The following is a 72,089-nucleotide window of genomic DNA, read 5'->3' on the forward strand; positions in this document are numbered from 1 at the left end:
AAGAGCAATTAATCAAGTCTTTTTCTCTTAAGAGGATGGCAGAACTATTCAGTAGGTGGAAGAAAGAGCTGAATAAGTTTGTCAAAAATAAAGACACCAGAATTCAAGGGCAGATATGAGAAGATTAGAGATCACTGGACCGCATTTGTGGCCCATAAGACATCGGAAAAGAGTAAGAAGATGTCGGCGACAAACAAGCAAAATGCTGCGAAGAAGAAGAATCACCATCGCACGGGGTCAGGTGGCTACCTCGTAGCCCGGCCTAAGTGGGCCAAGATTGAGAATGATCTGGTTCATAAAGGGATCGAACTAGAGACAATTAACTGGCCAGACCATTGCCGGACTTGGTTCTTCGGGGCTGGCGGAACCTTGGACCCTGTATCAGGGAAGTGCATTTGGACGAACGATCAAATGGACATACCAGTCAAGAAGCTTCAGCAGTATATCGAAGCTGCACAGCAAGGGACGTTCGTTCCAGACAGAGGAACGACGAGCTCACAATGGCCCTCGGGAATCCTGAGCACCCTGGACGGACACGAGGCACATCAGGCTCCATTCCGTGGAAGGTTGGGTTTCCGGACGCATGCGGTTACAAAGGCCACGAGAGGAGGATGAAAGTGGAGCAGACCCAACTGCAGGCGCTGCACGCTAGGGTACAAGCGATAGAGGAACGAGAAGCAAATCGCAGCAAATGAACTGCCGAAGCTTCCCCCGAAGCTACCCCGCCATCTCAGCGGAGAAGCAGCGTGGCTTCCACCGAGCTGCTTCAGCCGGAGCATGTCTTGACGGCTCCTGCCAGCTATCCCGTGGATGCTATCACGGAGTCTCAAAATTGCCACCTTATGACGCAATGGATTAATATGAAGGTCAAGGCGGCTGTTGGCTCTGTTTTTTCTACTGAACCCGGTGCAACTTTTCACTACCGGACGATTCCAGAAGGATATGCTAGGGTGATGGTGGATGAAATAACGGATGGATTTGAGGACCTCCAGCTTGACCACCCTACCGGTGAAGGGGAGACTCGGCTGGGTTCTGCTCTGAAGACTCCATGCCTATGGCGGAAGGAGCTCATCAACCTTCCGAACTGGACGCCTCCGCCTCCTCCTCCTCCGGCGAGTCAGGGCACTCCGCCTCCTCCATCGCCTCCTCCTCCGGCGAGTGACTATCAGGGCACTCGGCCGGCTCCTTCTCCGCCTGCGCAGGCGCGCCCGAGCAGCCAGCCTCCTCCTTCTCCGCCTCGTCAGCAAGGGCGGAAGAGACCTGCCGCCGCTCCGGCTGCTCCGGCGCGTCGTAGTCCTGCTCCTCCACCTCGTAAGCAAGTAAAGAAGACAACCGCTCCGTCTGCTCTGCGGCGTCTAGCAATACAGCCAGAGGCAGGAGGACATACAGATTCGGTCCTTCTCTGAAGACTCCAGAGAAGTTACCATACGAGAGGACCCCGGAGGAGAACGCCGAGATCGCGCGAGAAGAAGTGAGGAACTTCTTTGAAGGGGTGAAAGCAAAGAAACATCCACCTCTGGAGGAGAAGGTATATCCGGTGAAAGCGAAGCGCACTCTGGCTGCCATAACAAAACCACCCAAGTCTCCGCCGAAAGGAAACTATGAGCGCATTATTGGAAAGGAATTTGCCAAAGCGGAGTGGTCGGGAAGTACTGTCAGTGATCAAAGGCTGAAAGAACGACGAGCTGGGAAACAAATTGCCCAGCTCGGCGAACAAGCGAAGCAATCGTGCCCCCCGCTCAAGGTGCCTAGCGACATCGTCGCTAATGATCCGAGGATGGTGCCCGGTTGTAGCAATCTTGGAGATTACCTGCCCGACGATGTACATTATGATTTCATGGAGGTGCAGATACAAAGATACGAGTACGGGAAGCCTCTCGTCAAAGATGAAAGATCTCTATCAACGATGATGCGAAGATTGCATGATTGGTACTTGAAAATCTGCAGAGAGTCTGGGGGGAGGAGTACTTTGTATGTGAGAGTTAAAAAGGAGCATGACCTCATTGGAATTGATCTGTTGCCTATTCCATTTGAGGAGTTCTTTTAGTTTTTCAATCAATTGGCTCTCGATAAAGCAACTGTCACTTGCTACTGTCTGTAAGTAGTACTACTTCTGTCATTAAGTCTCTATATAGCTTAGCTCTTTCATTGCATGTATTTATAATTATCCTCACTATATTATGCAGATTGAAGATCGTCGAATTGAAGAAAAGACAAATCGGTGATATTGGGTTCATTAACACAAATATCATAGATGCAACTCAGGTTAAATTTCATGCCGCAGATACCGAGGCCAACTTGCTACGATCGATGGTAATAAATGAAAACAAAGATATAATACTCTTTTCTTACAACTTCAAGTGAGTGTTACTGTCTTGTGCATATTCGGTTTCCCTTATATATTAGTCAAGGTTATAGTAATGTAATTGATGAGTTATGCATGCGTGTGCAGTTTCCACTATATTCTCCTAGAGATTAAGCTTGAGCAGGGACTAGTAACCGTCTTAGACTCAAGACGAAAAGATCCCCAGGACTATGCGGACATGACTCAAATGCTCGAGAAGTAAGTTAAATCGATCATTATCCACCATATCAGCAACTTTGTTCATTTCCTGATATATCAAGTAATTGTTTTCTTTGTCTGGCAGGGTTTATAAAAAATTCACCAAAAAAGCTCTGGGACTCCCGAAGAAGCTGCAATTTAGACACCCGAAAGTAAGTACTATAGTAGCATGTTCCGCGCATCTCCTATTGATTCAAGCGCTAGTTTCATCAATACCATTTGGCATTATTGCTTATCAGTTTGATTGACCTCTATTTCTTGTAAAATGGTTGTGGCAGGAACAAGGGAATGATTTCTGTGGATACTATGTTTGCGAGAACATCCGCCACACGACCTGTGAGTGGGGCTACTCTGACGAACAATATGAAGTGCTTACTTCTATAATGATGCACTGGATTCTTACATAGGGCAATCGTGGACTTGTTGTCAACGTAGAGCACCACTCCTTCCGATTCCTTGTCAGTGAGGTCACCGAGTAGCCTTTCTAGCCATACACCTTGACCTGCCGCGGTTGCAGCTGCAATATACTCCGCTTCACAGGATGATAATGCGACCACCTTCTGCTTTTCTGATACCCAACTCACTATGCTTCTTCCCAAGAAATATGCCACGCCGGAGGTACTTTTACGGTCGTCAATATCTCCTGCCAAGTCGCTATCACTGTAGCCAAGTAGCTCCACCATCTCCTTTCGCTTCTCTCTCAAATAGACACAACCGAAGTTAGTTGTCCCTTTGATGTACCTGAGTATTTGTTTCACAGCTGCCCAATGTTCTGTAGTGGGTGCTTCCATGAAGCGACTCACTACGCCAACGGAATAGGCCAAGTCCGGTCGTGTATTCACAAGATACCTTAGGCTTCCGACCACACTTCTATACTCCGTTGCATCAACCGCGGGTGCTTGGCTGCTCTTGCTAAGTTTAAGTCGAGGCTCCATTGGAACATGACTTGGATTGCAGTCCTCCATGCTACAGCTTTCAAGAATCTTCTTTGCATATGCCTCCTGGCATAGTGTGATTCCCTCCGGCTTTTGATGTACCTCGATCCCGTGATAGTAAGTCAAGAGCCCTAAATCACTCATCTTGAAAAGCTCCTTCATTTGTAGCTTGAATCTAGCAATCTCCTCCTCATCTGCTCCAGTTATCAAGAGATCATCAACATAGATGCCCACTAGGAGACGTCTCTCGCCTTTACCTCGCTTGTACATAGCATGCTCCAGTGGACGTTTCTCAAAACCAAGAGAAACTAGTGTACGATCAAGCTTGATGTTCAATAAGCGCCTTTCGCTTCGGTGCTTCTTCGCAGTCATCTGGTGGACATGCAGCTAATTTTGGAGCACCTGGATCGCCCTTGAAAAGAAAGGCAGGTCCAAGAGCAGCAGCAAGAAGAAGGGAAAGCAGTGTTCGGCGAGAAACAACTTCGCTGACTCGGACGACGACTCAGATAATGAGGCTGCACCACCACCGAGGAGAAAGTTTGACATCAGGAAAATGAGGTGTTATAACTGTGGCCTCCTCGGTCACTTTAAGGTTGACTGCGAAGAAGCACCGAAGCGGAAGGCGCTTATTGCTCAACAAAGAGATGATGGGAATATGATGCTGATGTGCGAGCTAGTGGACGAAGAGGATCCAGATGATCACGATCGGCTGGAGACAAGTCCGATGAGTACATCCGTATCGGAAGAACCAGGCAAAGTCGTGGCGCCAGAAGACCGTGACGCAAGGCGTGACGATGTGATCACATTAGAAGCAGGCGAAGAAGTGGCGCCAGAAGTCCGCGACACAATGCGTGATGGTGTGATCGTGCTAGAAACATGCAAAGTTGTGTCGTCAGAAGTCCACGACGCACTGCGTGACCATGTGGTCAAGCAAGAAGATGGCGAAGACGTGGCGCCAGATGACCACGATCCGCGGCGAGATGCACTCGGGCCAGATCAACATGATGCGTACCCGGTGTCAAGTGGTGCAGCCAAAAGTGCAGACGTCGCAAGCGGCGGGCACGTACCGAGAGACCAAGGCACGAGTGGTGACGCGCCAGGTTCACGCAGTACACGAGTGCATGCAGCCAAAGCGAGCACGCCTGATGGCGGCAGCAGCAGCGCGTCAAGTAGCGCTTGGCCGGATGCAGTGGCCGAGGTGTTCGGATGCGTGCCGTGGGACACACCGGGCAGCGCCCGACCTAGTGGCTGCATGAGCGGCCAGGGAGCTTGGCGTGGGAGCCCAAAGGCTGAGAGAAGCCTAGCACTAGGTTCTCCATCACGGAGCCCTTGCCACAGGCCAGAACAGCCAGAACCAGCCGTGGCTCAACCTTTAGTAGGCCACATGACTGGAGGACCAGAAGGGCATGCACGTGAAACTTCTCCAATTTTTCTAGCTGGTTCATCTGGTGGACATGCAGCTAATTTTGGAGCACCTGGATCGCCAGAAATAGAAACTTTGGCATGTTCAAAAATAAGTGTGTCTTCTTCAGGAGCACGAGAACGACGCTTGGTGGATCTCTCTCCAGAGGAAGTGCTTCAAATAAATTCGATGAAGATGAAGTGTAAAGGTGAACGAAGTTTGCACATCGAGGAATTGAAATTTTTTGAAGTTGCAAATATGGAGGAGTGTTGGCGTCGTGCTATGGATGAAGAGTTGGGTTCGATCCAAGACAACAAAACATGGGAGCTTGTGGATCTTCCCAACAATGATAATGCCATAGAGCTCAAGTGGGAATTCAAGATCAAGAGAGATGTCGAAGAGAATTGTGTGAAACACAATGCAAGGCTAGTAGCCAAAAGATACATGCAAGGGGAAGGTGTGGACTTCGAAGAAGTGTTCGTTCCCATTGCAAAGATGGAGTCGGTGAGATTACTCATCGCTCTCGCGGCTCATGAATCATGGAAAGTACATCACATGGATGTAAACTCCTCGTTTTTGAATGGCGAGATAGAAGGAGATGTGCATGTTAATCAACCACCGAGTTTCGTCAAAGAGGGAGAGGAGCACAAGGTACTGAAGTTACGCAAAATCTTGTATGGGCTATGGCAAGGCCCTCGAGAGTGGAACGTCAAGCTTGATCGGACATTGGTTTCTCTTGGATTTGAGAAAGCCCCACTAGAGCATGCAATGTACAAGAGAGGTAAAGGAAGGGATCGTTTACTGGTTGGCATCTACGTCGACGACCTATTGATTACCGGAGCAGATGAAGAGGTGATTGCAAAGTTCAAGCTACAGATGAAAGAGCTTTTCAAGATGGATGATCTAGGTCTTTTGAGCTACTACCCCGGGATAGAGGTACAACAAAAGACGGATGGGATCGCATTATGCCAGGAGGCATACACAAGAAAGGTACTTGAAAACTATGGCATGAAAAATTGCAATCCAATTGACGCTCAAATGAAACCTCATCTTGAGCTAAATAAGAAGGGCGAAGCACCCGCAGTTGATGCAATATAGTATATTGCAGCTGCAGCTGTGATGTGTGAAGGTGTGTGGCTAGGGTGGCTACACGGTGATCTCATGGATCGAGATCTGGAACAAGTGGTGCTTAATGTTGACAGTGAGTCTACAATTTTTCTACGCGAGGATCCAATGCGGCATGATAGGAGCAAGCACATTGATACGATGTATCAGTACATGAAGGACGGCGTGGAAGAAGGAAAGATGGAGGTCAACTACAATCGCACTGATGATTAGCTGGCAGACATCCTAACCAAGGCTTTGAATCGAGAGAAGTTCTTGGAGATGCAAAAAAGGATCGGCGTCGGAGCTGTGACGTGACGACGTCGTGTTTAGGGGATGATTGTTGGAGTTAAACACGACTCAGTCCCCCTGTTAGCCGGTACGTGTTTAAGTTGGCTTGCATGCATGTATCTGAGTAGTACAAGACTTGGTCTCCGAGTAGTATTGTCCTGGATAGCTAGGTGCTAGTACTATTTATACTGTTTTGTTAAAGCATATCTAGATGTGCTATAAGTATTGTACATCTAAGTCCTATGTTATTGATCTTATGTTAAGATTCGCGTGGATATTTTTTTTTCTTTTTTCTTTTTCTTTTTATGCTTGATTCACTCACTTAGATGTGCAATAACTAGAGCATATCTAGATGTGCCCTAGACACACCCCTATTTATATGCGTGTAATCAGCCATGTAACTTGTACTTTGGATTTGTGAAGTAATACAAATCAAACCAGGAGCAATACGCTCCTGCGGCAATCAGCCGAATCGTGTACACGTACGTTATTATTAGTAGCGCTGTAACGATCAAAATCAAAGATCGTCCAGCAGGTTGTGTACGTGCGAGTCTTATCTCGGTATTGCTAATTCATTGCTCGAAGGTCTAGCCAGCTTGGGGCAGAAACCAAGACATTCAGTGTTGCTTCGCTTCATCGTCGTTCGTCGTCGGTCGTATCACCGTCGCCGGAAAGTATTCGGCGTCGAGTCTGGGCCAACACCTTAGCCGTCTGAAGTTGATGCTCTGGAAGTTCCAGACTGGAACACAATACTGTCTTTGTACCAGTGTTCCAAGATAACGCCCAGTGCGGTGAGTGGTTAGGGTGCAATTGTTCCCTAGTTCAAACACAAGGTTCTCTTGCATTCTCCGTTGGACTATGTACTCACATATGAAACCATTCACTTTGCAGAAGATCATCCTCGTTGCCTCTATAGCGCCTTTTGGTGGCGACTCTGGGATTGTGCTCTGATTGAGCAGGTCAGAAAATTGCTTCTCCCCATTGTGCTCTGCAGATTCTTCATGGTCTTGAGTATCCCTCATGGTTTTAGGGAGTACGGACAAGTACAGAAGTAGCTATGCAACCAGGCAAATAGACCATGTAGACTCTCAAACGCTTGGTTGTTTTCGAGAACATGCATAAAATTATCACTAAAATATGTTCGCAACAATGTAAGGGGTATCATCTGGTACTATAAACGAGTCAATCCTCCTCGAAAAAGAAAGAGCTAGTGAGCTGTTACTAATCATAAGACATAGAGGGGAAAAACATAATGTATTAATCAATAAAACCCATCTAACAAAGTTCAGGCTGCACCATCTACATTACAACTCTTGAAAAAAAGGAATAAGTAATCGGTCGTGGCAAGTTTACATGGCATTCTAACTACATCAACACAAGAAACAAAAGATCAAATGCCGTGAATGCCCATGGTGAGTGCAACTATGGCAAACTTGCATGTGATTAAGCAATGCTATTGAGGATACCTAGAAGGTATGGTCAGCTCTCCATACTGTATTATCTGGACGATCCCTCGTTGCTTCTTCCATCTATGGCCAAAGGAGAATTTGTCACAATACTATCTATCTCAGCTTCGTCAGCCAAACCGTGCTCCACTATTGGTCGAAGGCCTTCCAACGTCAACTCCACTTGCCTCATATCCGGACGGTCTTCTCCTCTTAGTTTTATGCATGCTATTGCAAGTGCAATGGCTTCTCCAACTTCTTTGCCCCCCTCGTCTGTAACTTGTGGATCTAAAATATCTGACAGATTTCCCTCTTCAAACAAGGTGACAAAATGTGCAACTAGGCCCTCCCCATTAGAAGACAAGTATGAAGATGGTTTCTTCCTAGTCAGCAGTTCTACGAGCATGACACCATAGCTGTAGACATCACTTTTCTCTGTTAGCCGCCCCGTGTAGAAATACATAGGATCTAAATATCCTATTGTACCTTGAACCACTGTTGTTAACCCTGATTTCTCAACCGAAATGTATCTTGAAGCTCCAAAGTCTGCTACCTTTGCTGTTAGAGTGTCATCCAAAAGCACGTTAACTGACTTCACATCCCTATGAATGATGGGTACTGAAGCTGTTGAGTGAAGATAAGCTAGAGATTTGGCGGTTTCAATTGCGATCCGTAGCCTATGTTCCCATGACAACGATCTTGGTCCATCGATGTGAAGATGATCATAAAGGGTTCCGTTGGGTATGAATTCATAGACTAACATTGGTACTTCTGTTTCAAGGCAACAACCATATAGCTTTACCACATTTCTATGGTTGATTTGTGATAGGATAGCAACCTCATTAATAAACTCATCAATCTCCCTCTGCAGAACTTTCTTTGGTTTTTTGATGGCTACGACATGGAGGTCTGACAAAATACCTTTATAGACTATACCATGCCCTCCACCACCAAGCTCACGGGCTTTATCAAAATTGTTTGTTGCCTTCTCTAGCTCTTCTAAGGGTATAATCATTCTTTCAGCAATATCAGCTCTCTGTGATACCAATTGTTGTAGCAGTTGCCCACGATTTTGCTCAAAGAACTTCCGTTTCAACATGAGTGCCCTTCTATGTTTAACTTTTTTGGTGGCAAAGTGTCCAAGGAGAACACAAATAATGAGGCCCACTGCAGTGGCAAGGCCCACTCCAACGCCTACACATGAATGTATACACATTAGTAACTAGTAGTCAATTTCTCCAACATATGTTCATGCGCACGTGAAAAGTAAATTAAATGACTTGCTTTGTACTAATAGAACATGGAATCTACTATTTTCTCCTCATATTTTGATCCAAACTTTAACCATCTATATGACTAACAAAATGCTAGGACTTTTATGTTAAAATATATATATATTATTAGATTTGTATTCAAAAGGGGTTTGCCATGATATAATTTTATGACATATAATTTATATTTTATTAAAAGTTAAATTTATGAACAAAATTTGACTCGAAACATGAGAGGGCCTAACAAACCCGGATGAAAGGAGGAAATATACAGGCTCACTCACCAAGAAACGAACTGAATCAATGAATAAAATAGAAGGTACTTCTACAACGTGTTGCTCACCTATAATTATTGTGTTGTTGCGGCCTGCACCTCGAGCTGGAGACGTAATATGAAATAAAAGAAGAAGTTAGATGTTCCTAAAAGAGAATGCGCGCACAATGAATTTAGTACTCCATCTAAAATTTGCGCGCGTTATGCTAACCTTTGCATCCTTGGTCGTCGTTGATGTAGGGATTGCCGTCATAGCCATCTTTGCAGTGGCATGTATAGCCTCTGTCCCCTTCCTTGCAGCGGCTGTGCTTCTTGCAGATATTGCCGGATGTATTACAGTTGGGTTTATCGGACATGACCTCCCACTGTAGAATGATGGGCACCTCCTGCACCTCAATGGCCGGTGGCTGCTTATGGACGGGGTCCAGCTTGCCGGAGAAACCCAGGTTATCGAACCACCCCTCCGTGGCGACAAACGCCAGCGCGGGCTGCGATGACTCGGCGAACCAGCTCTTCTCCACGAGGGGACGCATGCTCAATTGCTTGGGCATGCCGCCTGTGGAGTCCTGGGAGATGTGTGTCTGGCAGCAGCCCGTGCAGTAGCAATACTTGCCGTTGGTGCTCCGTTGCCGCCCTCGGCGGGTGATGTTGCTGACTTCGGGCTCTTCACCGAAGTCCACGGTGCATAAGGAGATGCATCTGCCAAGTATGTCCTGGTTGTTGTCGCTGCGGTGCCCGAGCATCACCACCTGCACATCACACCCCGTGAGGATCAGCTCGTTGCTGGCCGAGAGCGAGTAGGGCGCCTCGCCGGCACTTGGGATGCCTTGGTCCCGGAAAACAAAGGTGTAACGATCCATGTCCGAGTTGTTTAGGAAAGCTCCGGGGTAGACAACTCCCACGGTGGCGTTGTCTAGGTTGATCTTCTCGACGCGGAGCTGGCCGCCGTCACCCAGGAGCAGCCGTGGCGGGTTATTGGTTTTGTCGCAGGTGAGATTGAACCCAGGATGATAGCAACTGGCAGGGTCCGTGCCTTGGATGCCGAACGGGAATGGCACGTGGACGTCACCGCAATACCTCGTGCAGTTTCCTGTTTTAACAGTCACACCTTTTCAGATTGCAAACAAATAGCTGCGCATATTAACCTATTTTTATTAACGGTCAATGGAGATGCCTATTTTTTGTTGAGAGCTGAAGCGTTTGCTTACGTGCGTGGGTACGATCGACGCCGCATCCACCGGGCATGGCAGCGTTGCCGTGTTGTCCTGGAGGGCACTGGCACACGGCATTTCCTTTGATGATGGTGCAACCACCGTAGCACCCCAAACACTTGGAAACTGTATGCAAGTCATGTAATTAGTTAGCGGGCTATGAAAACGTGAGTACAAATTTAGAATGGTGTGGCTAGATCTCAATCAGCTAAGATCAGCGTACAATGTATGTTTTCTTTTTCCAGCACGTGTCCGACGAGGGATGTTCAACTCGATGATGAATTGTGCCTACCCAGTGTGTGTGTAACTGTAGTTGCACCTGGACGTCGGACATGCAACTGCGCTAGGTCGGGGTGTGTGCACTGTGCAGTTATAGTTGCGCGCGAGTGGCGGATGTGCAATTGTGCATGATCGACGTGTGTGCTAGAGTGGGCGGCCAAGCGTGCAATTTCAGTATGTCGTCAACTCGGACAAACATGCACTGCGCCCGGACGGGCTCTAGTGGGTAACATCTAGACATCTAGTTTCACTAGGCCTATGGATGTGTAACTCTACTTGTGTGCAGCTGACGTGTGTGCAACTCTAACTGTGTGTGGCCGAGTGGGCACACGACTGTAGTTCCATGTTGTTGGGCGTCCGTGCAACTCTGACTGTGTGCGCCCGAGTGGTAATGAGGCCGTAGTTCCGTGCTGCTAGGCGTGCGTGCAAATGCAATGGTGCACATGCGAGCAGAAAAGTAATAAAGATAAAAGAACCCTCAAAATAATAAAACAGATGTCAAACATGCATCAAAGAAAATAGAAAACCTCGCGGGGGAAGTCCATACTATTCCCTACGTGCAAATCAAACTGTTCATGAGTTAATTGAGCATTAGTAATTTCTCAGTCAATGGGAAATAGGAATCCCGAATAGTATAAAAAATAGATATGCCCCACCCTATTTCGTGCTTCAATAATGTTTTAAAGTTTCTCATTGATGTTGTTGTTTTGTTTTTCGGGCCAGCAGTTAGTGTGGTCTGATGTAGTTACGTTTTAATATTTTCATTACTCCCTCCGTCTCGGTTCATTATCCATCTAACAAAAATAAAATAATCCCAAAACACTAAGGCGTGAGACAGTAGTACTAGTTGCATGCATATTAATTAGACCCGATCTATTAATTGGAGGTCCAATGCGTGCAATTTCTGTGGCATGCTATTGAGATTTGAAGAGGTCTTCTAATTAATAGCATGTTTTTAGTTGAGAGAGGAATGATGGGTGGTTGGCTTCATCGCCGATTCAATTTTTTTTCCTAGCTCAATCTCTTCATGCCTAGGTTGGGTTGCACCTTCTAAGATACCTAATGCACCTAGATGGAGGGAGTAACTAGAGATAGTTCCCCGCACGTTACTGCAAGAATGGTTTGCAGTTATTTCAATGAGATCTTATTCTATGAAACATTAGCATTTGGATTCACAATATGGTAACCGAAACAAAAACTCATGCTATAATTTATTGTATTTTATTATTGGTAGTTATAGAATATCTAATGATATGAGTAACATGCATGGTGCATGTGAAGGTGGGTCTTTTTTATGCATGGGGGCATGGTAAGTTCGCATAGTCGCACGTTGAGAGAATTAGAGTTAGTGGAGGTCAATTATTTGGGTATAAAGGTATAATCAATTTCTTTTCAACCATAGAACATATTTGTTGTTTATATCTTGAATTTTTGTTTGCTCCAGCGATTATAGTCGTTGTTAGGAGGTTCATGAACCTAGGTGTAATTTATGTTACCTCTGGTGCTTGTTGTACTGTCATGATTAATTATGAATAGCTAGGAAGTTTCTCTCATAAAATGATATTTTTGCATGTTTGGGAATATTATGTGATTTTAATTGACCTGTAAGTTCTTTAACATTTTCAGTGTAATTTTTATTTCTCGCATAGCTCATATACTGACTTCTTTTATAGTTGTAGTTATATAAGTTATGTTGCACATTAATTGTACTTTTGGTTGACAACGAACTATAAGATCCGAGTTTTTGCTTACCATCTTTTACAGTTCAAATGTACATGGGTTACAGTGTTTACTACTTGTATTTCTGGTTGAAGTACTATTGCAATTGTTCGCATGTTTGCGAGGAGTTCTGTTCTTTAAATACCAAGTGGGATTTATTTATTTTCGTCGCAAAAGAAGGTGGGATTTAGTTTCCTTTGTTGCCCATTTGCTTTGTAATTTAGAATGCATGTGTCTTCCGACACAGGAGTGCGCCACCACCAATCGTCCTCAACATCACCCTTGAGGAGGCAAAGCTATGGGTCACCGCAGGTGCAAAGAAACTAGGGGAAATTGTCATGCGCGAGTAATTGTCATGGACATTTGTAAAACTCTACTCTCCTCTTAATTAATATATGACGCAAATCTTTTGCCTCCGTTTGAAAAAAAAAGTTGGCCTACAGCTACGAAATTTCAATTGGCTGTAAAATTCGAATGAAGCAGAATTCATTTTCAACAAGAAATAGACAATGTGAGTAACTAACCTTGGCAGCCGTCGGGGACGTAGGGGTTACCTTCGTACCCAGATTTGCACTCGCATATATATGTCCCCCCTGACGGTGTAGAGCAGTCGCTGTGGTTGCTCCTGCATGGATTGTTGGCGCAGTCGCCGCTGAGGTAGTAGTCCAGAAGAACGGGAGCATCCAGCGTGGTAGCATTCGTGGAGTTGGAGAGCCAGTAGTCGAACCAGCCTTCCACGGCGACGAACGCATGGGCTGGGGCTCGCGCCTTGTCCGCGCTCACGTCTCGACCGAACCAGCTGAGCTTCACGTCGTACCATACTTCCGCGGCTAGTCCGTCCTCAACCTGGTAGTAGTACCTGGCGATGGGTGAACGGCAGCAGCCGCCGGAACCGGAGCAACCCCGGCTGAACCGGGTGGCGGCGCTGTCGCTGGCGCCGCAGAATGAGAAGCAGCCGCTTACCGTGGCGGTGGCGTTGCCCTTCATCTTCCCCAGCAGCGTCGACTGCACGTTGCAGCCGGTTAGGACGAGCTCGTTGCGGCTGGACAGCCTGAAGGCCCCCCTCAGCCTCAGGATTAGGTCGTCGGACCCAGTGGTGCTCAAGTGGACGGTGTGGAATACCACCATCATGGAGGACTCGATGTCGATGCCCTCGACCCGGAGATACAGGTCTTTGCCAACGCCTGCTCCCGAGACGGGGAGAAGCAGGCGCGGGGTGTCGTGGGTGCGGTCGCAGGTGAGGTTGAACCCCGGCTGGTGCAGGAAGCAGCCGGGGTCCGGGCCAATGCCGAACGGGTACGGCACCTCCGCGTCGCCGCACGACGTCTCACAGCCGGGCATCCCGATCCTCGGAGCCGGACTCATCGGGACAGCCGCCGCCGCTGCTCCGGCAGCCAGCAAAAATAGCAGCACTACTACTATCATTACTACTGACGCCATCACACATACCCTAATATCTCTCTAGCTGGTTGAGCGACTGCCGGCGGCTAGCTCCTCCAAGCTTATCTAGCTAGTCATCCATTCAGGGATTTTTTAGTCCCAGAGACTAGAAAAAGTCTTTAAAAAGTCCTTTAGAACCAAACGGAAGGGACTTTTTTTACAGGGACTAGAAAATGACTCTATTGGAGAGTATTTTTTGATTAGTCCCTAGGACTAGAAAAAGTCCTAGAATTTCTGAAACAAACACCCCCTCATTCTCGATCTCACCTACCATCACGCACTCGTTCATCAAATTAAAACCCTTGTCCGTCCTCCAGCTTTACATCACATGCATGTTCGCTTAAACTATACTGTATGATTCCCCTAACGCCAGCTTTCTTGCTAACTTTATTGAGCACTGGCGTAGCTCCCTCCCTATCTATATGAGATATGCACAGCCGGTAAGATTCCCCCAGCGCACGCGGCACGCCGGCCGGAGCTAGCGAGCCCCCCTCCCCCTCCCCGAAGAAATAGAAAATGGTTCATCCCGTTCAGATCCGATCACGGTCGCACACGGTAACTAAACAAAGCAGCCAACGTATAGACGGTTGTACACGTCAAAACAAATTAAACAAATGAATCCTGTCCCTGATTGCCGGAGGCAGGCAGGTACGTATGATGCTTCAAATGTTTTGTCTGGTTTTCCCTACGGATATATCTCTCTACACTATTTCACAGGAAAGTCTCAAACGCACATCAGTGGTTGCATGGCATGCATGTGCTATATATGTTTAGTCTCATATAGAGAAGGGTCTCTCTCTCTCTCTCTCTCTCTCTCTCTCTCTCATGAACGGGACATCCTTAGAGCCATGTCGAGTGTGTATTCAACGCCCTAAGCAGAAGCCAAATTAGTAGGCCAAGCCCAATATGCTATCCTGCCCATTTATTCCTAATGTTTTTTCATCTTTTTTGATTTTCTACAACTCGATCATGTATCATATATGTGTCAAATTTGAGTGCAATATTTTAAGACTTGAACTATCAACAAATAACTCACTGTGGATCGAGCTTACACTTTTATTCTTCGGTAGTTTTGTTCACTGACATCAACTCATAAATATTGCAACGTGAAAGCATGAAAATGTTTTCACTCAAAGCGGCGACATATTTCTGTTTTTTAGAAGTTGACATATTTTGGTTGAACATAAACAAAGTTTTCCTGTATTTTAAAACAAGATATTCTATTTATTAATTTAAAAAATTATTTGCATGTTAAAAAAGGAATGTTCATGTATATAAAAATGTCTTCATCACTATAGAATATTATAATTTAGTGCATCCACGGAGGGAAAAAATGACATGACAGAAAGAAATATTCATGTATTTCACATCATTTTTTTGTATATAACTGTTTACTAGTACATCCTAAATAGCATGAAATTAACTGATATGGAGATGAACAAGTAGGGGAAATCCCCCTACCTTGTAGGTAATCCTGTGTCCATACACTCTCGTTTAGAGCATCTACAGTCAGGCCTAGCAAATGCGGCCCCCTAAATGTTAGTGGACACGCCCGAACAGTGACCGGTCACCTCTCAAATGTGCCCATCCATAGCCGGGTAACTCACTAGCAAATCCTCAAGTCCATACAATGTCATGTAACGTAAAATAAACTCATGTACTTCATCTAGATCACACACATAACATACATCTACTTCATGATACATGCCATCAGACTACATAAAATTGACATATTCTATGGAGAAAGTTTACCTATGGTTGACCTTGCCCTTATCGTCATTTTTGCGGAAGTAGCAGCCAAAGGGGTAAAATGAATAGAGCCGAATCTGCTCACCGCTGGAGCTTTTCGACCCGTCACCTCCTCCTTCTCCCTTTGTGTGTGTGGGTGGGCGGGGGGGGGGGGGGGTGTCCGTCCATAGCACAGACCGATCGGTTTTGTTCTTTGTGAGGACATGCACCATCCTCCTTTGCTGCTTCTTGGCCTCCGACACGGCGTGCGACTTGGCATCTCGTCGCATCCACAGTAGGGCCATCTACAGGCGTTGACCTCAGAATCGGAGCCCAAAATCACGGGGACGAGGCTCCACCGCGAGGGCCGCGTTGCCAGCCAAGGGTCACTTGTCGCGTTCATATGCGCCTCGAGCTACCTGTGCGAGCAGATCCAAGGGCCACATCCGTGGAAGCGATGGTTCTCGATTTGTCCACTTTTTAGCAAAGGTCATGCCGAAATTTTTCGTGAATTTCGGCATGACTTGTGCTACAAACTAGGACATATCGAGTGTCCGTGATTTGCCGCACCAGGAAGGAGTCAACATTCCTGCAAAACAATAGGCCTTTTTTATGTCATTATTCATTTTATTAGGTCTAGAATTAATTGACTAGATTCATTTTATTTGTGATGTAATTAAACCGTCCTCCTCCTCGACTAGCGAAAATCACTCTAGTTAGGGCATTTTGGGGTACAATGAACTTTGTTATTTATGCTTATGATACGCTGTTTCTATTTTTGCCAAGTCTGTCTCTTTCTGTTGCTCAACTATATATGTTGCATATCATCGACTCATGTGATGATGCAGGTGCATAGATCATAGATGGCGAAGACGTGCTACGCCAGGAGTATATATACGACAAGTGGCCGGAGTGTTAGGCCGCCCAGGTGTACCGGTTTCCGGTTTCCGAGCGACAGGCAGTAGTTAGTTTAGGTTCACGCTAATACGAGAGAGGGATACGAACTCATGTTCTCAAAGTGATAGCTCTTCTCGTGTATATCATTGTTTAGATGGATGACGATGTATTTGCAAGTAATCGAGACTTGTATCGCTATTTTCGAGATGATGACGAGAGACCACTTTGTGTTGAATGATGACATGATTTGATGAGACTAATTGTATGTATATGCTATGATTACATTTGTATGTGTATGATATGCTAAAGATTATTGTATAAAGCCTATTCAAATACAAAACAAATATGCAGGAAAAAAACTAATAAATAAACTAGTAGTAGCGAGGGGGGAAATTTAGCAGTAGCGCCTCCTTACCAGTAGCGCGTCCCAGCAAACAGCGTTGCAGATAATATCAGTAGCGCCCTTTCCCAAAGAGCGCTACATCTATTCATGTATAGCAGTAGCGTGGGACAACAGGCGCTACTGCTATACGTTAGCTGTAGCGCCTTATTAGTAGCGCCGGCACCCGCGCTACTGAGAGGCCCAAAACCCTCGCTGCTGCTAGGCTTTTCCCTAGTAGTGCCTATCTGCCACTGATACGACTCTACGTACACCGAACGTTTGCGTCCAACTAGCAACGAGAAATAAAACAATGCTGTGGGTATGAAGAGGATAACTTTGTATGATATCGGAGAGCTAAAATACAAAAGTAGGTGTGGTTATCATGAAGTTAGAATATATTACCAAATATTATAAATAGCGATTGTGGAATAATGGTGGATCGGTGTGCGGAATTGTCCTAGGCAATCGTTAACAAGACCGGTAATCACTATTGCAGTTTCATATGAGGGAGAGGCATAAGCTAACATACTTCCTCTACTTGGATCATATGCACTTATGATTGGAACTCTAGCAAGCATCCGCAACTACTAAAGATCATTAAGGTAAAACCCAACCATAGCATTAAAGCATCAAGTTCTCTTTATCCCATATGCAACAACCCCCTTACTCGGGTTTGAGTTTCAGTCACTCACGCAATCCACTATAAGCGAATCATAAACGTATTGCAACACCCTACAGCGGGAATCCCTCACGCTTGCGCGACACGGAGGGCACCATAGGACAGCACCAAAGTAAAACATACAACTCATACCAATCTAGATCATCAATCAACCCAGGGACAAAGGATATCTACTCAAAACATCATAGGATGGCAACACATCATTGGATCATAATATGTGGCATAAAGCACCATGTTCAAGTAGGGGTTACAGCGGGGTGCAGGAGAGTGGACCGCGTAAAAGAGATGAGGATGGTGATGATGATGGTGATGTTGATGAAGACGATCACCGCGGCGATGATTCCCCTCCCAATGGCACTCCGGTGCCACCGAGAGAGAGGAGGAGAGGTTCTCCCCCTTGTGCTTCCTCCTCCATGGCCTCCCCCTAGATGGGGAGAGGTTCCCCCTCTGGTCCTTGGCCTTCATAGTGATGATGGCCCCTCCGGGATCCTCCTCCATGCCCTCCGGTGATGATGGCCCCCTCCGACGGGGTGTCAGAGAGGGCCTAGATTGGTTTTCGGTGGCTATGGAGGCTTCTGGCGGCGGAGCTCCCGATTTAGGTTAATTTTCCGAGGTTTCTGTATTTATAGGAATTTTTGGCGTTGGTCTCACGTCAAGGAGGTGCCCCGAGGCGTCCACGAGGCAGGGGCCCACGCTCAGGGGGGTGGGCGCGCCCCCCACCCTCGTGGACAGCTCGGGACTCTTCTGGCCCAACTCTTTTACTCCGGGGTCTTCTTTTGGTGCATAACAAATCGTCAAAAATTGGCACGTCAATTGGACTCCGTTTGATATTCCTTTTCTGTAAAACTCAAAAACAACGAAAAAACAGAAACTGGCATTGGGCTCTAGGTTAATAGATTAGTCCCCAAAACCATATAAAATAGCATATAAATGCATATAAAACATCCAAGATTGGTAATATAATAGTAGTATGAAAACTACATAAATTATAGATACGTTGGAGACGTATCGACCCCATCTTGCGACGGCGCGACGCCATCGATCCATGCGAGGGGTAGTGGCCTTCTTCGGATGGTGTTTCAGATGTGTCGTGCCGGGGCCCGTAGGTGCATGGCGACGGCCTGCCCCGCTGGCATGGGCCCTCTCTCCTTTGAGCCAATTTGTTTCTGTTCCTGGTGCAGCTTCCTCGAAGGAGGACCTCGGTGTCTTCGGCTTCGCCCATAGTTCATATTCTTCTGTTGCCATAGCGTGTGAGGAGTTCTTTGGTGCTGTTCATCGTTTCTTTGTATCTTACCGCCGTGTTGTTCTTTCCTTCCTTTGCCTTAGGGTGTATGCTTGTAATCCTGGTCGGTTGATGGCTTTGTTAATTCAAAGCCGGGCTAGGCTCGAGCCCGATCTCAGGCTCGACTGATGGCTTTTTTCTAAAAAAAAAAGGATTTTCATAAGGATGGAGAACCAGCTAGCTTCCGTATTTATGAGCGACGCCGCCATCCAGGATGATAGACCATTGGTTTTCATAGCATGGCAAAGGTGCCTAGAGGATCGACAACCTGGAGAAGTGCCCACATAAATCACTGGCAGATATTGCAAGTGAGTAGTAACTGGTAGATGATGATTCATTATTAAGTTATTTTCATCTGTATTGCCTGTTGTGCGTTTACTCACTCCTGTTGAACCACTTTGCCCCTGCCCAGTGGAGCAGCAAAAGGAAAAGGTGGTACTGGAGAGGGGAATGGTGATACAGGCATACAGCTCAAGAGTGAAGCGATACCGGTGGCGTTCCAAATCTTTGCTTTTCGTAGCACAGAGGAAAGCAGCTGAAGTTAACCTTCATGTGTTTGTAAGACATGGCGTGGGCTGACATGGCATGGCGTAGATGCGTACTCTCATGATCAGTGGATTGCGCTTTTCAATTCAATGTCCCAGATTTTGAGTTCTGCGGATGGTTAGTGATCGAACTAAACATGAATTGTCTTGCAAACCCTAGCTAGTCATGATTTGTTTCTGAATTCTCCTTTAAAATATGGACCTGAAATTTTTGGTGGTAGTAGACACATCCCTTGTGAAAATTCACATTTCTTATAGAATTTATTAAAACATTTAAAAATTGATTATTTGAAACAGGAGCATAATCTTCTCTATCTCTTCTATACTTAAAAAGAACGTAAGGTTTCCATTTCACCTTTCTTTACACCACCTCTTTGTCCAACCTTCCACGTATACGATAATCAATCACCTTAATTTACTTACCTTCTGAACCAATTCCACTTTAATTTACTTACCAAATTTCTAATCAAAATATAAGGTAATTCACAGTTAGTTTTTAATGAACATTTATTTACACAATCGCATTATTATTGACATGTAAATCACAAGTTAACGTATTAGAATATTTATAACTCGTTGCAAATCACGGGCAATGAGAGCCGCGACGACGCCTTCAAGAAGGGGACAAACTTCGCCGCCATCGTCTGCCCGAAGACAGAACAGGTTTTCACCCCGGCCAACACTCACCGCCATCGACATATGATACGAGTGCCGCACCACCGTCATCGAACACCACACCCCAGCCACCACGCCGCCCACACGGCCATGGCCACCGGGCAGGCCCTGACCATGGGCTCCACCCAAGAGCACCGCGCTCCCACCACCAGGGCTGCCGCCCCAGCCTCCAAGACCCCAACACCACCTCACCTGAGCCACGCCGCTACACCGACCAAATAGATGAGTGGAAAGACACCTGTTTTCCCACCCCTGAGCGACCCCAGCGCCGAGACCCACCTAGGCCGGCCAGATCTAGGTGACCGTTGATTGCCACCATGATCTATGGCCTTGCAGGTGGTCTCTCCGGATGTCATTCCTGGCATCAGTTGAACCTCCGGTGTGGCTGCCAACTGGGTCCAGTCCCTAAAAATATTCTGGATGGTAATAGGTCGGAAATGCTATTATATAGTAGATTGTACACTTAAAAAGATCAATTATAAATGTTCAAAAAATTTCTAGAAAAAGTGTGAGTGTTCATATGGAATGTGTCTACAACCTTCAAAAATTTCATGTGCAAATTCGAAGCGCATATAAATTTGTCTTTTTGTTTCTAAATCTCCTTTCGAATACGGACCTGAAATTTTTGGTGGCTGTAGACACATCCCTTGTGAAAATTCACAATTTTTATAGAATTTATTAAAACATTTAAAAATTGATTATTTGAAACAGGAGCATAATACCATTTAAAGTGGCGGTAGCACTAGATATTCTTTCGGTAAAGTATGGGTGTGCATCGGTCGAAGTGTGCACTGCACGCTTAGATCGATCTGGGCTCGATCGATGTGAAAAGATGCTCGATTCCGGGCAAACGGCATGCCTAGCCAATTGGCTCAATCTCGGATGATGCGAAAAGATGCTCTTGTGTTGTGCATGGCAAGTGAGCACATACCGTGACTCCTCTAAATCGTAGCAGTACCAGGCTACCAGCCCTTCAATTCTCTATAAATAAACGTACTACTACCGTACCAGCCCAGCAGCAAATAGTAGCATCATTAGTTAGCGACATGGGCGACGAGGAGGCGTGCATGTTCGCGCTGCAGCTAGCCAACTCGACGGTGCTACCGATGACGCTGCGGACGGCCATCGAGCTGGGCCTTCTGGAGGCCCTTGTGGGCGCCGCCGGCAAGTCGCTGACTCCGGAGGAGGTCCTCGCGGAGCTGCCGTGCAAGGCCAACAACCCGGACGCGCCGTCCATGGTGGATCGCATGCTGCGTGTGCTTGCGTCGTACAAGGTGGTGTCGTGCGCGGTGGAGGAGGGCGAGGACGGCAGCCTCTCGCGCCGCTACGCCGCGGAACCGGTGTGCAGGTGGCTCGCCCCAAACGAGGATGGCGTCTCCATGGCCCCCTTCGCTCTCCTCGCCCAGGACCACGTCTACCTGGAGCCCTGGCGCCACCTCAAGGACGCGGTCCTCGACGGCGACGGCGGCGGCGGCACTGCGTTCCACAGGGCGTATGGGACGTCGTGGTACGAGTACACCGGGAGGGACGCGCGCTTCAAAGGCCTCTTCTACGAGGCCATGAAGCACCACTCCGCCATCATCACCAAGAAGCTCCTCGAGGTGTACAGGGGCTTCGACGGCATCGGCACCCTCGTCGACGTGGCCGGCGGATTCGGCGCCGTCAGCCACGCCATCACCTCCATGTACCCGAGCATCAAGGGGATCAACTTCGACCTTCCCCACGTCATCGCCGCCGCCCCTCCTTACCATAGGGTCGAGCACGTGGGCGGCAACATGTTGGAGAAGGTACCCTCCGGCGACGCCATCCTCATGATGTGGATCCTCGACTGCTTCAGCGACCACGAGTGCGCCACGGTGCTCAAGAACTGCCACGACGCGCTGCCAGCGCACGGCAAGGTCATCAGCGTGGAATGCATCTTGCCGGTGAACCCAGAGGCGACCAACAGCGCGCAGGCTTTGCTCGCCGTCGATATGAGCCTGGTCGCGTACAGCCCGGGCGGCAAGGAGAGGTATCTCAGGGACTTCGAGAAGCTCGGCAAGGCCGCTGGATTTGCCGCCGTCAAGGCCACCTACGTCTGCGCCGACTTCTGGGCCATCCAATACACAAAGTAACTCGCAAGATCGTCTACCTTATCTTGCTACTTCCGTTTTCTACTCTTGATAAATAAGTGCACTTGCAGCGTGAGTCTGTTGACGACGTGGCAGCAGACTTAGGTTTGTCAAACATGATAATATTGCGCATGCATTGCGTGTACAAGGAGGAGTTCACCATCGATGGAAGTAGTTACTTGGATAAGTATCTTGTAATCTTTATCTTCTTATCTCTAGCTTTTCTTCCTTTTCAAGATGTAATCTCCTAACCAACTTGTACGCGTATTTGGGCTCGCAACCCCTCTATATAACACGCAACACGTCTGCCAGGATAGTCAAGACGTTTACCGCAATCGCACATGGTATTCAGAGCTATCTTCTTCCCAAAACCCTAGCTACCCATCTCCACCAAAGTGCGCAGCATGTCTTCCTCCACCTCCTCCTCCTCCCAGCCAAACCTCAGCGGCGGAGTCATGGAGAAACTCTCCCGCACCAACTACATCCTCTGGCGGATCCAGATCACGCCACAGCTGCGGGGCGCCGGTGTCTACCACTACGTCGACGGTACGTCGACCGAGCCGGCCAAAACCCACGTCACCAAAGATGCCGCTGGGAAAGAAACCGAGGGGCCGAATCCTCTCCATCCGCTCTGGGTGAAGGAGGATCAGCAGGTTCTTGGATATCTACTCCAACACCTATCCAAGGAGGTGCTCGTCACGGTGACCGCGATCACCACGGCGCGGGAACTCTGGGTGGCGCTGGCGAGCATGTTCTCGTCGCAGTCCCTCAGCCGCGTCAACAACATTCGTACGGCGCTGATCAACACGCAGAAGGGCAACCAATCGGTGTCCTCCTTCTTCGCCGCCATGAGGGGGCTTGCTGATGAGCTCGTCGCGGCGGGAAAACCAATCCAAGACGACGAGCTCATATCCTACATCATCCACGGGCTGGACCAAGACTATCAGCCCCTTATCTCCGCCCTGGACGCCCGCGTCACTCCGGTAACCCTTGATGAGCTTTTCGCTATGCTTAGTAACTTTGATCAGCGCATGGCGCAGTTTCACGGCTCCGGCGGCGGCGGCTTCAAGTCCTCTGCCAACTCTGTCTCCAGAGGCCGCGGTGGCGGCTCTCGCTCTCGTTCCTCCTCTCGTGGCAAGGGAAGGTCCAGTGGCGGTGGTGGCGGCGGCTACTCCAACAACACTCGCGGCGGCGGACACTCTGGCAGCTCAAAAGGGCGCCGCGGTGGCGGCTCCAACAGATCGCGTTCGGATCTCCCTCGCTGCCAAATTTGTGGCAAACCTGGTCACACGGCGAGGGACTGTTGGTACCGTTACGAAGATGATGATGGTGATCCCTCACAAGACGAAGAAAAAGTTGCTGCCGCTGCCGATGGCTCCTATGGGATCGACACAAACTGGTATGTTGATAGTGGTGCTACCAACCACATCACCAACGAGCTTGAGAAGGTCACCATGAAGGAAAAGTATCGTGGCAAAGATCAAATCCATACGTCCAGTGGTGAAGGTATGAGTATTCGTCACATTGATCATTCAGTTATTAATACCCCTAGTCACAAAATACATCTCAAAAGAATTTTGCATGTTCCTAGTGCCCACAAAAATCTTCTGTCTGTTCATAGAATCGCCATTGACAATCATGTTTTTCTCGAGTTTCACCCTTATTTCTTTTTGATCAAGGATCAGGCCACGAGGAAAGTGCTTTATCGAGGTAGATGCGTTCGAGGGCTCTACCCTTTGATTCCGGAGTTCAGAAGATTCAATAAACAAGCTTGTTGTGCTATCAAGCTTTCGTCCACACGGTGGCACGATCGTCTAGAACATGCCTCTTTTTCTCTAGCTGAAAAGTTACTTAGGAAAAATAAGCTCCCGTTTGTTGGTGAGCGAAATATTGAAACTATTTGTGATTGATGTCAGTGTGCTAAAAGTCATCAATTACCAAACCCCATATCTACTAGTGTCTCCACTAAGCCTTTGCAACTGATTTTCTCTGATGTGTGGGGTCCTGCTCCCTCCTCTGTTGGTAGACACACCTACTATGTGAGTTTCATCGATGACTATAGCAAGTTCTCATGGATCTATCTTCTTAAAAAAGGTCCGATGTGTTTCAAGTGTTTAAAAACTTCCAAGCACTTGTTGAAAGGAAGTTTGACAGCAAAATCCTAGCTGTCCAATCCGATTGGGGAGGGGAATACGAGAAACTCAATTCCTTCTTCCAAGACATAGGCATATCCCACCATGTGTCATGCCCTCACGCTCACCAACAAAACGGGTCGGCCAAACGCAAGCATAGACACATAGTTGAGGTCGGTTTGGCTCTTCTAGCAAGGGCGTCCATGCCCCTCAAATTTTGGGACGAGGCGTTTCTTACAGCTGTCCATATCATCAACATGCTTCCTAGCCGTGTCATCAATAATGAAACACCTATGGAACGCCTCCTCCATGTCAAACCAGACTACACATCCCTCCGTGGTTTTGGTTGTGCCTGTTGGCCAAATCTCCGTCCGTACAATAGCCGCAAGCTTATGTATAGGTCCAAATAATGTGCATTTCTTGGCTATAGTGCCCAGCACAAAGGCGTCAAGTGCCTTGACATCTCCACCGGACGGGTTTACATCTCACGCGATGTCGTGTTCGATGAGACCAAATTTCCTTTCGCCAATCTACATCCTAATGCCGGAGCTCTCTCACGCAAGGAAATCTTGCTTTTACCACCTCACCTCTCTGGCTATGATCAAGGGGGCATTAATAATTGTGATGATCATATGACTAACCCTAACCCTACCACTAATAGCCTTTATGAGTCTTGTGGTGATGCAGGAAGAATTCGTGAAGAAATCATCGAAAATAGCGAAGAAAATACGGCAGCAGATCCATATTTTATGTGCCCTGAGCTGGGGAGCAAATCTCCCTTGGGATCTGCCCAGGAGCTGCCGTGCTGCGAATCCACCTTGGGATCGGTGCCCCGCAGCGATCCTGCCGCGACAGCTCCGACAGCTGCAGGTGGGCACGCTGAGCCGCCCGCGTCAGCCACGCGCCAGAATCCGGATGGCCGCGACGACTCTCCTCGTCCACACCAATCACCGTCCAGCAGATGGCAGGCTGGTGCTGGCCTGGGCCGTGCGTGGCATGAGGCCCAACCAGTCGTCTACAAGCGACGGGCAGCGACTCGCCGGGCTGAGGCGGGGACAGATCCGGACGAGGCCGGCCCCAGGCAATCACGAGGCAATCACGCGGCTCGGCTCAGATCCTCTGTGGCTGGTTTGCCGCTTGCGTCGCAGCGGACGACCGCAGAAGATCCCGACCAACCTGACGTCGCCGACACTACCGGTTCTGGAGCCATGTCAGGATCCTCCTTGGGATCGGGGGGAGATCAGCCAGATCCAGGCGTAGGATCCTCTGCGCCGGGGCTCTCTGTAGCGGCTCCTGCTACTGCTCCACGCCGCACACGGCTACAGCAAGGCAAAATTAAACCTGTTGATTATAAACATATTACAAAACATGGGATGATTTGTTCAACAGGTGAACCAGGAGAACCTAACACTCTTGAAGAAGCACTTGGTGATGCTAATTGGAGAAAGGCAATGAATGATGAAATTGTGGCACTAAGGAAAAATAAAACATGGCACTTGATCCCTTCAAGAAAAGGTAAAAATCTTATTGACTATAAGTGGGTCTTTAGGATAAAAAGAAAAGCTGATGGAACCATTGATCGTTATAAAGCCAGACTCGTTGCAAAGGGGTTCAAACAAAGGTATGGTATTGACTATGAGGACACATTTAGTCCAGTTGTTAAAGCTGCTACCATACGCCTTGTCTTGTCCATTGCTGTGTCTAGGGGATGGAGTTTACGACAGCTAGACGTTGAGAACGCGTTCCTCCATGGTGTTCTGGAAGAAGAGGTTTACATGAAACAACCTCCTGGGTTTGTAAATGCACAGGCGCCACTTCATGTTTGCAAACTTGACAAGGCGTTGTATGGACTGAAACAGGCCCCAAGAGCATGGTATTCTCGCCTCAGTAAAAAGATGCAAACACTTGGTTTTGTTCCTTCAAGGTCCGACACTTCGTTATTTATCTATAACAAGTCAAGAATATCCATATTTGTCCTTATTTATGTTGATGATATAATTGTAACAAGTTCATCTGATGAAGCAATAACAGCACTGTTGAAGGATTTAAGTGCAGAGTTTGCTTTAAAGGATCTAGGAGATCTACACTACTTTCTTGGTATTGAGGTCAAGCAACACAAGGATGGTCTACACCTCTCTCAAGAAAAAAATGCAACAGACTTGTAAAAAAGGCTGGTTTGCAAAATTGTAAGTCTGCACCTACTCCTTTGTCTAGCACAGAAAAATTGTCTCTTGTTGAAGGAGAGCCTCTGAATTCAGAAAATAGTACAAAATACAGGAGTCTGCTAGGTGCATTTCAATACTTAACATTGACTAGGCCAGATATTTCTTTTGCTGTCAATAAAGTATGTCAGTTTCTTCACGCACCTACCACTGTTCACATGACTGCTGCAAGACGTATAGTAAGATATGTGAAAAATACGTTGAACATTGGTCTAAACTTCAGCAAGTCATCTTCTGCACTTGTCAGTGCCTTTTCTGACTCAGACTGGGCCGGGTGTCTAGATGATAGACGCTCGACTGGTGGTTTTGCGGTATTCTTTGGACCAAATTTGATATCTTGGAGTGCAAGAAAGCAAGCCACAGTTTCAAGATCCAGTACAGAGGCTGAATACAAAGCATTGGCTAATGCAATAGCAGAGATCATATGGGTGCAGTCAATTTTAAAGGAACTAGGTATAAAAAGCACTAGAGCCCCATGTTTGTGGTATGATAATCTAGGTGCTACCTATTTGTCAGCAAATCCAGTCTTTCATGCTAGGACCATTGTTGAGGAAATCGTTAACTGGTAGCTGCTCGATCGACTGGTGAGTAGGGGATTAATAGGCTAATCGGCAAGTTAATCGGCCATTTAATCAATTAATCGGACGATTTATTGGGTAATCGGCTACTCAGGGACCCTATGAGTAGGGATTAATTGGCAAGTTAACTGGTTAATTGGATGAATTCTTGAACAGGGGCTAGGACCAAGCATATTGAAATTGACTTTCACTTTGTTCGAGAAAGAGTTGCAAACAAGCTTCTGGATATTCGGTTTATTCATTCTCAAGACCAAGTTGCTGATGGTTTTACCAAAGCTCTGCCTACAAGAAGTTTTGAAGACTTCAAGCATAATCTCAACCTAATGAAGTTGTGATTAAGGGAGGGTGTCAAACATGATAATGTTGCGCATGCATTGCGTGTACAAGGAGGAGTTCACCACCGTTGGAAGTAGTTAGTTGGATAAGTATCTTGTAATCTTTATCTTCTTATCTCTAGCTTTTCTTTCTTCCCAAGATGTAATCTCCTAACCAACTTGTACGCGTATTTGGGCTCGCAACCCCTCTATATAACACGCAACACGTCTGCCAGGATAGGCAAGACGTTTACCGCAATCGCACAAGGTTACGTTTGGGATGGGCTGCAAACTCATTTCAGTGATCTTTTACTAAGCGCCACAAAACCCAATGAATTTTTCAGCTTGGAATGGGCTGTTTGGATACCATGTACTCCCTCCGTCCGAAAATACTTGTCGCAGAAATAGATAAAAATGGAAGCATCTAAAACTAAAATACGAATAAATATATCTATTCCTCCAACAAGTATTTCCGGACGGAGGGAGTAGATTTTACAGTTTATCATATACATGTTGATTCCATGGCGATGAAGACAGACCAAGGGAGCTCAGCGTGCTAAAGATAAGCATGTTCACATAGGGGGAAATTATACGAAATATTTCAACCTCACTGCAAATGGTAAGGAAAACAAATTTTCCAACTACAACGATAAGAGGGAACCATTGTGGGTGAGGGCGACTTCAAAGTGTATTTACCAACTAGTAGTATAAGAGAATGTTTTGTGCACCAGCTAAAAATAATTTCTCTATAAGGTATAAGAGTCAAATGCTAACATTACGCAGTAGTCTCCAGAACAAAATACTGTTATTACTTCTGACTTCACGAAGGATGAAGTATATGAAGCTATCTCTCAGATGGAGCACAATAAGATTCCGGTAACAAATGATTTTCTGTGGAGTTTTACCAAGAATTTTGGGAAGTCGCTTAGCAATATTTCATGGCTATGATGCAAGCTGGAGGGCTGCCTCTGATGAAGCTTAATCATGGGGTTGTTTTTGTAGTGTGTTTATTTGGTAGTGTCGATGTTGATATTTATTTCCACTAATCAGCCTTCTAAACTAGGAAGGAGGAAGTTATCAGCTAGCTTAGCTGTAACCAGTGTTGGGAGATCCACCCATGGGTTTAGCTTAGCTGGAAATACTTTTTTCTTGAACACAATACAGACGCAAAGCACTCATATATACGCGCACATCCTCACCACTATGAACGCACACACGCACACCTTATCCCGATGAGCACCTCCGAAAGACTGAGCCGGCATATCATTTTAAGATTTTACAAAGTCACCGTAGGCGCCTCGCAGTCGATGGGAACATCTCCTCCCGCTAAAACCAGGATTTAAACCTTGATGGGCGATACCACTGTCCAGCTAACCATCCAACCACAGGTTGATTTACGCTTAGCAGGAAATACTTAATATGTTGATACATGATTAATTCCTAGAGTAGATAAGTAAGCTGAAGACAGTCAGTCGCGCAACAACTAATTAATTAGTGTGCCTTGAACTTGTAAAGCCAGATCTGACAGACATTGTTTTTTCATGTTCTAACAAACGTTGTGAACAGGACTAGCTGTGAGACGACTTGGGGGTGGATCGAGGTCGTGCTAAAGGTCCAAATATGGTACTACTTGCCAGACCTAGATAACAATGACAAGCTGGGGAAGCGCTCCTTAGAAAGCTCTGCCTGAGATTGCATCTGAGTAACTAACTATCAGCAGCAGCTCAAGAGTGAAGTAGTATTCCAGATGACGCTGGAGGTTCCAGTCAAATTCGATGTGTTTCGTCAAAATTGCGAAGCGTGGGCTGGGGACAGAACATATGGAGTAAATCAATCACATTATGTCCTCCCTATCAACTTTGGCGCTAGCTAAATTGTCACTTCTCTCTCTTTTTCCGGCGGAAGATGGTAGGGTGAATGGATCAATAAACTTCAGGTTCCCATCAAGAATATTTACTTTCTCTAGTGGCATATCACGATGGAAAAGTCCCGTCAAAGAAAGGTCTGTTTGGTAGGGCAATGGTCACTCTAATTTTGAGCAAGCATCTCACGAATCGATGGCACTTTTGAGCAGTTGAAAATTCTAGTGACAAAACTGAGTAGTGAGACGCAACTGTTGGAATAAATGATAAAAACCATTACAAATAAATCATGTTTGCTCGTTTTGCAACAAAACAAAATTTCTGGAATTATTTCCACTCACAATCTTGCATCTTCTACTCCCTTTGGTGTATTATTTTTAAAATGGCTTTAGAAGGCTTGGAGTGTTGAAATTGATACCCAGACGTGTTGTCTAGCCTGGTTACACAACTTCAACTGATTTTTTAGGGCTGAACTTGTGTACTGTACCCCGGGCAGTTTTTTCCTGAAACCGTTGAAGCCTTTGCAAGTTAATCGGAGAATTACTAGCTTTATGCCTTCTCAGTTTTACATGCGTCAAGGTAACTAAAACCCACCGTGCACCAGACCTTTGCCACACGTTTTATCTTTTAGATGGAGAGATACAATTAATTATGAGAATAATGCCATCTTTTAAGAAATAACTACGCTGTATAAAAGCTAGAGTAGTTGAGATGATCTGAATACGAGTTAATAGAGTTGTCACAAGCTCGTTTAGTTTGTTCGGGAGGATCTGTTCAGATCACATCACAGACTTGGTGTTGGCCCATTGGTCGACGATGACGCCGTAAAACTAGTCGATTCGACCGGATCGATGGGTCTGCACCACTGCACGGGCCTGCCGTAATATCATAGTATGGCAAACACGATGTCACGCATTCTCGCTGCCCCCAAGGTTTTATATTGGTTTGATCAACTGGCTCGACAAAGCTCACATGCTTAGATGGTCAGTTTGAGATCGATCAGTTACCGGGGTTAGCGCATTGCTGTCTATAGTGGTACGTCAACAACCAGATGTGAGCAGCCAATGGCTAATTGACTCTCTCTCCCTCCTTGGTCTGTTTAAAGGAGTAGCTAGCCATCAAGAGCTGGAGCGGTTGTGCGCCGGGTCAACGAAGTCATTCTTAAAAAGGCATATCCATCGGCTCGATTAGCTTGATACCGTTAAACATGGACGTGTGTACTGGCAATCATGATCCGTGAGATGCGGGAGCAAAGTCTTGGCTGGGCGTTTGAAGTTATAGATAGAATCAAATCATCGTCGCAAGAAACAGCTAATGCATCGTTTGAATACAACTAATACATCTATAATTTTTCCATGACTAATATTACAAGTCGTCGTTCCTCTTATCTCACACTCATAACATCTAGTTGGGTTTCCAAAACAAACACAATATAACATCTAGTTCAGTGGAATAATATATCAATCGCTGTTTTTCTTATGGTCTTTCTTTCTTAGACCTGTTAGTCTTTTTACGGACCTTGTCAAAATGTGAATACAGGTTACAAAGTTAGCTTCGACCAAGCATGTTTGCCATAACATTGAGGAGGATCAAACAATGGTGCAGCAGGCGGAGGAGTAAGCAGGAACTTGCTGGGCAGAGAAGAGCCAATCAAACAATCTAGTAAAACCACCATCTATAACCACAGTACTTTTCATCTTCTTTTTTGTGGGGTACGGTACCTTCAATCAATCAGTATGTCTCCCCTTTTTTCTTGCAATCAGTATGTCTCCGCTTTACTGACAAACTAAACTACACATAATGAGAAAGAAACTAAAACAAAGAAACAAAAAATTAAAAATGAAAGAAACAACAACAGATATCAACTCACATTAGGTGTGATCATGAGATAAACCCTACAAATTCATATATAGACATTTTAAAAGAATCTGAAATTATTTGACGACATCAATATGGGGTATGTCTACAACTCCGAAAAACACAGCTCAAAACTCAATGTACATTTAGAGATTCAAAATGGACAAATTCAAATGTGAATAGTGGCAGCTTTGGGTGAATAGTACCTTTTTTTAATCGATCTCATTAATCTCACCTAATATGAGATCTCACACAAGTCCCCCCAACCATCACAAATCCCTTACACTAAAAAAAATGCTATATGCAACTCCCCTCAAAAAAAGAAAGAAAGAAGTAAGTTATATGTAACGCCAGACTAATTGCAGTTGGTTGAGTCCTAATAACAAAGTCAATTTTACGAGTTCTTTTTTCAGGAAACGAGAGAATTTTATTGCTCACAGAATGTTATAGGGATACAAGGGGAGTCCGGAGGTTCCATCAACCAAACATGTCTACCCAGTGCAAGTGAGGATGAAAATTTCACTAAAGTATGTGCGTCCCTAATGTACTCTCGTCGTTCATGGTCGAATATGACCTGCTGAAAACTTCTCTTCCGGATATCAATCTCCTTCAGAATTAATTGTGCCATAGTTTGTAAGCTTGTTCCCAGTCTCCAAGTTCTTTATTACTGCCAAACAATCTGAGACAATCAACACCCTTGTGCATTGATATCAGCTGCTAAAGACAACGCTTCACAAATTGATGTAGCTTCAAGGATGTCAGGGCTAACCATTCCTTCAGAGGCTGTAGCTGATGCCCCCATATAATGGCCTTGCTGATCCCGGCATACTGCTGAGGAAGCCCCCCTTTGCTTGTTTTTGGAGAGCCCTCCATCAACCTGAATCTTGAGGAAGTTTTGTTCTGGGGGGTTCCACTTCATCATCTGTACATTTGCTTCAGAGTGACCATTCGATCTTGCACCACCCGGCCTGGCAGCTTTTGCCCTCTCTTCAGACTCGCGAACCTCATCAAGAAAATGAATAATGAAAGCATTTGCCGACAGCGGAGATTGGAATTTGTTTTCATGTATAGCTCGCCTCCTTGCCCACCATAGAGCCATAAGATAACAAGTGCTCTTGCAAACTGTTCCCCGGCTAACCTCTTGCTTAATTCAGACAGCCATAGCTTTGCATTAGGCGTTTCATCAATTGTGACTTCAGCATACAACTCCTGATCTGAGATTGCCCAAACACTTAGGGCCATGTTGCACTCCATTAAGGAGTGTCTCCAACTATCTTTCAAAGCACCACAGAAAGTACGTGCCGCCGAATCAGCCATATGCCTATGCTCTCGAATTGTCCCGTAGGTAATGATGCTCTTGCAAAGTTTTTGATTTTCTGTGGCAGCCGAACACCCCATAGCCTTTTCCAACCTGAGTGCTCTTCATTCCTGTTGGAGTTTTGTGGTGTCCTTTCTATCCGTTCCCCCTGCCTCCTTTTTAGAGAAAAGGGGTACACCCGACTTTATAAATAAAGCCACACGGCAGAGTAGCGAAACACAACAGTCACGGGTCACCACCATGGGACATCAAAGAGTACCAGGCCAACAACCTGTGACGCGCAGGCCAAAAAATCATAAGGCACACAGGCCCACTACAAAATTTCAAGATAGGCGCACAGGCCAACAACCTACTCATAAAAGACTCGTGGGGGCGCCGAGATTAAGCATGAACATCATCAGCTGAAGAAGACAGAAACACGAACTTTAGAAGTCATCATCTCCAGGGTGTCCCGATCGGCCGGTTTAGTCAATATTTCTGTTGCTGCAAGAAGATAGACATTTAAAACAAGAAATTAGCAGGTTTGTTAGGAAAGGAAACCTCAATTGTGAATTTGTTCCTAGTAGTCCAAAGAGCCCAACAAAGGGCACTAAAGCCGACATAGAATAACCATTTAGAAACACCCTGGAGCTCAGAAGAGAGCAGACAAAGCTCATCGAATGAGTCGGGGGCCAGGCAACATCTACCCAAGACCGCATAAAGCACCATGCCAACTTAGCCAACACACACCCAAAGAAGATGTGGTTGGTATCTTCCAGTTCAGAACATAAAGCACAATGATCAGATCCCGACCCATTCCGCTTGTGAATTTGATTGGCTGAAGGCAACCGACCCCTAATAGCCCGCCAAAGGAAAAAAATTGATCTAGGGTGGAACCTTGGCCACCCAAACCTACTTGAATTTAGAAGTGGGGGTCCCAGAAATGAGATGAGAATATAAAGACTTGACTGAAAACTTCGCAGAAGCCACGTGAGGCCAGACCACAGTGTCCTCCTCCTCCGAGAGAAAAAATGGAACAGGGTAGCAAGGCGATGCTAGTCTCCCAACTCTGCAAGAGACAGGGATCTCCTGGGGCCTAGGTCCCAATCATTGCGAGAGAGCTCAAAGATTGAGATCTCGAGGTTAGAACAGTAAGAAAACAACACAGGGAAAGAAGTAGCTACGGTGAGTCACCGGACCACCAGTCTAACCAAAAATGAGTAGAGACAACGTTCCCAACAACGAACTTAACATGTTCGTGAAACAAGTCGCGAACTTCGACCAAATCTTTCCAAAACTAGGAGCCAAGAGAAGTCGAGGCAAACATGGGACTGACAAAAGGAAAATACTTAGCTTTCAGTACATCAAACGAGAGAGTACCAGGGCTAGCCGTCATAATCCTCCACCACCACTTGATGGTCAAACATTTATTCATAACTGTGATATTCAAAATGCCCAACCCCCCAAGGTTTTTAGGCCTGCAAAAAATTTTCCACTTCACAAACCTATATTTGCGCTTGTTATCCATCACGTTGCAGAAAAAAAAAGCACCTCTATGCTAGTCAAAACAATCATGTGTCCCTGAGAAAGGCGATAAAAGCCCATAGTGAACATGGGAAGGGAAGAGAGGCACCGATAATCCACTTCTGAGGGCTCAGGCTCCTCTGCACCCGTGCTGAAGAAAAAAGTACAAAATACATAGTAGAAAAATTTAAAAAAGATCAAAAACAAATTCCGTGGTAGATAGTTTGATGCGTGAGGTCCGCTCCAGTTTCCAAATTATTTGGACACCTGAGCAGCTCTCAGCAAAAAAGACAAATTTGAGGTTTGTAAAAAAGTTTACTGTTCATGCACTATGCTGATCAGATTTGTCTTTTTTGCTGAAAGCTACTCATATGTCCAAATGACCAGAAAATTGGAGCGGACCTCAGCAATAGATTTTCTACCATGCAAAAACAAATTGGAATTTTTTGAATTTTTTGTGATTTTTTCTGATCGGGTGCAGATGAGCCTGGGTGCCAAAATGCTGCACTCAGAGAGGCACACATTAATGAGGCAAACCTTCGCAGCTAAAGTTTTATATCTGCCACGCCAAGGAATAACCTGATTACCCACTTTATTGACAAGAGGCCGAAACTCTTTAGCACTCAAATGAAATGGGGAGATGGGAAGGCAGAGATACTTGAAGGGAAAGGAGCATAAACTGCAATTTAGAAGCTGAGACACCCTCACAGCTTTGTCATCCAGCACACCAGTCACGATCACCTCGCTCTTGGAGAAGTTGATCTTGAGCCCCAACAAGGCCTCGAAGCATAAAAGGATAAATTTAAGATGAGCAAGGCATGCATCATTCAGCTCAAACATAATGATAGTATCGTCAGCATACTGGAGTCGAGTGATGCCCTGCGGCAAAAGATTCCCGCTTCCTTTTGTTTTCATCATCATTCTGTTAGCAGAAGAACTGTGATCAACCCACTCTTTTCAAAGTGCCAAGCCCCGCAATCAGGTTGCCTAACATGGCTCACCGGAATGCCTTTAATTGCTTCAACATCCATCAGTATAAAGTGTTCTTGCAGTTTTTGGATGTCCCAAGCTCTGGTCGTTGGAAGCAGATGATATTTCTAGAATACTTTTCCACACAATAAGATTCTAAATGAAAAGGATTCTTAATGAATTTTTAAAAACTTTTCCACACAATAAAATTCTAATGCATCTATTCCAACATGAATGCAACAAACAAAATAATAAGAACCAAAATTAATTCATTTAATTTAGAAAATAGATCTTTTTCCTAAATAAAATTCAAATACTATAAATAACTAAAGGGAAATTTTAATCTATTATAAATAGTTTTAAAATTTAGTGAAAATTTATTCACATGCCAAATTGGGAAATTTGGGATGTGCCACTGTATACCATGTTATGAATAGCAGTAATATATTCTAGCCCCAAGGGGACTATATATATCGGTACACGAGGGCGAATACTAGACTAGGCTAAGGAATCAGGAATCTACAATTAGAGTTCTATACTACTACTACTTTTTTTTTGATCGGCTATATATACTACTACTACACCCTAAACACCAAGATAGCCTTCTCTGCAGTGTTTTCAGCAATGGTTATACTTTGACTGCTTTTCACTTATTTTCCCATTGAACCGTTCTGGTCTAAGATATTTGTCTGGAACTCGTTTTTAACTTATTTTCTTCTGGATCACGCCCTCGGCTCCTCGGTAGTCTTCATATATTCCATGGCTTTATTTTTATGTTCTTTGCTCTGCTCATGTTGACAGAGAAGGGATGAGGGAGACAGAAGGGAATGAGAGGGGAACACGAGCATCAGAAATTGATCCCGGAGGTAATGAACTCAATCATCTGTGCAATGATATCTAACAGATCCATCAATCCATGCCCACGCAAGCAAAGGCACTGCAAATCTCCTCACGTCTGGTTTGGTGGCTCAGAGTCTTTACTTAGCTCCCTAATTGCCTTGCATCTTTGTAGAATAGATTTTCATTTCTTGTGCAACTCCAAAATATCGACTATTAGCAGAAGCCCAGTGGTTTTGCCACTAAAATATGGAACCGTGATTATAATTTAGATTAGTCCTGGTTCCTAGAAAATTGTTAGAGTTGTGTCGAATATTATTGTACAAGTTAGGTTACAGTTGGACTTGGAGTCGTACGGTGTGTAGACAGAGTAGGAGTCGTGTCCAAGTAGGACACTTGATCCTAGGCCTCTCATATATAGCGGGGGTAGACACACGATGTAACCTATGCCAACATAATAGCACGGGCACGCGGGGGAGCCGGCGGCGTGTGCCGGTGCCTGGGCGGCCGGGGTGCGGTATTGTGACGGTGTCATGGGGAGGAGCGCCCGTAGTCAAGCCCCGGGGATGTAGCCATGTTGGTGAACCTCGTTAACAAATCTCGGTGTCGTGCTCGTGTGATTGCTTGGTCCTCGGATGATCGACGGTATGCCTCGGATTTATTTTAATAAAAATAACTATTGCAGATAACCTTTTTTTTAAAGGAGGATTACCTCCAGCCTCTACTATTGCAGATAACCTTGCTCTATACGTATCCCCGCAGACCGTTTGTGACAGTAATGAGTTTTACTTGGAGAGAACTTTAATTTGCAATCTTAACATGCTCCAGGGAGGATTGCAAGGTAAAATTAATTTGGTATGAAAGGACAGTAAGTGAAAAAACATCTATGGTCTTGCCTGACAAGAGGACCTGCTCCCATGTGCTTGCTTGATGGAAGCCACTGCAGGGTTGCTGCTGCTACGACACTTGAAGTGCAACTACCCTGAACATGCATCATCTTCAGAAAGCCCATAGACCAGTCCCACTAGCAGCTTGTGATGAACCTATCCTGACAACAAAATGCTTCTTACGATGACGATTTTGGTGTTGCTTGTGTAAATTCTGATGTTTTTTTTTTTGTTCTTTTCGTTGTGTTGTTTTCAAGTCTTGTTCAGTGTGTATAACTACTCAATACATTAGAGTTTTATGTACTTGTACATTCTAATGATATTAATGTTAATATAGTCATGTGTCACGTATAAGACAGTTCAGACGTTATCATATGAAATTTTGGTCACCCATAGCAACGCACGGTCATTCACCTTCTACTTGCGTTGAAACGATGAGTATTTTGCCTACCGCTACTGGTTGCATGCACCCGGCAAAATAGCAACCACGGACTGAAGAATTTGCGCACCGGCCACATTCATATCTCGAGCGCCGAAGCAAGAAAACAAAAATCCTAGCTGCAGGGACGGATGGGGCGACCACCGGAGGTGCTGCCGGAATCTTCGTCGCGGTCCGCTGATCTGCCGCGGTCAAGGCCGATCGCCTCGTCCTCGTCATCTCTCGCGGCACAGCCCGAGCCCGTCCAGCCGGATCAGATCGAGGTTGCGTGTGAGGCGGATGAGTGTGCGGAGGAGGGATTGCGTTGGGCCGTGCATTTCCGAGATGGCCATGGGGAATGGATCAGCGGGCGTCTGCATCATTCTTCGGCATCTCGCTGGACGACGTTGCTGGATATGGACAACGACGTCCGCGCCGGCGAATATGTTGCAATCGGCGACCAGGTGACGGTAGGATCTAAATTGTGTATTGATATTTACGACGTGGTTGTGGATCATCGTATGCAGATGGTTGCGGACGTGGTAAATCAGATCGAGCTTCTTGACTCGTCCTCGGAGTGTGATGGAGGGAAGCAGGATCGGCGGGTTGGAGGTCGCTTCTGGGTTCTCGCTGACGGCGACGACGACGAGGACGACGACGAAGGGAACTGCGTCAGGGAGCAGCCAGAGTTGTATTCGCCGATGGTTGATGCCGCTATTCCTAGCGGTGAGTCGGAGCGACAAGGATCGAGAGCTGATGACAAGATCAAGTTGATCGCCGGATAGTTCACCGGAGAACGACGGCATCCGCGATCCGGCCATGGAAAGGGCCTGTCCCCAAGGTATGTCTTGCACCAATCACATTATCAGACTTCTGGAGAACGGATTCTTGGACAAAAGTAACTCGAAAAAAGAAACGGAATGGCCGGGCAGCGGCGCAGCCGCCGGCGCCGGCGACCGTCCGGGCGGTCGAGATCCAGGCGGCCAGGAGAGCACGTTTGAATCAGCTATTGGGCCAGGTTGGGCCTGCGGTTGATGAGGCCGGTACGGAGTCGGACATGCCTGGGTATGTGGCCCAACATGAGACCCCCGTACCGAACCCTTCCTACGTGATCCCTGACCCATCGCGTGTCGTTCCTGTGGATGTATCGATCGTTCCGCCACAGCAACAGACCGCTAGGGTTCGTCGTTGGACCACTCCTGAGTTTCCTAAGCTGGGTTCCGGCCACGCCGCTAGGGTAACCAGGCCGCCGGGTGACGCCATGGCGGGGCGTGTATTGCCGCCACCAAAGCATGGGGCCGCGCCCCCGGCACCTGTTCCAGCGCGAGCCAACTTGGCCGCGGCCCAAGGCCGAGCCGTCGTGAAACAGCCGGCGCAGACCGGCCAGGCCGCCGGTCGAGGCGGCGACTTTGCTGCCGGGCGGAACGACGCCCAGGCCGCCGGAAGGGACGGTGCCCAAGGTGCAGGACGGGCGGTGCTCCGGTTGCTCCCGTTGCCGGGCGGGGCGGTGCCCTTGGTGCCGGGCGCGGCAATGGTCGTGATGGTGGCGCCGGGCGTGGCAATGGCCCCGGTCGTGATGGCTATGGCGGTGGCGGGCGGAACTACGGTGGTGACGGTTTTCGTTACAATCGCTATGGACAGTGGGGTGATGATGGCTATGATGCGTACGGCGAGGGGCTGCACTGTGGTTCTTCGTCGGGCGGTGGACGAGGTTTTGGATGGTATAATGACGGCGGAGTGGGACGCAACTTTCAAGGTCCTCCCGGCAATTTTGTCGAGGGGGTGGCTGGCCCAGCAGACCGGTATAACCGGGGAGCTCACCGTACATTCCGAGGTGGGCGAGGAGGGGGTCGACATCCGCCTCCCCCACAGCCTACTGTTCATCCTATTGATACGGCAGCAACGGCACAGGCTGAACCTATTGATACGGTGCAGACGGAAGACTGCTCTTCCGGAGGTGGCTTTAGAAACAGTCTGGGCCTTGGCAGATGTCAGTATTCCGGTCACTAGTACCGTGGCTGCTAAGGTCGGCGACGAGGGTTCTGATAAGGGTCCGGACAAACAGAATGGGGAAAAGCTTTTAAAGTGGGCTATTAAGAAAAGAAGCTTCCGTGCTATAGATGTGGCGAGCCGGGACATTTTGCATCAGAGTGTACCACCGAGTTATGTGATTATTGCTCCAGATCGCAGCATACAACCGGTGAGTGTCGGTTGCTTTCTGGCCCCAAGCCAGTGGTCAATATCTATGGGGTTTGTTGTGAGGAGCTCATGTTTTTTGAGTCACCAGATGTGGCACCGGTGACGCATGTGCAAGAGAGTTCTTACCCCGCGGTTGTCAAGGTGACCAATGGGACTTTAATTGAGGCACAGATTGTGCGACAGTTGTAGGATTTAGTGCCAGGCAACCATCGGTGGGACCTTGTCAGGTTGGAGGCCCAGACTTACAAGGTTGAGTTTCCCATTAAGGAGGATCAGATGCATACCCTTAAGTATGGCATGTGCAGAGTTCAGAGCACCAACGTTATCCTCGCCTTTGATGAGTGGAAGGAGAAGGAGCCCCAGGGTACACCTTTAGAGAAGGTCTGGGTTCATTTCTATGGTGCACCTGGCAAGTATATTAATCATTTCTCGATAGCTTGGAGTTTGGGTTCTATCATTGGTAAGACGGAGCAGATTCACATGCCTTTTGCTCGGGCACATGGAGCAGCGAGGTTGCTAGTCAGTGTAGTCAGTCTGGAGTTTGTACTGGATGTTGTAAAGTGGACGCATGCTGGGGTTACCTATGTACTTGAGCTTGAGATTGAGGAAACACCAATACCGTAGGAGGGAGATGAGGTTCAGGATATGGATACAACTGAGGGTGATGGTGCACCCGGGAATCAGGACAAGGGGCCGGAGAACACACCACGTGAGCAGGCTAAGGGGCCGCAATCACAGGGCACGGTAGATACATCCGCTAAGGAAGCGCCTCCCTCCACGACACCGATGACCTCATTTTGGTTTGGTTCTTTTGGAGCGCGGTCTGCTCCCAGTCGGTTATGGAGCAACCGAGTTGAGGCGGATGATCCAGAGGAACTAGAGTTACCGGCAGTGATGCCCCCTACTGTTGGTTCCTGTCAGTCTCCGAGGTTTGATTCCGGACCACATCACTCGTCGAGCTGCGCGATACCGTTGGTGTGTGTGTGGGGGGGGGGCAGTGGGTAGGAGGCCTGTAGTCCTAGCCCACCCATAGCGGTTCCTACTCCTAGGGGGGAGGGGCGCGGGTTGGAAGCCCCTGACGTCCTCTCCCCTCGGGCCAGTCCTAGGCGTCACGACCAGGAGTGCGGGCAGGAGGCCCGCAAATCTCCTTCTCCGACGTCATCTCCACGTCACGCTGACGGCTTGGGGGGAATGAGACTGTTGAGCAGGTGGCTCCACGGTGTCCTTCTCTAACCCCTACGGCCGATGGTACCCGCTTGACCATGCCTTGCCCCTCTTCATCGGCAATTAGGGAAGGCGGTCAGAGCGGAGACCACATGCCTCAGGAGAGGACTATAGAGGAGCTTGTTGCTTTTGGTGGCATCTTTGATTCGGTCATGGCTGGCAGGTGGATCAGCAGTCAGATCCAGGGCCAGCCAGATGCGGATGACCTACAGCTAGCGCGCGCCAAGAGGGCGGCCATGCTTCGTGATGTGGAAGCAACTACAGGTATGTCTTTCGATAAGAGTTGTTGAATTATGCATTTTACCAAGCATGAGATTATTGATAAAGCAAACGACTTAGGGGTTACTTCGGGATCAACTGAAATAGAGATAGCGAAGTCTATTAATGACATTCTAGATTTAGAAGCTGAGAGGGCTTCTGAAATAATTCGGAACCTCGCATCAGTTAAACCAATGAATAACGATGACATGAATAATCTAGGAATTGTAGCCCTGGAAAGCTTTTATAATAATCTCTTACCTAATGAGGAGGCCGAAGATGAGGAGGGGTCTGAGAACATGGACATTGTAGAGCCCATGAGGGAGGGCGTTGTCCAGTATTATGCCGATCCTATGTTTCCGGAGGGTGCTGAGGAGAAGCCCAAGCGACCCTGGAAACGGAAAATTTATCCTACTTCGGCGGTGCGTAGAAGTGCTAGGGTTAAGCATAAAAAAATTCACGATGACTTATGAAAGGAATCTTTTGGAATAGCGGAGGTCTAGTTGACTTGGCTAAATGAAGGTTCCTGGCTGAGACAACGGTAGAGCAACATTTAGACTTTATTGCGCGTTTGGAAACTAGACGAGATAACTTCACCTCACAGTTCCTTGGAACTCTTTCCGGTGGAATTGATTTTGATTGGCACGTCTTACCTCCTAGAGGAAGATCTGGTGGGATCTTGCTAGGGGTTCGGTGTGCAACACTCGAGGTGCTTAACGTGGTCAGGGCGGATTTTACGATCAAATTTCGGGTGAGATCCAAATTGGATCGATTCCGATGGTCTCTTGTGGCTGTATATGGAGCAGCACAACCCGAATTCAAACCATATTTTTAGCTGGGTTGGTGTGGATTTGTGGCGATGAATCCTTGCCAATCCTAGTCGGTGGGGGCCTTAATATAATTCGGAGGAGAGAGGAAAAAAACAATGACAATTTTGATGGATGATGGTCTATGATGTTCAACATGATTATCGAGAGTCTTGATTTGAGAGAAATTGAGCTCACCGGTAGACAATTTACTTGGGCCAATTCGTTGCCCATTCCAACTTATGAGAAGTTGGATAGGGTACTCGCTAGTGTGGAATGGGAACAAAAGTACCCATTAGTATGGGTTCATGCGATGCATAGAGGGATCTCAGATCATACTCCTCTTCTTGTAGACTCAGGAGAGGCTACCCATGTCGCAAATAAGAACCCTTTTTCTTTCGAACTAGGTTGGTTCGAGAAAGAAAAATTTCTGGAGATCATTGCACGCGAATGGGCAAACCTGTTAGCGGTAGAACTAGCATTGAGAGGTGGCAAAATAAGATCAGACATCTGAGACAGTTTTTGCGAGGTTGGGCCAGAATTAGAGTGGGATATACAAGCAAGAGAAAGAACGCCTTACTCATTTAATTGAGACTTTAGATTTAAAAGCTGAAAGTAATCCCCTTATGATTACTAAGCAACACTCCAAGTCCGAAGCTGAGCAAGGCTTATGCGCGCTTCTTAGAGAAGAAGAGCTCAAGTGGGCATTGCGCGCTAAAGTGCTTAAGGTTGTCCAAGGGGACGATAATGCACAATTCTTCCATATGGTTGCGAATGGTAAACATAGGAAGAAGAAAATCATACAGCTCGAACAGGACGAGGGGACAATTCTAGGGCATGAGAATTTGAAAGCGTATATCTCTAATTACTATAAACAACTTTTTGGGCATCCGGAAGCAAGCACGGTGGCCCTAGATGAATCTGTTTTTGGAGATATACCTCAGCTTCAGGTAGAGGAGAATGATATTCTATCTGCACCATTTACTGAGAAGGAGGTTTCGAATGCCATCTCACAAATGAAACCGAATAAAGCACCGGGACCAGATGGGTTTCCAGCTGAATTCTATAAGAAATGTTGGCATATTATTAAGAATGATCTTATGTCTATGTTTCATGACTTCTTTAGTGTCCATCTCGAGCTGTTTCATCTTAATTTTGGCCTGATTACGCTGTTACCCAAAAAAGAAGAAGCAGTTCAGATTGAACAATTTAGGCCAATATGTCTTCTTAATGTGAGTTTCAAAATCTTCACAAAGGTTGGTACCAATAGATTTACACAAATTTCCCATTCAGTGGTACAACCGAGTTAGACGGCGTTCATGCCAGGGCGACACATACTTGAAGGGGTTGTCATGCTAAATGAAACGCTTCATGAAATCCATTCGAAGAAGCTAGATGGGGTTATCTTCAAAGTGGATTTTGAGAAGGCATATGATAAAGTTAAATGGCCTTTCCTTCAGCAGGCAATGCGCATGAAAGGATTTAGTGAGGCGTGGCGGAACCAAGTGGGTTCTCAAGTCCAGAATGGTAGTGTCAGAATCAAGATTAATGATGATATGGTCATTACTTCCAGACACATAAGGGTTTGAGACAAGGAGATTCCATGTCTCCTCTCTTATTTAATATAGTGGCCGATATGTTGGCCATTCTTATTGGCAGAGCCATACATCATGGTCAGGTAGAGGGTTTAGTTCCTCATCTGGTCGATGGAGGAGTCTCTATCTTGCAGTACGCTGACGACACCGTCTTATTCATGGAACATGACATTGCTAAAGCGCACAATATGAAACTGAAGGAAATATGCCCTAGAGGCAATAATAAAGTTATTATTTATTTCCTTATATCATGATAAAGGTTTATTATTCATGCTAGAATTGTATTAACCGGAAACATAATACATGTGTGAATACATAGACAAACAGAGTGTCACTAGTATGCCTCTACTTGACTAGCTCGTTAATCAAAGATGGTTATGTTTCCTAACCATGGACAAAGAGTTGTCATTTGATTAACGGGATCACATCATTAGTTGAATGATCTGATTGACATGACCCATTCCATTAGCTTAGCACCCGATCGTTTAGTATGTTGCTATTGCTTTCTTCATGACTTATACATGTTCCTATGACTATGAGATTATGTAACTCCCGTGTGCCGGAGGAACACTTTGTGTGCTACCAAACGTCACAACGTAACTGGGTGATTATAAAGGTGCTCTACAGGTGTCTCCAAAGGTACATGTTGGGTTGACGTATTTCGAGATTAGGATTTGTCACTCCGATCGTCAGAGAGGTATCTCTGGGCCCTCTCGGTAATGCACATCACTTAAGCCTTGCAAGCAATGCAACTAATGAGTTAGTTGCGAGATGATGTATTACGGAACGAGTAAAGAGACTTGCCGGTAACGAGATTGAACTAGGTATTGGATACCGACGATCGAATCTCGGGCAAGTAACATACCGATGACAAAGGGAACAACGTATGTTGTTATGCGGTCTGACCGATAAAGATCTTCGTAGAATATGTAGGAGCCAATATGGGCATCCAGGTCCCGCTATTGGTTATTGACCGGAGACGTGTCTCGGTCATGTCTACATTGTTCTCGAACCCGTAGGGTCCGCACGCTTAAGGTTTCGATGACAGTTATATTATGAGTTTATACGTTTTGATGTACCGAAGGTTGTTCGGAGTCCCGGATGTGATCACGGACATGACGAGGAGTCTCGAAATGGTCGAGACATAAAGATTGATATATTGGAAGCCTATGTTTGGATATCGGAAGTGTTCCGGGTGAAATCGAGATTTTACCGGAGTACCGGAAGGTTACCGGAACCCCTTGGGAGCTATATGGGCCTTAGTGGAAAAGAGAAGGGGCAGCCCAAGATGGGCCGCGCGCCCCTCCCCTCCCTTAGTCCGAATAGGACAAGGAGAGGGGGCCGGCCCCCTCTCTCTTTTCCCCCCTCCGTGAATCCTATTCCAACTAGGATTGGGGGGATCCTACTCCCAGAGGGAGTAGGACTCCTCCTGGCGCCCCTCTCCTAGGCCGGCCGCACCCCCCCCTTGATCCTTTATATACGGAGGCAGGGGAACCCCAGAGGGACACAAGTTGATCCACGTGATCTTATTCTTAGACGTGTGCGGCGCCCCCTGCCACCATAGTCCTCGATAATATTGTAGCGGTGCTTAGGCGAAGCCATGCGACAGTAGTACATCAAGATCGTCACCACGTCGTTGTGCTGACGAAACTCTTCCCCGACACTTTGCTGGATCGGAGTCCGGGGATCGTCATCGAGCTGAACGTGTGCTAGAACTCGGAGGTGCCGTAGTTTCGGTGCTTGGATCGGTCGGATCGTGAAGACATACGACTACATCAGCCGCGTTGATATAACGCTTCCGCTTTCGGTCTACAAGGGTACGTAGATCATACTCTCCCCTCTCGTTGCTATGCGTCACCATGATCTTGAGTGTGCGTGGGAAATTTTTTGAAATTACTACATTCTCCAACAGTGGTATCAGAGCCTAGGTTTTATGGTTTGATGTTATGTGCACGAGTAGAACACAAGTGAGTTGTGGGCGATATAAGTCATACTGCCTACCAGCATGTCATACTTTGGTTCGGCGGTATTATTGGATGAAGCGGCCCGGACCGACATTACGCGTACGCTTACGCGAGACCGGTTCTCCCGACGTGCTTTGCACGTAGGTGGCTTGCGGGTGACTGTTTCTCCAACTTCAGTTGAACCGAGTGTGGCTACGCCCAGTCCTTGCGAAGGTTAAAACGGCATCAACTTGACAAACTATCGTTGTGGTTTTGATGTGTATGTAAGATTGGTTCTTGCTTAAGCCCGTAGCAGCCACGTAAAACTTGCAACAAACAAAGTAGAGGACGTCTAACTTGTTTTTGCAGGCCATGTTGTGATGTGATATGGTCAAGACATGATGCTAAATTTTATTGTATGAGATGATCATGTTTTGTAACCGAGTTATCGGCAACTGGCAGGAGCCATATAGTTGTCGCTTTATTGTATGCAATGCAATCGCGCTGTAATGCTTTACTTTATCACTAAGCGGTAGCGATAGTCATGGAAGCATAAAAGTGGCGAGACGACAACGATGCTGCGATGGAGATCAAGGTGTCGCGCCGGTGACGATGGTGATCATGACGGTGCTTTGGAGATGGAGATCACAGGCACAACATGATGATGGCCATATCATATCACTTATATTGATTGCATGTGATGTTTATCTTTTATGCATCTTATCTTGCTTTGATTGACGGTAGCATTATAAGATGATCTCTCACTAAATTATCAAGAAGTGTTCTCCCTGAGTATGCACCGTTCCGAAAGTTCTTTGTGCTGAGACACCACGTGATGATCGGTGTGATAGGCTCTACGTTCAAATACAACGGGTGCAAAACAGTTGCACACGCGGAATACTCAGGTTATACTTGACGAGCCAAGCATATACAGATATGGCCTTGGAACACGGAGACCGAAAGGTCGAGCGTGAATCATATAGTAGATATGATCAACATAGTGATGTTCACCAATGAAACTACTCCATCTCACATGATGATCGGACATGGTTTAGTTGATTTGGATCACGTGATCACTTAGAGGATTAGAGGGATGTCTATCTATGTGGGAGTTCTTTAAGTAATTTGACTAATTGAACTTAAATTTATCATGAACTTAGTACCTGATAGTATCTTGCTCATGTATGTTTGATTGTAGATAGATGGCCCGTGCTGTTGTTCCGTTGAATTTTAATGCGTTCCTTGAGAAAGCAAAGTTGAAAGATGATGGTAGCAATTACACGGACTGGGTCCGTAACTTGAGGATTATCCTCATTGCTGCACAGCAGAATTACGTCCTGGAAGCACCGCTGGGTGCCAGGCCTGCTGCAGGAGCAACACCAGATGTTATGAACGTCTGGCAGAGCAAAGCTGATGACTACTCGATAGTTCAGTGTGCCATGCTTTACGGCTTAGAATCGGGACTTCAACGACGTTTTGAACGTCATGGAGCATATGAGATGTTCCAGGAGTTGAAGTTAATATTTCAAGCAAATGCCCGGATTGAGAGATATGAAGTCTCCAATAAGTTCTATAGCTGCAAGATGGAGGAGAACAGTTCTGTCAGTGAGCATATACTCAAAATATCTGGGTATAATAATCACTTGATTCAGATGGGAGTTAATCTTCCAGATGATTGCGTCATTGACAGAATTCTTCAATCACTGCCACCAAGCTACAAGAGCTTCGTGATGAACTATAATATGCAAGGGATGAACAAGACTATTCCCGAGCTCTTCGCAATGCTGAAAGCTGCAGAGGTAGAAATCAAGAAGGAGCATCAAGTGTTGATGGTTAACAAAACCACTAGTTTCAAGAAAAAGGGCAAAGGGAAGAAGAAGGGGAACTTCAAGAAGAACGGCAAGCAAGTTGCTGCTCAAGAGAAGAAACCCAAGTCTGGACCTAAGCCTGAACTAAGTGCTTCTACTGCAAGCAGACTGGTCACTGGAAGCGGAACTGCCCCAAGTATTTGGCGGATAAGAAGGATGGCAAGGTGAACAAAGGTATATGTGATATACATGTTATTGATGTGTACCTTACTAATGCTCGCAGTAGCACCTGGGTATTTGATACTGGTTCTGTTGCTAATAATTGCAACTCGAAACAGGGACTACGGATTAAGCGAAGATTGGCTAAGGACGAGGTGACGATGCGCGTGGGAAACGGTTCCAAAGTCGATGTGATCGCGGTCGGCACGCTACCTCTACCTCTACCTTCGGGATTAGTATTAGACCTAAATAATTGTTATTTGGTGCCAGCGTTGAGCATGAACATTATATCTGGATCTTGTTTGATGCGAGACGGTTATTCATTTAAATCAGAGAATAATGGTTGTTCTATTTATATGAGTAATATCTTTTATGGTCATGCACCATTGAAGAGTGGTCTATTTTTATTGAATCTCGATAGTAGTGACACACATATTCATAATGTTGAAGCCAAAAGATGCAGAGTTGATAATGATGGTGCAACTTATTTGTGGCACTGCCGTTTAGGTCATATCGGTGTAAAGCGCATGAAGAAACTCCATACTGATGGACTTTTGGAACCACTTGATTATGAATCACTTGGTACTTGCGAACCATGCCTCATGGGCAAGATGACTAAAACACCGTTCTTTGGTACTATGGAGAGAGCAACAGATTTGTTGGAAATCATACATACAGATGTATGTGGTCCAATGAATATTGAGGCTCGTGGCGGATATCGTTATTTTCTCACCTTCACAGATGACTTAAGCAGATATGGGTATATCTACTTAATGAAACATAAGTCTGAAACATTTGAAAAGTTCAAAGAATTTCAGAGTGAAGTTGAAAATCATCGTAACAAGAAAATAAAGTTTCTACTATCTGATCGTGGAGGAGAATATTTGAGTTACGAGTTTGGTGTACATTTGAAACAATGCGGAATAGTTTCGCAACTCACGCCACCCGGAACACCACAGCGTAATGGTGTGTCCGAACATCGTAATCGTACTTTACTAGATATGGTGCGATCAATGATGTCTCTTACTGACTTACCGCTATCATTTTGGGGTTATACTTTAGAGGCGGCCGCATTCACGTTAAATAGGGCACCATCAAAATCCGTTGAGACGACGCCTTATGAACTATGGTTTGGCAAGAAACCAAAGTTGTCGTTTCTGAAAGTTTGGGGCTGCGATGCTTATGTGAAAAAGCTTCAACCTGATAAGCTCGAACCCAAATCGGAGAAATGTGTCTTCATAGGATATCCAAAGGAAACTATTGGATACACCTTCTATCACAGATCCGAAGGCAAGACTTTTGTTGCTAAATTCGGAAACTTTCTGGAGAAGGAGTTTCTCTCGAAAGATGTGAGTGGGAGGAAAGTAGAACTTGATGAGGTAACTGTACCTACTCCCTTATTGGAAAGTAGTACATCACAGAAAACTGTTTCTGCGACACCTACCCCAATTAGTGAGGAAGCTAATGATACTGATCATGAAACTTCAGGACAAGATACTACTAAACCTCGTAGATCAACCAGAGTGAGATCCGCGCCAGAGTGGTACGGTAATCCTGTTCTGGAAATCATGCTGCTAGATCATGATGAACCTACGAACTATGAAGAAGCAATGGTGAGCCCAGATTCTGCAAAATGGCTTGAAGCCATGAAATCTGAGATGGGATCCATGTATGAGAACAAAGTATGGACTTTGGTTGACTTGCCCGATGATCGGCAAGCAATTGAGAATAAATGAATCTTCAAGAAGAAGACTGACGCTGATGGTAATATTACTGTCTACAAAGCTCGACTTGTCGCAAAAGGTTTTCGACAAGTTGAAGGAGTTGACTACGATGAGACCTTCTCACCCGTAGCGATGCTTAAGTCTGTCCGAATCATGTTAGCAATTGCCGCATTTTATGATTATGAAATTTGGCAGATGGATGTCAAAACTGCATTCCTGAATGGATTTCTGGAAGAAGAGTTGTATATGATGCAACCGGAAGGTTTTGTCGATCCAAAGGGAGCTAATAAAGTGTGCAAGCTCCAGCGATCCATGTATGGACTGGTGCAAGCCTCTCGGAGTTGGAATAAACGCTTTGATAGTGTGATCAAAGCATTTGGTTTTATACAGACTTTCGGAGAAGCCTGTATTTACAAGAAAGTGAGTGGGAGCTCTGTAGCGTTTCTGATATTATATGTGGATGACATATTACTGATTGGAAATAATATAGAATTTTTGGACAGCATAAAGGGATACTTGAATAAGAGTTTTTCAATGAAAGACCTTAGTGAAGCTGCTTACATATTAGGCATAAAGATCTATAGAGATAGATCAAGACGCTTAATTGGACTTTCACAAAGCACATACCTTGACAAGATTTTGAAGAAGTTCAAAATGGATCAAGCAAAGAAAGGGTTCTTTCCTGTGTTACAAGGTGTAAAGTTGAGTCAGACTCAATGCCCGACCACTTCAGAGGATAGAGAGAAAATGAAAGATGTTCCCTATGCTTCAGCCATAGGCTCTATCATGTATGCAATGTTGTGTACCAGACCTGATGTGTGCCTTGCTATAAGTTTAGCAGGGAGGTACCAAAGTAATCCAGGAGTGGATCATTGGACAGCAGTCAAGAACATCCTGAAATACCTGAAAAGGACTAAGGATATGTTTCTCGTATATGGAGGTGACAAAGAGCTCATCGTAAATGGTTACGTTGATGCAAGCTTCGACACTGATCCGGACGATTCTAAATCGCAAACCGGATACGTATTTACATTAAACGGTGGAGCTGTCAGTTGGTGCAGTTCTAAACAAAGCGTCGTGGCGGGATCTACATGTGAAGCAGAGTACATAGCTGCTTCGGAAGCAGAAAACGAAGGAGTCTGGATGAAGGAGTTCATATCCGATCTAGGTTTCATACCTAGTGCATTGGGTTCAATGAAAATCTTTTGTGACAATACTGGTGCAATTGCCTTGGCAAAGGAATCAAGATTTCACAAGAGGACCAAACACATCAAGAGACGCTTCAATTCCACCGGGATCTAGTCCAGGTGGGAGACATAGAGATTTGCAAGATACATACGGAGCTGAATGTAGCAGACCCGTTGACTAAGCCTCTTCCACGAGCAAAACATGATCAGCACCAAAGCTCCATGGGTGTTAGAATCATTACTATGTAATCTAGATTATTAACCCTAGTGCAAGTGGGAGACTGAAGGAAATATGCCCTAGAGGCAATAATAAAGTTATTATTTATTTCCTTATATCATGATAAAGGTTTATTATTCATGCTAGAATTGTATTAACCGGAAACATAATACATGTGTGAATACATAGACAAACAGAGTGCCACTAGTATGCCTCTACTTGACTAGCTCGTTAATCAAAGATGGTTATGTTTCCTAACCATGGACAAAGAGTTGTCATTTGATTAACGGGATCACATCATTAGTTGAATGATCTGATTGACATGACCCATTCCATTAGCTTAGCACCCGATCGTTTAGTATGTTGCTATTGCCTTCTTCATGACTTATACATGTTCCTATGACTATGAGATTATGTAACTCCCGTGTGCCGGAGGAACACTTTATGTGCTACCAAACATCACAACGTAACTGGGTGATTATAAAGGTGCTCTACAGGTGTCTCCAAAGGTACATATTGGGTTGACGTATTTCGAGATTAGGATTTGTCACTCCGATCGTCGGAGAGGTATCTCTGGGCCCTCTCGGTAATGCACATCACTTAAGCCTTGCAAGCAATGCAACTAATGAGTTAGTTGCGAGATGATGTATTACGGAACGAGTAAAGAGACTTGCCGGTAATGAGATTGAACTAGGTATTGGATACCGACGATCGAATCTCGGGCAAGTAACATACTGATGACAAAGGGAACAACGTATGTTGTTATGTGGTCTGACCGATAAAGATCTTCGTAGAATATGTAGGAGCCAATATGGGCATCCAGGTCCCGCTATTGGTTATTGACCGGAGACGTGTCTCGGTCATGTCTACATTGTTCTCGAACCCATAGGGTCCGCATGCTTAAGGTTTCGATGACAGTTATATTATGAGTTTATACGTTTTGATGTACCGAAGGTTGTTCGGAGTCCCGTATGTGATCACGGACATGACGAGGAGTCTCGAAATGGTCGAGACATAAAGATTGATATATTGGAAGCCTATGTTTGGATATCGGTAGTGCTCCAGGTGAAATCGGGATTTTACCGGAGTACCGGAAGGTTACCGGAACCCCTCGGGAGCTATATGGGCCTTAGTGGGCCTTAGTGGAAAAGAGAAGGGGCAGCCCAAGATGGGCCGCGCGCCCCTCCCCTCCCTTGGTTCGAATAGGACAAGGAGAGGGGGCCGGCCCCCCTCTCTCTTTCCCCCCCTCCGCGAATCCTATTCCAACTAGGATTGGGGGGGGGGAATCCTACTCCCAGAGGGTAGGACTCCTCCTGGCGCGCCTCTCCTAGGCCGGCCGCACCCCCCCCCCTTGATCCTTTATATACGGAGGCAGGGGAACCCCAGAGGGACACAAGTTGATCCACGTGATCTTATTCTTAGCCGTGTGCGGCGCCCCCTGCCACCATAGTCCTCGATAATATTGTAGCGGTGCTTAGGCGAAGCCCTACGACAGTAGTACATCAAGATCGTCACCACGCCGTCGTGCTGACGGAACTCTTCCCCGACACTTTGCTGGATCGGAGTCCGGGGATCGTCATCGAGCTGAACGTGTGCTAGAACTCGGAGGTGCCGTAGTTTCGGTGCTTGGATCGGTCAGATCGTGAAGACGTATGACTACATCAACCGCGTTGATATAACGCTTCCGCTTTCGGTCTACAAGGGTACGTAGATCATACTCTCCCCTCTCGTTGCTATGCATCACCATGATCTTGCGTGTGCGTAGGAAATTTTTTGAAATTACTACGTTCCCCAACAGAAACTTATATTGTGCCTCTTCGAACAATTGTCTTGATTAAAGATAAACTTTCACAAAAGTGAGTTGTTCTGCTTTGGGAAGGCCAAAGACGAGCAAGACACATATAGACAATTGTTCGGGTGTGAATTAGGGTCGTTACCATTTAGTTATTTGGGCATACCAATTCACCACAGTAAGTTGTCTAATAAAGAATGGAAGTGTATTTGAAGATCGATTTGAGAAAAGGCTGAGCTGCTAGAAGGGTAAGCTTATGTCTTATGGAGGTCGGCTAGTGCTGATTAATTCGGTATTGACCAGTATGCCGATGTTCCTACTCTATTTCTTCCAAATCCCTAAAGGAGTACGAAAGCGACTTGATTTCTTCAGATCTCGTTTCTTCTGGCAGTTGCAACCTCTTTTAGCACTGCGTTGGTTTTCCCCGAAGACAAAGGGATGATGCAGCAAAGTAGCGTAAGTATTTCCCTCAGTTTTTGAGAATCAATGTATCAATCCAGTAGGAGGCTACGCGCGAGTCCCTCGTACCTGCACAAAACAAATAAATCCTCGCAACCAACGCAAATAGGGGTTGTCAATCCCTATAGGGCCACTTACGAGAGTGAGATCTGATAGATAAGATAAGATAATATTTTTGGTATTTTTATGATAAAGATGCAAAGTAAAATAAAGGCAAAGCAAATAGCAAAGCAAATAACTAAGTAGTAGGAGATTGGTATGATAAAGATAGACCCGGGGGCCATAGGTTTCACTAGTGGCTTCTCTCGAGAGCATAAGTATTCTATGGTGGCTGAACAAATTATTGTTGAGCAATTGACAGAATTGAGCATATTTATGAGAATATCTAGGTATGATCATGTATATAGGCATCACGTCCGAGAAAAGTAGACCGACTCCTGCCTGCATCTACTAGTATTACTCCACTCATCGACCGCTATCCAGCATGCATCTAGAGTATTAAGTTAAAAACAGAGTAACGCCTTAAGCAAGATGACATGATGTGTAGAGGGATAGACTCATGCAATATGAAGAAAACCCCATCTTGTTATCCTTGATGGAAACAATACAATACGTGCCTTGATGCCCTTACTGTCATCGGGAAAGGACATCGCAAGATTGAACCCAAAGCTAAGCACTTCTCACATTGCAAGAAAGATCATTCTAGTAGGCCAAACCAAACTAACATTTCGAAGAGACTTGCAAACATAACCAATCATACATAAAAGAATTCAGAGAAGATTCAAATATTATTCATAGATAGACTTAATCATAAACCCACAATTCATCAGTCTCAACAAACACACCGCGAAAAGAAGATTACATCGAATATATCTCCACAAGAGAGGGGGAGAACATTGTATTGAGATCCAAAAAGAGAGAAGAAGCCATCTAGCTACTAACTATGGACCCGTAGGTCTGAAGTAAACTACTCACACTTCATCGGAGGGGCTATGGTGTTGATGTAGAAGCCCTCCATGATCGATGCCCCCTCCGGCGGAGCTCCGGAACAGGCCCCAAGATGGGATCTCGTGGATACAGAAAGTTACAGCGGTCGAATTAGGGTTTTGGCTCCTATCTGATCATTTGGCGTACGTGGGTATATATAGGAGGAAGAAGTACATCAGTGGAGCAACAGGGGGCCAACGAGGGTGGAGGGCACGCCTGGGGGGCAGTGTTGGGGATCGTAGCAGAAATTTAAAATTTTCTACGCATCACCAAGATCAATCTATGGATTAATCTAGCAACGAGGGGAAGGGGAGTGCATCTACATACCCTTGTAGATCGCTAAACGGAAGCGTTGCAAGAACGCGGATGAAGGAGTCGTACTCGGAGCGATTCAGATCGCGGTTGATTCCGATCTAAGCGCCGAACCACGGCGCCTCCGCGTTCAACACACGTGCAGCCCGGTGACGTCTCCTACGCCTTGATCCAGCAAGGGGAGAAGGAGAGGTTGGGGAAGAATCCGTCCAGCAGCAGCACGACGGCGTGGTGGTGGTGGTGGAGCGCGGAACTCCAGTAGGGCTTCGCCAAGCACTACGAGAGACGAGGAGGGAGAGAGGTAGGGCTGCGCCAAGAGGGAGATGATCTCGTGTATGTTGCAGCCCCCAATACCTCAAGTATATATAGGGGAAGGGGAGGGGCTGCGCCCCCATCTAGGGTTCCCTCCCTAGGGGTGGCGGCAGCCCCAAAACCCATCTAGGGTTGCGGCCAAAGGGGGGAGAGAGGAGGCACACCTAGGGTGGGCCTTAAGGCCCATCTGCCCTAGGGTTTGCCCCCTCCCCTCTAGGAGGTGCCTTGGGCCTTGGTGGGAGGCGCCCCAGCCCACCTAGGGGCTGGTCTCTTCCCACTATTGGCCCATGTAGGCCTCCGGGGCTGGTGGCCCCTCCTGGTGGACCCCCGGACCCCTCCGGTGGTCCCGGTACACTACCGGTGATGCCCGGAACACTTCTGGTGGCCAAAACCATACTTCCTATATATTAATCTTTACCTCCGGACCATTCCGTAACTCCTCGTGACGTCCGGGATCTCATCCGGGACTCTGAACAACATTCGGTAACCGCGTACATACTTTCCCTATAACCCTAGCGTCATCGAACCTTAAGTGTGTAGACCCTACGGCTTCGGGAGTCATGCAGACATGGCCGAGACAACTCTCCGGTCAATAACCAACAGCGGGATCTGGATACCCATGCTGGCTCCCACATGCTCCACGATGAACTCATCGGATGAACCACGATGTCAAGGATTTAATCAATCCAGTATACAATTCCCTTTGTCTAGCGGTATAGTACTTGCCCGAGATTCGATCATCGGTATCCTGATACCTTGTTCAATCTTGTTACCGGCAAGTCTATTTACTTGTTCCGTAACACATCATCCCGTGATCAACTCCTTGGTCACATTGTGCACATTATAATGATGTCCTACCGAGTGGGCCGAGAGATACCTCTCCGTTTACACGGAGTGACAAATCCCAGTCTCGATTCGTGCCAACCCAACAGACACTTTCAAAGATACCTGTAGTGTGCCTTTATAGCCACCCAGTTACGTTGTGACGTTTGTCACTCCCAAAGCACTCCTACGGTATCCGGGAGTTGCACAATCTCATGGTCTAAGGAAATGATACTTGACATTAGAAAAGCTTTAGCAAACGAACTACACGATCTTGTGCTAGGCTTAGGATTGGGTCTTGTCCATGACATCATTCTCCTAATGATGTGATCCCGTTATCAACGACATCCAATGTCCATGGTCAGGAAACCGTAACCATCTATTGATCAATGAGCTAGTCAACTAGAGGCTTACTAGGGACATGGTGTTGTCTATGTATCCACACATGTATCTGAGTTTCCTATCAATACAATTCTAGCATGGATAATAAACGATTATCATGAACAATGAAATATAATATAATAATAACTAATTTATTATTGCTTCTAGGGCATATTTCCAACAGTCTCCCACTTGCACTAGAGTCAATAATCTAGTTCACATCGCCATGTGATTAACACTCACAGGTCACATCGCCATGTGACCAACATCCAAAGAGTTTACTAGACTCAATAATCTAGTTCACATCACTATGTGATTAACACTCAATGAGTTCTGGGTTTGATCATGTTATGCTTGTGAGAGAGGTTGTAGTCAACGGGTCTTGCCATATTCAGATCCCTATGTATTTTGCAAAACTTTATGTCATATCGTAGATGCTGCTACCACGTTCCACTTGGAGCTATTCCAAATTGTTGCTCCATTATACGTATCCGGTATCTCTACTCAGAGCTATCCGGGTAGGTGTTAAGCTTGCATCGACATAACTCTTTACGTCAAACTCTTTATCACCTCCATAACCGAGAAACATTTCCTTATTCCTCTAAGGATAATTTTGACCGCTATCTGGTGATCTACTCCTAGATCACATTTGTACCCTCTTGCCAGACATGTGGCAAGGCACACATTAGGTGCGGTACTTCAGCATGGCATACCGTATAGAGCCTATGACAAAAGCATAGGGACGACCTTCGTCCTTCCTCTTTCTTCTGTCGTGGTCAAGCTTTGAGTCTTACTCAACTTCACAACTTAGGGCATCTCCAGCCGTTGGCCCCCCAGGGGGCGTCTAAAAGCGCCGCCTGGGGTGAGCCGGCGAAAAAAACGGCACTGGGGGCGAGTCGGTCCCCAGCCGTCGGCCCCCAGGGCCGCCCCCAGGCGCGTATCTTAAAAAAACAGAACCGTTCGGCGAAGTTATGATAAAAACTACTTAAATTTCGGCCAAACATTACAAATTTCGGCAAAATTCGGCCAAACATTACATTAACCAAATATAAAAAAGGGGCTGAAGTCGTCTTCACCGTCGCCGCCGTCGTCGTTGTCGGTCTTCTCCTCCTTGACGCGGGTGCTCCTGCTGGACCCCTCCCCGGCGTCGCCATGGCGAACAGGCGGCGGCGCGTAGTCGTCGTCGTCACTGTCGCACAAGACGACGACCCCGCCTTCCTCGCGGCCGCGTCGGCGCTCCTCGAAGCGGCGTAGGGCGGCGCGCTGGAGCTCCTTCTCCTTCTCGCGGCGCGCCTTCTCCATCGCAATGGAGTCCTGGCGCGCCCATTCGAGGGCCGCGTCATCGTCGTCGTCGAACTCCGCCTTCACCGGCGCCAGCCCCGGCTCCATCTTCACCGGCGCCAGCCCCGGCTCTATCTTTGGCTTGACGAAGCGCAGAGGAGCCGACGAGGGGGCGCGCCGGCCGCCCTCGTTGATGACGATGCCGGCGTTTCGAGTGTGCCAGCCGAGCGGCGTCTCTGCCGCGGGCTCGGCCTTGACGCCGAGCAGCGCCGGTGAGCCGGAGGAGTGTGAAGAAGAACGGGATGAGGAGGAAGAAGAGGAGGCGCCAAACCTCCTTGGAGCCCATGGCCCGGCGCGTCGGTGCTGCGCTGGGGCGGCCACCCTCGCCGGGGGGTACGCCAACGGCGGGTCATTGCCGCCCTCGAGGTACGTGAGCACGCCCTCGAGTGTGCGGCCGGGGACGCCCCACCAGAGGTGGCGCCCCTCGCTATTCTGCCGGCCGCCGACCACTGGCGCGCCGTTGGTGGACGCCAAGCACTGCTGTTGGCGGCGCTCGAAATACGCCGCCCAGGCCGCGTGGTTGTCGGCGGCGTACTAGGGGAGCGAGAGCTCGGCGTCGGGGAGGGACGCGCGCACGATGTCGACCTCCTCAGCGAAGTACCTCGGCTTCGCCACGGCATCGGGCAGCGGGGGAATGGGCACTCCCCCGGCGCTGAGCCTCCACCCCGTCGGCCCGGCGCGCATGTCCGGCGGCGTCGGGATGTTCGCCTGGAATAGGAGCCAGGACTCCGTATCTCCGGGGAAGCGTTCTGCCATGGCGAAGGCGGGGCTGGGCGGGCTCGGGAGAGGTAGAGGGAGGGGCTGGGCGGCGGCGCTCGGGAGAGGTAGGGAGAGGAAGGGCTGGACGACTGCGAGGGGCGGGGCTGGAGTGGGCGCTGGTGAATGGAGGCCGCCAGCTTTTATAGCCAGGCCGCGCCCGTGTGTACGCGTGGGAGGGAGGGGAGGCATCGGCGCGCCGTCCCGTGACGCGCCGCCAGTGAGGAATCAATGGCAAGGCTGACCGGCGGCAGCCATGCCATTGATTCCCTGCGGGAACCGAGGCCGTTGGGGGAAGACGAGGCGCCGAGTCGCTGACGTGGCTGGCCCGCGTCTTTTTTGCGCCAAAACAGCTCGCCCCGGCGCCCCCAGGTGCCCCCCCCCCCCCCGCGCCGGGTTCGGCCTGGGTCCGCTGACGCTGTTTTCGGCACAAGCCGGCGAAAATCGGGCTCCTGGGGGCGCGACTGGGCCGTTTTTTCGGCACCGGCGCGAAAAAATCGCCTGGGGAGGCCTTCCTGGGGGCGCGGCTGGAGATGCCCTTACAACTCAGGTAAGAACCCCTTCTTCGACTGATCTATTTTGAACTCCTTCAGAAACATGTCAAGGTGTGCGTTCTTTGAAAGCACCATCAGGCGTCTTGATCTATCTCTATAGATCTTGATGCCCAATATGTAAGCAACTTTATCCAGGTCTTCCTTTGAAAAACACTCTTCAAACAACCGTTTATGCTTTCCAGAAATTCTACATTATTTCGGATCAACAATATGTCATCCACATATACTTATCAGAAATGTTGTAGTGCTCCCACTCACTTTCTTGTAAATACAAGTTTCTAACAAACATTGTATAAACCTAAAAGCTTTGATCACTCCATCAAAACATATATTTCGATTCCAAGATTCTTGCTCTAGTCCATAGAAGGATTGCTGGAGCCAGCATACCTTTTAGCATCCTTAGGATCAACAAAACCTTTTATTGTATCACATACAACTTTTCTTACGAAAACTGGTAAGAAAACTTGTTTTGACATCCATCTGTAAGATTTCATAATCGAAAAATACAACTAATGCTAACATGATTCCGACGGACTTAAGCATCGCTACGGGTGAGAAATTCTCATCGTAGTCAACTCCTTGAAGTTGTGAAAAGACTCTTTCCCACAAGTCGAGCTTCATAGACGGTAACATTACCGCCCACGTCCGTCTTCTTCTTAAAGATCCATTTATCTCAATGGCTTCCCTGATCATCGGGCAAGTCCACCAAAGTCCATACTTTGTTCTGATATATCAATCCTATCTCGGATTTCATGGCTTCTAACCATTTGTCAGAATACGGGCCCACCATCACTTCTCCATAGCTCGTAGGTTCATTGTTGTCTAACAACATGATATCTAAGACAGGATTACCGCACCACTCAGGAGTAGTACATATCCTTGTCGACCTACGAGGTTCGATAGCAACTTGATCTGAAGCTTTATGATCACTATCATTAACTTCCTATTCAACAGATGTAGGCTCCACAGAAAACATCTTTCTGTGTTGCATCACTCTCTGGTTGAAATAAAGTTCGACAACCTCATCAAGTTTCATCTTCCTCCCACTCAATTCTTTTGAGAGAAACTCCTTCTTGAGAAACGACCCATTCTTAGCGACAAACAATTTGCCCTCGGATCTGAGATAGAAGGTATACCCTACTGTCACCTTTGGGTATCCTATGATGATGTGTTTGTTCGCTTTGGCTTCGAGCTTCTCCGGCTGAAGCCTTAAGCATCGCAGCCCCAAACATTAAGAAACGACAACTTTGGTTTCTTGCCAAACCAATGTTCATACGACGTCGTCTCAACGGACTTAGATGGCGTCCTATCTAAAGTGAATGCAGCTGTCTCTAACGCATAACCTCAAAATGAAAACGGTAGATTGATAAGAGACATCATAGATCGCACCATATCTCATAGTGTTTGATTACGACGTCCGGACACACCATTACCTTGTGGTGTTCCATGTGGCTTCAACTGTGAAACAATTCCACATTGTCTGAAGTGATTGCCAAACTCATAACTCAGAAAATCCACTTTTGATCAGATCGTAGGAACATGATCTTATTGTTATGATGATTCTTAACTTCACTCTGAAATCGCTTGAACTTTTCAAACGTTAAGACTTGTGCTTCATTAAGTAAATATACCTATATCTACTCAAATCGTCAGTGAAGATGAGAAAATAGCGATATCCACCGCACGCTTCAATTCTCATTGGATCACACGCATCAGCATGTATGATTTCCAACAAGTCACTTGCCCGTTTCATTGTACCTAAAAACTGGGTCTTAGTCATCCTGCCCATGAGGCATGGCTCGCATGTGTCAAGCGATTCAAAATCAAGTGACTCCAAACATCCATCGACATGGAGTTTCTTCATGCATCTTACGTCAATATGACCTAAGCGGTAGTGCCACAAGAAAGTGGTACTATCTACATCTTATGGCATGAACATGTGTATTACTACGACCGAGATTCACTGAACCATTCACATAGGGTGCATGACCATGGAAGGTATTATTCATGTAAACAGAATAACCATTATTCTCTAACTTAAATGAATAACTGTATTGCAATGAACATGATATAATCATATTCATGCTCAACGTAGACACCTGATAACATTTATCTAGGTTCAATACTAATCCCGAAGGCAGATGGAGCGTGCGATGGTGATCTCATCAACTTTGGAAACACTTCCAACACACATCGTCACCTCGCCCTTAGCCAGTCTCCCTTTAGTCCATAGCTTTTGCTTCAAGTCACCAATAATAGCACCTGAACCGGTATCCAATACCCCGGTGCTACCAGGAGTACTAGTGAGGTACACATTAATAACACGTATATACTTTGTTGAAGTTGCCAGCCTTCTTATCTACCATGCATTTGGGGTAATTCCGCTACCAGTGACCGTTCCCCTTACAATAGAAGCACTTAGTCTCGGGCTTGGGTTCAACCTTGGGATCCTTCATTGGAGCGGCAACTGGTTTGCCATCCATGAAGTTTCCTTTCTAGCCCTTGCCCTTCTTGAAACTAGTGGTCTTGTTAAACCGTCAATACTTGATGCTCCTTCTTGATTTCTACCTTTTGCGGTCTTAAGCGCCGCGAACAGCTCCGGATCAACTCCATCCCTTGCATGTCATAGTTCATCACGAAGATCTAGTAGCTTAGTGATAGTGGCTAGAGAACTCTATCAATCACTATCTTATCTGGAAGTTTAACTCCCACTTGATTTAAGTGATTGTAGCACCCAGACATTCTGAGCACATGCTCACTAGCTGAGCTATTCTCCTCCATCTTGTTGGCAAAAGAACTTGTCAGAGGTCTCACACCTCTCAACACGGGCATGAGCCTGAAATCCCAATTTCAGCTCTTGGAACATCTCATATGTTCTATGGCGTTCAAAACGTCATTAGAATCCCGATTCTAAGCCGTAAAGTATGGTGCACTAAACTATCAGGTAGTCATCAGAATGTGTCTGTCAGGTGTTCACAACATCCACAGACGACGTTGTAGGGGTTTGCACATCGAGTGGTGCATCAAAGACGTAAGCCTTCTGTGTAGCATTGAGGACACTCCTCGGACTACGGACCTAGTCCGCATCATTGCTTACAATATCTTTCAACTTAATCTTTCTCTAGGAACGTATTGAAACAGGGAGCTACAATGTGAGCTATTTATCTACAACATATTTGCGAAGGCAATTTAGACTATGTTCATGATAATTAAGTTCATCTAATCAAATTATTTAATGAACTCCCACTCAGATAGACATCTCTCTAGTCATCTAAGTGAAACATGATCCGAATCGACTAGGCCGTGTCCGATCATCACATGAGACGGACTAGTCATCAACGGTGAACATCTCATGTTGATCGTATCTTCCATACGACTCATGTTCGACCTTTCGGTCTTCCGTGTTCCGAGGCCATGTCTGTACATGCTAGGCTCGTCAAGTCAACCTAAGTGTTTCGCATGTGTCCCGAGGCCATGTCTGTACATGCTAGGCTCGTCAACACCCGTTGTATTCGAACGTTAGAATCTATCACACCCGATCATCACGTGGTGCTTCGAAACAACAAACCTTCGCAACGGTGCACAGTTAGGGTGGAACACTTTTCTTGAAATTTTAGTGAGGGATCATCTTATTTAAGCTACCGTCGTTCTAAGCAAATAAGATGTAAAACATGATAAACATCACATGCAATCAAATAGTGACATGATATGGCCAATATCATTTTGCTCCTTTTGATCTCCATCTTCGGGGCTCCATGATCATCGTTGTCACCGGCATGACACCATGATCTCCATCATCATGACCTCCATCATCATGTCTTCTTGAAGTTGTCTCGTCATCTATTACTTATACTACTATGGCTAACGCTTTAGCAATAAAGTAAAGTAATTATATGACGTTTATGTTGACACGCAGGTCATAGATAAATTAAGACAACTCCTATGGCTCCTGCCGGTTGTCATACTCATCGACATGCAAGTCGTGATTCCTATTACAAGAACATGATTAATCTCATACATCACATCCTTTTGGCCATATCACATCACAAGGCATATGCTGCAAAAACAAGTTAGACGTCCTCTAACTGTTGTTGCAAGTTTTTTTTACGTGGCTGCTATAGGTTTCTAGCAAGAACGTTTCTTACCTACGCGAAACCACAACATGATATGCCAATTTCTATTTACCCTTCATAAGGACCCTTTTCATCGAATCCGATCCGACTAAAGTGGGAGAGACAGACACCCACTAGCCACGTTATGCAACTAGTGCATGTCAGTCGATGGAACTAGTCTCATGTAAGAGTACGTGTAAAGTCGGTCCGGGACGCTTCATCCCACGATGCCGCCGAATCAAGATAAGACTAGTAACGGCAAGTAAATTGACAAAATCGATGCCCACAACTGCTTTGTGTTCTACTCGTGCATACAAACTACGCATAGACCGAGCTCATGATGCCAGTGTTGGGGATCGTAGCAGAAATTTAAAATTTTCTACGCATCACCAAGATCAATCTATGGAGTAATCTAGCAACGAGGGAAAGGGGAGTGCATCTACATACCCTTGTAGATCGCTAAGCGGAAGCGTTGCAAGAACGCGGATGAAGGAGTCGTACTCGTAGCGATTCAGATCGCGGTTGATTCCGATCTAAGCACCGAACCACGGCGCCTCCGTGTTCAACACACGTGCAGCCCGATGACGTCTCCTACGCCTTGATCCAGCAAGGGGAGAAGGAGAGGTTGGGGAAGACTCCGTCCAGCAGCAGCACGACGGCATGGTGGTGGTGGAGGAGCGCGAAACTCCAGTGGGGCTTCGCCAAGCACTACGAGAGACGAGGAGGGAGAGAGGTAGGGCTGCGCCAAGAGGGAGATGATCTCGTGTATGTTGCAGCCCCCAATACCTCAAGTATATATAGGGGAAGGGGAGGGGATGTGCCCCCATCTAGGGTTCCCTCCCTAGGGGTGGTGGAAGCCCCAAAACCCATCAAGGGTTGCGGCCAAAGGGGGGAGAGGAGGCGCACCTAGGGTGGGCCTTAAGGCCCATCTGCCCTACGGTTTGCCCCCTCCCCTCTAGGAGGCGCCTTGGGCCTTGGTGGGAGGCGCCCCAGCCCAGCTAGGGGCTGGTCTCTTCCCACTATTGGCCCATGTAGGCCCCCGGGGCTGGTGGCCCCTCTCGGTGGGCACCCGGACCCCTCCGGTGGTCCCGGTACACTACTGGTGATGCTCGGAACACTTCCGGTGGCCAAAACCATACTTCCTATATATTAATCTTTACCTCCGGGCCATTTCGGAACTCCTCGTGACGTCCGGGATCTCATCCGGGACTGCGAACAACATTCGGTAACCGTGTACATACTTTCCCTATAACCCTAGCGTCATCGAACCTTAAGTGTGTAGACCCTACGGGTTCGGGAGTCAAGCAGACATGGCCGAGACAACTCTCCGCTCAATAAACAACAGCGGGATCTGGATACCCATGTTGGCTCCCACATGCTCCACGATGATCTCATCGGATGAACCACGATGTCAAGGATTTAATCAATCCCGTATACAATTCCCTTTGTCTAGCGGTATAGTACTTGCCCGAGATTCGATTGTCGGTATCCCGATACCTTGTTCAATCTCGTTACCGGCAAGTCTCTTTACTCGTTCCGTAACACATCATCCCGTGATCAACTCCTTGGTCACATTGTGCACATTATGATGATGTCCTACCGAGTGGGCCCAGAGATACCTCTCCGTTTACACGGAGTGACAAATCCCAGTCTCGATTCGTGCCAACCCAACAGACACTTTCGGAGATACCTGTAGTGTGCCTTTATAGCCACCCAGTTACGTTGTGACGTTTGGCACACCCAAAGCACTCCTACGGTATCCGGGAGTTGCACAATCTCATGGTCTAAGGAAATGATACTTGACATTAGAAAAGCTTTAGCAAACGAACTACACGATCTTGTGCTGGGCTTAGGATTGGGTCTTGTCCATCACGTCATTCTCCTAATGATGTGATCCCGTTATCAACGACATCCAATGTCCATGGTGAGGAAACCGTAACCATCTATTGATCAACGAGCTAGTCAACTAGAGGCTTACTAGGGACATGGTGGTGTCTATGTATCCACACATGTATCTGAGTTTCCTATCAATACAATTCTAGCATGGATAATAAACGATTATCATGAACAATGAAATATAATATAATAATAACTAATTTATTATTGCCTCTAGGGCATATTCCCAATAGGCAGGAGCGCCCCCTACCTCGTGACCTCCTGTTACGTGTCTTGACATAGGGTCCAAGTCTCCTGAGTTGTATTCTATGAGAAAATCATGTTCTAGAAGGTTTCATTCCGTTTGGACTCCGTTTGATATTCCTTTTCTTCGAAACCCTAAAACAGGCAAAAAAACAATAATTCTGGGCTGGGCCTCCGATTAATAGGTTAGTCACAAAAATAACATAAAAGTGGATAATAAAGCCCAATAATGTCCAAAACAGTAGATAATATAGCATGGAGCAATCAAAAATTATAGATACGTTGGAGACGTAAGCATCCCCAAGCTTAATTCCTGCTCGTCCTCGAGTAGGTAAATGATAAAAACAGAATTTTTGATGCGGAGTGCTACTTGGCATAATTTTAATGTAATTCTTCTTAATTGTGGTATGAATATTCAGATCCGAAAGATTCAAGACAAAAGTTCATATTGACATAAAAATGATAATACTTCAAGCATACTAAGTAAGCAATTATGTCTTGTCAAAATAACATGGCCAAAGAAAGTTCATCCCTACAAAATCATATGGTTTAGTCATGTTTCATTTTCGTCACACAAGAATGCTATCATCATGCACAACCCCGATGACAAGCCAAGCAATTGTTTCATACTTTAGTAATCTCAAACCTATAAACTTTCACGCAATATATGAGCGCGAGCCATAGACATGGTACTATAGGTGGAATGGAATATAATGAGGGGGTATGTGGAGAAGACAAAAAAGGAAGTCTCACATCAACGAGGCTAATCAATGGGCTATGGAGATGCCCACTGATTGATGTTAATGCAAGGAGTAGGGATTGCCATGCAACCGATGCACTAGAGCTATTATTGTATGAAAGCTCAACAAAATAAACTAGTGGGTGTGCATCCAATTTGCTTGCTCATGAAGACCTAGGGCACTTGAGGTGGCCCATTGTAGGAATATACAAGCCAAGTTCTATAATGAAAAATTCCCACTAGTATATGAAAGTGATAACATGAGAGACTCTCTACTATGAAGATCATGGTGCTACTTTGAAGCACAAGTGTGGCAAAGGATAGTAACATTGTCCCTTCTCTCTTTTTCTCTCATTTTTTGGGCCTTCTCTTTTCTTTTTTTATGGCCTTTCTCCCCTTTTTTTATAATTCCTCACTTGGGACAATGCTCTAGAAAATGATGATCATCACACTTGTATTTATTTACAACTCAATGATTACAACTCGATACTAGAACAAAAGATAACTCTATATGAATGCCTCCGGTGGTGTACCGGGATATGCAATGGACCAAGAGTGACATGTATGAAAGAATTATGAACAGTGGCTTTGCCACAAATACTATGTCAACTACATGACCATGCTAAGCAATATGACAATGATGAATGTGTCATGATGAATGGAATGATGGAAAGTTGCATGGCAATATATCTCGAAATGGCTATGGAAATGCCATAATAGGTAGGTATGGTGGCTGTTTTGAGGAAGATATAAGGAGGTTTATGTGTGAAAGAGCGTATCATATCACGTGGTTTGGATGCATCGGCGAAGTTTGCGCCAACTCTCAATGTGAGAAAGGGCAATGCACGGTACCGAAGAGGCTAGCAAGGATGGAAGGGTGAGAGTGCGTATAATCCATGGACTCAACATTAGTCATAAAGAACTAACATACTTATTGCAAAAATCTACAAGCCATCAAAAACCTCGGTACTACGCGTATGCTCCTAGGGGGATAGATTGGTAGGAAAAGACCATCGCTCATCCCCGACCGCCACTCATAAGGAAGACAATCAAATAACACCTCATGTTTGAAATTTGTTGCATAACGTTTGCCATACGTGCATGCTACGGGACTTGCAAACCTCAACACAAGTATTTCTCAATTTCACAACTACTCAACTAGCACAACTATGATATTATTACCTCCATGTCTCAAAACAATCATCAAGCATCAAACTTCTCTTAGTATTCAACACACTCATAAGAAAGTTTTATTATTAATCTTGCATACCAAGCATATTAGGATTTTAAGAAAATTACCATGCTATTAAGACTCTCAAAATAATATAAGTGAAGCATGAGATATCAATAGTTTCTATAAAACAAATCCACCACCGTGCTCTAAAAGATATAAGTGAAGCACTAGAGCAAAATTATATAACTCAAAAGATATAAGCGAAGCACATAGAGTATTCTAACAAATTCCAAATCATGTATGGCTCTCTCAAAAGGTGTGTAAAGCAAGTATGATTGTGGTAAACTATCAATCAAAGACTCAAATCATACAAGACGCTCCAAGCAAAACACATATCATGTGGCGAATAAAAATATAGCTCCAAGTAAAGTTACCGATAGAAGTAGACGAAAGAGGCGATGCCTTCCGGGGCATCCCCAAGCTTTGGCTTTTAGGTGTCCTTATATTTTCTTGGGGGTGCCATGGGCATCCCAAAGCTTAGGCTCTTTCCACTCCTTGTTCCATAATCCATCAAATCTTTACCCAAAACTTGAAAACTTCACAACACAAAACTTAAAGTTAGAAAATCTCGTGAGCTCCGTTAGCGAAAGAAAACAAAAGACCACTTCAAGGTACTGTAATGAACTCATTCTTTATTTATATGGGTGTTATACCTACTGTATTCCAACTTCTCTATGGTTTATAAACTAATTTACTAGCCATAGATTCATCAAAATAAGCAAACAACACACGAAAAACAGAATCTGTCAAAAACAGAACAGTCTGTAGTAATCTGTAGCTAGCGCAAGATCTGAAACCCCAAAAATTCTAAAATAAATTTCTGGACGTGGGGAATTTATCTGTTAATCATCTGCAAAAAGGATTAACTAAATATTACTTTTCAAATAAAAATGACAGCAGTTCTCGTGAGCGCTAAAGTTTCCGTTTTTTACAGCAAGTTCAACAAGACTTTCCCCAAGTCTTCCCAACGGTTCTACTTGGCACAAACACTAATTAAACACAAAAAACACAAACAAAACAGAGGCTAGATAAATTATTTATTACTAAACAGGAGCAAAAATCAAGGAACAAAAATAAAATTGGGTTGCCTCCCAACAAGTGCTATCGTTTAACGCCCTTAGCTAGGCATAACAAGCAAGAATAGATCTAGGTATTGCCATCTTTGGTAGGCAATCCATAAGTGGCTCTCATAATAGATTCATAAGGTAATTTAATTTTATTTCTAGGAAAGTGTTCCATTCCCTTTCCTTAATGGAAATTGGAATCTAATATTTCCTTCCTTCATATCAATAATTGCACCAATCGTTCTAAGGAAAGGTCTACCAAGAATAATAGGACTTGAAGGATTGCAATCCATGTCAAGAACAATAAAATCTACGGGCACATAATTCCTATTTGCAACAATAAGAACATCATTAATTCTTCCCATAGGTTTCTTAATAGTGGAATCCGCAAGGTGCAAGTTTAGAGAGCAATCATCAAAATCACGGAAACCTAACAAATCACACAAAGTCTTTGGAATCGTGGAAAGACTAGAACCCAAATCACATAAAGCATAGCATTCATGATCTTTAATTTTAATTCTAATAGTTGGTTCCCACTCATCATAAAGTTTTCTAGGGATAGAAACTTCCAATTCAAGTTTTTCTTCATAAGATTGCATCAAGGCATCAACGATATGTTTAGTAAACGCTTAATTTGACTATAAGCGTGAGGAGAATTTAGCACGGATTGCAACAAGGAAACACAATCAATCAAAGAGAAATTTTCATAGTTGAATTCCTTGAAATCCATAATAGTGGGTTTAGCAACATCTAGGGTTTTAATTTCTTCAATCCCACTTTTATCAAATTTAGCATCAAGATCAAAAGATTCAGTATTCATGGAACGCCTTCTAGGTAAAGGTGGATCATATTCAGTCCCATCATTATCAAGATTCATGTTGGAAAACAAAGATTTAATAGGGGACACATCAATAACTTTTAGATCTTCATCATTATTTTCATAGCAACTCGGTTTAGCGGCCATCTTATTAACTAGGGTAGCCTGCTTATCCGAAATTTCAGCAGTTAACTTCTCAAGATGAGCAAGTTGGGATCTTAAACCATCGAATTCTTTAGACATATCAACGAGCTCTTTATTCATAAAACTCATAAAACTTTTCTGTTCTTTAAGCTCGTTTCTGAAGAAACTATTATGTTCAAATTGCAAAACCATGAAACTCCTAACATTATTTTTGATTTCTTCTAACCTTTTAAGGTGAAGGTCACCAAATTTAGGTAGAGCCATCATGACAAGCAAGCAAACTAACACACAAGCAAACTAACACACAAGCAAACAAAGAGCAAACGGACAAAGGAGGCAAACAGAGGGAGGATAGACAGAGAGAGGGCAAATAAAACGACAAGGGTGAAGTGGGGGAGAGGAAAATGAGAGGCAAATGGCAAATAATGTAATGCGGGAGATAGGGGTATGTGATGGGTACTTGGGATGTTGACTTTTGCATAGACCTCCCCGGCAACGGCGCCAAAAATCCTTCTTGCTACCTCTTTTAGTACTGCGTTGGTTTTCCCCGAAGAGGAAGGGATGATGCAGCAAAATGGCGTAAGTATTTCCCTCAGTTTTTGAGAATCAAGGTAACAATCCAGTAGGAGGCTATGCGCGAGTCCCTCGTACCTGCACAAAACAAATAAATCCTCGCAACCAACGCAAATAGGGGTTGTCAATTCCTATAGGGCCACTTACGAGAGTGAGATCTGATAGATATGATAAGATAATATTTTTGGTATTTTTATGATAAAGATGCAAAGTAAAATAAAGGCAAAGTAAATAGCAAAGCAAATAACTAAGTAGTAGGAGATTGATATGATAAAGATAGACCCGGGGGCCATAGGTTTCACTAGTGGCTTCTCTCGAGAGCATAAGTATTCTACGGTGGGTGAACAAATTACTGTTGAGCAATTGACAGAATTGAGCATAGTTATGAGAATATCTAGGTATGATCATGTATATAGGCATCTCGTCTGAGACAAGTAGACCGACTCCTGCCTGCATCTACTACTATTATTCCACTCATCAACCGCTATCCAACATGCATCTAGAGTATTAAGTTAAAAACAGAGTAACGCCTTAAGCAAGATGACATGATGTAGAGGGATAGACTCATGCAATATGAAGAAAATCCCATCTTGTTATCCTCGATGGCAACAATACAATACGTGCCTTGCTGCCCTTACTGTCACCGGGAAAGGACACCGCAAGATTGAACCCAAAGCTAAGCACTTCTCCCATTGCAAGAAAGATCAATCTAGTAGGCCAAACCAAACTAATAATTCGAAGAGACTTGCAAAGATAACCAATTATACATAAAAGAATTCAGAGAAGATTCAAATATTATTCATATATAGAGTTGATCATAAACCCACAATTCATCGGTCTTAACAAACACACCGCAAAAAGAAGATTACATCGAATAGATCTCCACAAGAGAGGGGGAGAACATTGTTATTGAGATCCAAAAAGAGAGAAGAAGCCATCTAGCTACTAACTATGGACCCGTAGGTCTGAAGTAAACTACTCACACTTCATCGGAGGGGCCATGGTGTTGATGTAGAAGCCCTCCGTGATCGATGCCCCCTCCGGCGGAGCTCCAGAACAGGCCCCAAGATGGGATCTCATGGATACAGAAAGTTACGGCGGTGGAATTAGGGTTTTGGCTCCGTATCTTATTGTTTGGGGGTACGTGGGTATATATAGGAGGAAGAAATACGTCGGTGGAGCAACAGGGGGCCCACGAGGATGGAGGGCGCGCCTGGGGGGGGGGGGGGTAGGCGCGCCCCCCTACCTCGTGGCCTCCTGTTACGTGTCTTGACGTAGGGTCCAAGTCTCCTAAGTTGTATTCGATGAGAAAATCACGTTCCCGAAGGTTTCATTCCGTTTGGACTCCGTTTGATATTCCTTTTCTTCGAAACCCTAAAACAGGCAAAAAACATGAATTCTGGGCTGGGCCTCCGGTTAATAGGTTAGTCCCAAAAATAATATAAAAGTGGATAATAAAGCCCAATAATGTCCAAAACAGTAGATAATATAGCATGGAGCAATCAAAAATTATAGATATGTTGGAGACATATCAGCAGTCAGATGAGGCCAAAAGGAAATACCGACTGGCGCGATGGGATATCTTTTGCCGGCCAAAAGATCAGGGAGGTCTTGGTATTGAGAACTTAGAAATCAAGAATAAATGCCTTATGAGCAAGTGGCTCTATAGGTTGGAGACAGAACCGGAAGGCATATGGGCACAACTTTTGCGCAATAAATACTTGCAGTCAAAAATGCTCGCCCAGGTTACCATGAGACCAACTGACTCACCATTCTGGAAAGGGCTTATGAGAGTGAAGGATTTATTCTTTCGTAGGGTCAAATTCTTGGTTGGCAATGGGATGTCAACAAGATTTTGGGAGGATACGTGGTTAGGAGCAACACCCCTGGCCGTTCAGTATCCCACCCTTTATAATATTCTACAACGCAAGGAGGATTACGTAGGTACCGTGTTCCAAACAACCCCCTTGAATATCCAGTTCAGGTGTGCGTTAGTTGGTCAGAGATGGACTGCTTGGTTGCACTTGGTTCAGAGATTGATAGATGTTCGACTTTTCGACCAGCCGGATTCGACGCAATGGACATTAGCTAAGAATGGAGGTTTCACGATGAAATCTTTTTATATAGATTTGATTAATTCTGGCCAAATCTCGCGATCGTTGCATATTTGGAAGATTAAGGTTCCCTTGCGTATTAAAATTTTTATGTGGTTTGTCCACAAGCAAGTTATACTCACTAAGGACAACTTAATCAAGAGGCGATGGGTAGGTAGTTCACGTTGTTGTTTTTGTGATCATGATGAAACAATACAACACTTATTCCTTGAATGCCCTCTCGCTAAATTGCTTTGGAGAACTATCCATATTGCCTTCAATATTAATCCTCCAGCCAACATTGAATCGTTGTTTGGAACGTGGTTAGCTGGGGTTGAACATGATATTGCTGCTCGTATTCGGATTGGAATACGTGCACTTTTGTGGGCTATCTGGAACTGTAGGAATGATTTGATTTTTAACAGACAACACACTTTAACTTTCTTGCAGGTTATCTTCAGAGCTACCGCTTGGATCCGTACGTGGTCCTTACTCACTCTTGCGGACTCCAGGGAGCCTTTGATTACTGGGTGCAACCAATGGGGGATGGTAGCACGGGGATATTCAACCGGTTCGGATGGCGGTTGCATAACAGGATAGGAGTCTAGGGAGCTTATCCTCTTTTTTGCCTTACCGGTTGTATTTCTGAGCATGTAATTTTATTTTATTTGTCTTTGCTCCACTTGCGACCTGTAATACCTTCATGACTTTGGAATTCTTCGAGACTTTTTAATAAGATGACTGCATGCATCATTATGATGCAGAGGCCGGGGGCACGCCTTCATTTCCAAAAAAAAACTCCATGCATGCCGGCCAACCCTAGTTGTATGAACAGTTGTTTGGTCGGACATGTAGTGGAATATTTATATTTTTCAGACCCCTTGGTGGGAAGTTCATCTCATCTTTATTTTTATCATTTATGCCACTAGTTGTGTCCCGCTACTCAGTTTTGCCATTAGAAGTTACAACTGCTCAAAAATGCCATCAATCCGTGAGATGCTTGCTCAAAAATGCCATTAGATATCTCAAAAATGCCATCGTTCTGTTAGATGTTTGCTCAAAAATGTCATTAGACATTGTTATTTTTACGTCAAACCCGTTGACCATGTTCTATGACAAAAATAAGCCTAGACCCATATGTCAGTTCT

General features: G+C 45.9%; 3 protein-coding genes across 3 annotated transcripts; 1 reads left to right on the forward strand and 2 right to left on the reverse strand.

Moving 5' to 3' along the window:
- Positions 1-7,558: 7,558 nt before the first annotated feature.
- On the reverse strand, positions 7,559-10,616 carry LOC123147305 (putative wall-associated receptor kinase-like 16). The gene is made up of 4 exons (XM_044566535.1): positions 10,494-10,616; positions 9,497-10,375; positions 9,355-9,390; positions 7,559-8,934 (listed from the first exon to the last, which is right to left on the reverse strand). The coding sequence occupies exons 1-4, from the start codon at positions 10,528-10,530 to the stop codon at positions 7,793-7,795; spliced, it is 2,094 nt and encodes a 697-aa protein (XP_044422470.1). The 5' UTR covers positions 10,531-10,616; the 3' UTR covers positions 7,559-7,792.
- A 1,975-nt stretch (positions 10,617-12,591) lies between these two features.
- LOC123147306 (wall-associated receptor kinase 2-like) lies at positions 12,592-13,934 on the reverse strand. The gene is made up of 2 exons (XM_044566537.1): positions 13,018-13,934; positions 12,592-12,604 (listed from the first exon to the last, which is right to left on the reverse strand). Exons 1-2 carry the CDS (start codon positions 13,932-13,934, stop codon positions 12,592-12,594), a joined length of 930 nt encoding a protein of 309 aa, XP_044422472.1.
- Positions 13,935-21,161: 7,227 nt separating this feature from the next.
- On the forward strand, positions 21,162-22,427 carry LOC123147308 (tricetin 3',4',5'-O-trimethyltransferase-like). Its single transcript, XM_044566538.1, has one exon. It carries the CDS (start codon positions 21,169-21,171, stop codon positions 22,234-22,236), a length of 1,068 nt encoding a protein of 355 aa, XP_044422473.1. The 5' UTR covers positions 21,162-21,168; the 3' UTR covers positions 22,237-22,427.
- The last annotated feature ends 49,662 nt before the right edge of the window (positions 22,428-72,089 follow it).

The sequence above is a fragment of the Triticum aestivum genome, chromosome 7A (assembly GCF_018294505.1).
Source record: "Triticum aestivum cultivar Chinese Spring chromosome 7A, IWGSC CS RefSeq v2.1, whole genome shotgun sequence".
NCBI classification, from domain to species: domain Eukaryota; kingdom Viridiplantae; phylum Streptophyta; class Magnoliopsida; order Poales; family Poaceae; genus Triticum; species Triticum aestivum.

Coding starts and splice junctions, on each gene's coding strand:
- LOC123147306 (XM_044566537.1), bottom strand. CDS start 13,934: ATGGCGTCAGTAGTAATGATAGTAGTAGTGCTGCTATTTTTGCTGGCT.
- LOC123147308 (XM_044566538.1), top strand. CDS start 21,169: ATGGGCGACGAGGAGGCGTGCATGTTCGCGCTGCAGCTAGCCAACTCG.
- LOC123147305 (XM_044566535.1), bottom strand. CDS start 10,530: ATGCCCGGTGGATGCGGCGTCGATCGTACCCACGCAC. Junction 9,391..9,496: donor CGACGACCAAGGATGCAAAG/GTTAGCATAACG, acceptor TTACGTCTCCAG/CTCGAGGTGCAGGCCGCAAC. Junction 8,935..9,354: donor CAACAACACAATAATTATAG/GTGAGCAACACG, acceptor ATTCATGTGTAG/GCGTTGGAGTGGGCCTTGCC.